The sequence below is a fragment of the Lycium ferocissimum genome, chromosome 7 (genome assembly GCF_029784015.1).
Source record: "Lycium ferocissimum isolate CSIRO_LF1 chromosome 7, AGI_CSIRO_Lferr_CH_V1, whole genome shotgun sequence".
Lineage (NCBI taxonomy): Eukaryota > Viridiplantae > Streptophyta > Magnoliopsida > Solanales > Solanaceae > Lycium > Lycium ferocissimum.
In genome coordinates, this window is record NC_081348.1 from 43238151 (window position 1) to 43303243 (window position 65093).

General features: G+C 36.1%; 5 protein-coding genes and 1 pseudogene across 6 annotated transcripts in view; 4 read left to right on the top strand and 2 right to left on the bottom strand.

Annotated features, from left to right (window-relative positions):
- LOC132065232 (alpha-1,3-mannosyl-glycoprotein 2-beta-N-acetylglucosaminyltransferase) overlaps positions 1–6979 on the bottom strand; it is an 8906-nt gene extending 1927 nt beyond the window's left edge. Inside the window, exons 1-17 of one of the 2 annotated variants that reach the window (XM_059458518.1) lie at positions 6839–6979; positions 5521–5571; positions 5082–5169; positions 4761–4823; positions 4467–4501; positions 4286–4362; positions 4149–4194; positions 3993–4055; positions 3061–3127; positions 2892–2960; positions 2750–2819; positions 2269–2330; positions 1797–1887; positions 1617–1710; positions 1214–1276; positions 1065–1103; positions 778–948 (exon numbers count right to left, since the gene is read on the bottom strand). In XM_059458518.1, coding sequence (XP_059314501.1) covers positions 778–948; positions 1065–1103; positions 1214–1276; positions 1617–1710; positions 1797–1887; positions 2269–2330; positions 2750–2819; positions 2892–2960; positions 3061–3127; positions 3993–4055; positions 4149–4194; positions 4286–4362; positions 4467–4501; positions 4761–4823; positions 5082–5169; positions 5521–5571; positions 6839–6901 — 1212 coding nt within the window. In that variant the 5' untranslated portion in view covers positions 6902–6979. Of the gene's footprint in view, positions 1–777; positions 949–1064; positions 1104–1213; positions 1277–1616; positions 1711–1796; positions 1888–2268; positions 2331–2749; positions 2820–2891; positions 2961–3060; positions 3128–3992; positions 4056–4148; positions 4195–4285; positions 4363–4466; positions 4502–4760; positions 4824–5064; positions 5170–5520; positions 5572–6838 lie in introns of those variants that run through there. The other variant, XM_059458519.1, reaches the window with a different exon arrangement.
- A 12202-nt stretch (positions 6980–19181) lies between these two features.
- Positions 19182–23604, top strand: LOC132065233 (glutamate receptor 3.2-like). The gene is made up of 6 exons (XM_059458520.1): positions 19182–20298; positions 20376–21718; positions 21798–22075; positions 22298–22329; positions 22428–22822; positions 22965–23604. Exons 1-6 carry the CDS (start codon positions 20049–20051, stop codon positions 23373–23375), a joined length of 2709 nt encoding a protein of 902 aa, XP_059314503.1. The 5' UTR covers positions 19182–20048; the 3' UTR covers positions 23376–23604.
- Positions 23605–27104: 3500 nt separating this feature from the next.
- On the top strand, positions 27105–28678 carry LOC132065235 (homoserine kinase-like; annotated as a pseudogene).
- Positions 28679–29462: 784 nt separating this feature from the next.
- Positions 29463–36501, bottom strand: LOC132065234 (monosaccharide-sensing protein 2-like). The gene is made up of 6 exons (XM_059458521.1): positions 36344–36501; positions 36105–36209; positions 35265–35831; positions 31888–32816; positions 30924–31108; positions 29463–30076 (listed from the first exon to the last, which is right to left on the bottom strand). The coding sequence occupies exons 2-6, from the start codon at positions 36181–36183 to the stop codon at positions 29638–29640; spliced, it is 2199 nt and encodes a 732-aa protein (XP_059314504.1). The 5' UTR covers positions 36184–36209; positions 36344–36501; the 3' UTR covers positions 29463–29637.
- Positions 36502–43575: 7074 nt separating this feature from the next.
- Positions 43576–48314, top strand: LOC132065238 (mitochondrial phosphate carrier protein 1, mitochondrial). Its single transcript, XM_059458523.1, has 6 exons — positions 43576–43753; positions 46012–46361; positions 46447–46490; positions 47045–47259; positions 47347–47471; positions 47991–48314. Exons 1-6 carry the CDS (start codon positions 43610–43612, stop codon positions 48046–48048), a joined length of 936 nt encoding a protein of 311 aa, XP_059314506.1. The 5' UTR covers positions 43576–43609; the 3' UTR covers positions 48049–48314.
- Positions 48315–49574: 1260 nt separating this feature from the next.
- LOC132065237 (calcium-dependent protein kinase 5) lies at positions 49575–57892 on the top strand. The gene is made up of 8 exons (XM_059458522.1): positions 49575–50458; positions 50775–50918; positions 51023–51175; positions 51661–51776; positions 51941–52108; positions 52181–52405; positions 53017–53165; positions 57479–57892. Exons 1-7 carry the CDS (start codon positions 49765–49767, stop codon positions 53137–53139), a joined length of 1623 nt encoding a protein of 540 aa, XP_059314505.1. The 5' UTR covers positions 49575–49764; the 3' UTR covers positions 53140–53165; positions 57479–57892.
- The last annotated feature ends 7201 nt before the right edge of the window (positions 57893–65093 follow it).

Genomic DNA, 65093 nt, shown 5'->3' on the forward strand with positions numbered 1-65093 from the left:
ATGAGCATCCTTTTCCCGGAGTAGGACTCACCATGAGCAACAAATGGGCGTTAAAAGAATTTATCTTTAAAAGTTGAAAACATAACATTAAATATAATCGAACTTTTATTTACCAAAAAATAACTTAGTTTGCAGTTCAATTAAGACTTGAGTAATCAATTGATCGAGTAACCAAATTCACAAATAAAAGGCTATAAATTAGTCTAATTTTTTAATAAATTGCCACCTATTTAAGTTTTGCCAATTCTATACATGTAGGTATATTATTACAGAACAAATACATACTATTAAAATATAATTTCAATATCAAATATATCAAAAATATAAATTATAATAAATATATAAGGCCAGAACAGCCAGCGTACAGGCCATTAATACTGTCCAAATCTTGCACATATTGGCAAGCTCATTTTTTGTTCCAGCCCAAACTCAGAAAGTTGACTGGTCCCCAAGCCCATATATAGGCACAAGTGAAATGGAAGGCGGCAAACATGTATTTCAAATCTCACCTCCCTTTACACCTCAATCCTTATAAGGGGATGAATTGTGGAATTGGGTTCTGTAAATGACAAGTGCTAAAAGGATAAAATCAGGCATGAATTTTGAACTCCTCAACAGTCTGTTTCAGAGTTATGTAGAATAGATGCCTAACATGCAATGCACAGCCATACCCAACATATATAATGACTGCATCTAAAGAACCCACCAAATGAATATGATCAAATCTCAGGTCATAAGCAATTCTATATGAAATAGAAGGCCTCACATACACATTACCTTCCATTCTTCAAAAATGCCGAACTTTCGTGCGATATCTTCAAAGTCTAGTTGGTCTCTGTACTGAATACGCACATCACCATCTATGTTAAACGCTTTTAAAACAGCATCAGCTCCATGGATGGGCTTAGCCTTTCTAACCAAGTCACCAAAGTGCTTCACGTAGTTGTCCTGAGAACACGAAACCACAAGAGGATTTAAATCACGAATTTCTCAATCAACTGTCTAATAATGTGACAGCTTTCCTAAATTCTTTAATTTTCAGTACATAATCCTCAAATCATTACCTCCAAAAGGTAACTAAGGTCCATCGACTTCCAATCAACCTTCCAACAAAATTCCAAGGTGGAACACATGTCATACAAATGGAAAGAATGAGTAGACAAGGAAAAAGGGATGATGGAAATAAAATAACACAAGGAAGTTAGTAACATGCCTGTACATCATTTAGCTTAATTGGCTCAAGATACTGCTTGAAAAACTGCCCCAAACTAGAACCCTGTAAATAACAAAAGATTGTTGACAAGGTTTAAGGAGAAGTTTCTGTAAGGTTGGTAAATATTGGGAATATTCATCTTATTCACCAAGATGGTCGAACAACAACAACTACGCCTCAGTCCCAAATAAGTTGGGGTTGGCTATATGATCCCCATTTCTTTATTTAGATCGTGGAAATTGATAAAACAGCTCTAGAAGGGATGAGCAGCAATGAGAAACATTTTTCTCTTGATAAGTATCTCATTAAGAAAATATCACACCATTGTAGATAAAATTCTAGCTCAACTTAGTTTAATGAGCCAAAGTGCAAATGATTTCAAGGAGGATTTGTATACACATACATGCTCACCAAAATTATACGTTCTGCAAACTTCCGGGCGAATAAATTGTCGACCTCTGTGATTTTCTTTGAGCCTTAGCCAGTCATCCCAGTAAGTAAAAGTAAGGTCAAAGAAAATCTTTGAAGGTTCCCAAGGCAATTAATTTATACAAGAAATAAACACATCAGTTGGAAAGGATATGCCTTTGGCCACTTTGGAGATAGTTCGGCCCAAGTTGATTTTGAAAGCATCCACCCAAGACCAGGGAAAAAATCTGAGCGGTAAAGAGCATCTGCAGTGTAATCAATATAAAGCGTTTCAGTGGGATTAGATAAGCGATGCTCTGTTCACTTTGCTAAAAAACACCTAAATAACACCAATATATTCCACAACATCGAGCAGAAAACAATGATATTAATCTCCATGGGTGAAACACTTTTTCTCAGCTCAACAATGACATCAATGTGTAAAACCATTTAGTTATTTATTTTATTTTTTCTTTGGCAGTTCAAAATATTTAATTGAAGCCCGCAATCCTAGAAAGAACTATAGGAGTCCAGAAAAGAGAAACGTGGATTTCTCTTATGACAATCTTAGACATATTAATTTGTGTTTGTACTTTGTACCAAAAGAACAGGTCAGTTATGAATGCTAGACCAAAGATATAACTTACAAGGATCTTGGACGAACTGCCTTTGTCCATTGTCATTCCAGGAAGAAATAGCCATGATCGACCTGGGATGTTCACCACAAGGATGTAAGAAATGTTACACTTGGGACATTCAGAACAGGCATTTTTCACCAATCATCCCCATGTTTTAGGCCGAGACCCATTTTAGTTGGTTCACTTAGCATATTTGGCAACCAGCTTATGCAAGGAGCAGTTTTTAGTCCTTTTGCTAAGAATGTTATATAATCAAAATGGAAGTTTATTCCCCTCGCTACCATCAGATTTTCTCCTACCACCAGCCTGGTAGAGCAGGAGATCTTGAATGCATTCTGAATCTGATACAATTGTGTTGGTTCTTTAAAGAAAAATCCAAAAGGTTGAATGGGGAGTTGGATAACAAGAGGGAAAAAAACAGATTTTCCTGAGACTAACAATCCTTTGAAAGTAAAGCATGCAAATCTGGATCCTTTGAGAATGCCCTTACTTGTCTCTGTCAAGAAGAGTAGCTCCAGCCTCAAAGTAGTCAAAAAAATCAGCAGCAATTTCCATATCATCTGCACAGATATCGTGAGAAGAAAAAAGTACAGAGAATATGCAACATAGTGATTAAGATAGATCAGCAGTACCTTCTAGTATGATAACACGGCTAAAATTATGCTTGTGAAACAGCTGATCCAGTGCCCACTTATAATGACCTAAGGAAAGAGTGGTCCAATGGCTAAGGCAAGACTAACACTTGTTGAAATAAAAATGAGCAAAGAAAAAAAATGAAGAAAAAGATAAAATCATCCTTACGTGCAATTTTGTAGTATGCAATCAGCTCCCCTGGTCTTTCAGTATGCACAGGTTCAAAATCTAAGTGCTGTCGATAAAGAAATTAAAAAGTCCATTCTTAACAACAGTCAAGAAAAAAGTGCCAAGAAGAGTTTGATTTTGATACCAAGCTAAAAGCAATGGTTCTACACTACAGTTAATGTGAGGCCAGAACTGTTATTCGCTAGTCAGCAAAAGATACAAGATACAGACTAAAATAACTGCAGCCACCTAAAACTAAACGATTAAAAAATAGAAGCTAGATTCATCTCATATGCGACACAAACCTTTTACCAGAACAAATTTAGCAACTGATAGGTTATAAAACTATGAACCTTGTAGTATAGAAGATGAATGTACATATAAAACAGAAGTATGGCTACTCATACGAAGAGAGAGAGAGGAAGAAATCACACATAGAGCGAGAAAGAGCAAGAGAAAGGGAAAAGTTGCAGCTTAAAAGCATAATTTTTTTTTTTTTTTTTTTTGAGAAGGTAACAGTAGCTTAAAAGCATAAATAAAAGAACACATGCCTCTTCCACTTGGATTGTCTTATAGTGAAAGAGGACAAATTGTGTCACATAATGAATAGATGAAATATAAAAAGAGTTGAACTGGTAAGGAAAACATTTGCATGTCAAATATAGATTATGCATGTTTTCCCTTTCTATTTTTTAGCAGATAAAAACTACTTATGGGCAATTTTTCTACTAACGTGTTTCACAGTTACACAATCTTGTTATTGGAATGACGATGATCGATTGTTGCAAGTAAAAACAAGCCTGGAAACAATGAGTTCACATTCTTTAGTCTATACTTGTCCTCCAAGTAAGGACCTGCCTGATTTAAATTTCACAGAGAGAGATACCCCAAATGAATCCGTTTTCCCTTTCTCAAGGAGTAGGGAAGAGTACCTGCATATATGTCAGCTGATCATAGCTCAAAGCAAGCTTTCTAACATCAGGATTTGATCCATCCTGCCAAAGGGAGGTAGAACGGAAAGTAGGTTCAACAAGAGAAAAAAGACAAGCATACGATAGAAGGCTATGAGAGGGAAAATAAATGGGTACCTGGGATATGAAAAGAGGATATTTTGACGCAACAGATGTTTGGTATCTGATGACAACAAAGGAAGTACCGGGCTTATCAGCTGAGGCATCTACTATTTAATAAGAAGCAGATAAAATTGTTTTGATACAAAGCATACTTTAAGATGGATTTAATAGTCCTCTCCAGGTAGTCAGCACGGTTGCAAGCCATAACAACTACAGCAGCCACTGGCATCTAGTAAATATAGTAATTAGGTGATGAACAAACATTTGACAGAATTAAGGTCAACAGATGTTGGTAGCGAAAGTATGATTGAAGATATGAGGATGTATGTAAACCTGTACATTTCCAATCAACTTTTTTATTCCTTTACCTGTAACAAATAATTAACAAACATCAAATATATAAATAAGCACAAATACTTGTAGGCATGAGTATAACTAGTATTAGAGCCCATAACATTAATAACTCAATGATGTGAACTGACACATTGACGCTAACAGATTTTTATTTATCATGTACAATGGAATGATACTATCATGTTTACAGGAATATATTTCATATTACTGCGACTAAAAGCAGTGGCTTTTGGACGAAAAGTTGAAAGAAGAAAGAGGAATTTATGAACTTACTTTCAAGATCCTGAACAAGAGCCCTTAATTGTCGGCACTCCTGGTCCTGACGCTTCATTTGTTCTGAAAATGTAGCAAGATGAAGATAAGGAAAGTACAACTACCCGTTCAGCAAATTTTTTAAAAGAAACCACACCATTTTTTTTCACTGCACTCAATTAAGATAGGACGAAAACCTACATAAAAATTTCAAGATAGACGATTTCCAGTAGCTCCATTTGTAGAATGGAGGATTAGAATGGAGGAAATAAAGCCATTTCTCATATAGTTGGAAAGAGGACAACAAAGAAAGAAAAGACTACACCGGAGAACACAGTGCACCTTCAAGAGCCACAACTCTTCCTTGCTGCTGGCTAATCTGGTCAATAAGCAACCTAGTCTGACTTGTACAATGATTTTCTGCTTCAATCTGTATCATTCATATGATTTGTACACATTATGAGCAATTAAAAGTTCTTTTATTCTTTCTTTAGCATACATCATTGACACAGGGTGCAGTTGTGTGACACAGGGTGCAGTTGTGTGCTGCCAAGAAAATGCAAAAGAAGATTAAGCAATCTCCTGTTGAGAAGAAAAGAAAAGATTTTCTGAATGACATTGTTGAAAGATACCTTCAACTGGAGCATATGAGCTTTTTAGAAACATTATGTTCAGAATACGTGACGTGAATATAAATACTTAAACAGTAGGGCACAGGAAATATGTCTATGGTATTTAGATTCCATGTAGGGAGGATGACTAGATGAGTCCAGATACTCACTGCAGCAGCAAGGCGTTCTGCATATTCTGACTGTGTCACAAAAAGCCGCATCTGAGCAATGTAGCAAACACAACCGTTTAGAACATACCTACTTCACCATTAAGCAAACACTAATCCAGAACGAAAAAAGAGAGTGAAGTTAAATTCGTCTCATAACACCTATGTCAACAGAACCAAGTAACCTCAGATGCCAAAGTAAAGATGAAACAAGCTAATAGTGCAAAGAAAGGATTCCTTTGGGTGGTGGACAAGTTGTGGCTTTCCCTAAGCAGTATAAACTTTTCTATTTATAAATGCGGTATCTATGCTAACTTGTGTGCACCTCGACCAATCCACCGGGTACTTACTACCTCCTACCAGCACAGATATCGAATAAATCCGTCCACCAAGCTAAGCCAGATGAGAGGAGAGGAACTTCTACTTTTGCCTCTATAGGGATTCCAACCTTGGTTCCCAGGGTTGCTACCGCAATTTTTCAATTGTTAGGCCAGCCCCTTGTGGCTAAAATTCGTATGTTAACATTTGCTTTTGCTGAAAACATCAGAAAGAGATAAGAGATATACTAAAACTAAACCAACACAGTATGGTAACGTAAATAATTTGCATAAGTTGGCACAGTATCATCAGAATCTATTGCAAATTTGCAATAGCAGAAGGAAATTTTCAATCCCATCGCCTAGCTACAAGCTATAAGAATTTGCAATTGCATAGCGTCCAAAGATGTTTGGGACATGTGAATCTCAATGCTTTCCTAATTGCTCACCCTATGTTTGCCAAGGGGAATTGCGACCCAAAATCCTAAAAGAGAGACCAGTGGCCTAGCTAAGTTTGTTGAAGGGGGTTCATTGAATCTCTTTCGTGGAAATGGTACACTGTACAAATAGGGTAAACGCAGTTTTTCTCTACATATAAATTGCTGCATCCCCTTGATAGTTAAGCTATTCACTGATTGTGCAAGTTTGCATTTTTTCAAAACCCCTCATTAGAATTCCTGACTGCTCCCCAAATGGATAGTGAGGATCCATATAGTCAACCCCAACGAGCTCAGGAGACGTAATAGTTGTTGATGATGATGAGATTGTTTTATAGATTAATAACAAACTTGTTTTTCTAAATTCTACTTGAACTCAAAATTAGTCCCCCTAATTTCTTACTGACAATATTTTTGGGGCAAATTGTGTTTATATGAAAGAATGCAGAATTAAAGAAAAAACTAAGGGAGCAGAAAGAATTAGCGCACCTATGTTAATTTGTAGTTGACCAAAAAAGAAGAAATATGAGAGAAATAATTAAATGATATGAGAAAGATAGGGATAACCTGTATGTATATGAAGGCGAGAGCAGCGAGGATGAGCAAGTAGCGTAACTTGTTCCCTCTCATCTCTTCTTCTTGACTCTTGCTCCTTTTCCGATCCTAGATCTCTTCCAATTACTGCATCACAATTTTTACCCTCTAATTACTAAACTCAAATCGTCCCAAAATTTTACGGCTGTTACACTGAGTAGTTGTCCGGTACCGTTTGATTTTAGATTTCATTTAGCCGTTATAAATAAAAGTATGCAAATAAATTATTTTTTTATTTGTTGCATATAAATGAAAATAATACACTTCTTAATGTTAAAATTCCAATTGAGTTTCATATCTCATTAATTAAAAACTGAAAAGACTAATAAATTTATAACTAGTTCTACCATATTGATAAGAATTAAAATCTAAGAAATATGTGTATTTAAAATTAATTGAGAATTTAAATATTTCAAATTTGACATAAGAATTCAACAATTGTAGATAGGTTGTTTCGTAAATTCAAGTCTTTTATTGATGATATGATGCTCGAATTGATGAAGAATTTTGTCCAAAGTCTCAACAAAAGGGAATTCAATAGCTTTCCTTAAGGTTTTGTCTAAAAGCTTAATAATTGGCTCTTATATCTAACCCTTGGTAACAGTTGCTTTTTATTTTTATACATAATATATTTCTTACAAAATATTATTATACAATATTTAAGTATAGCTGTTTTACAGAGCTAATTTTACAAAGAGTGTACTACTACTGTAATGATGCTATAGCGAAGTAAAATATAACATGAAAAATTAGTTCCAGAGAAAATCGGGTTATTATAGTGAAATTGTTATAGATATTATCATATCTTGTGGATGTCTATTTTTAGGAGAAATATTAGGGCTAATAACTTTGGGACCAAGTCAATAGTCTCCTATAAATAGAGATGTTCCCTTCATTGTATTTCATCCCTCAAAAGAAATAAGAACTCTTTTCTCTCTTTCTCTACAAATATTCTTGCTTTAGTTTATTGTTTTATAACACGTTATCAACACGAGACTCTACCGTCTCAATAAATTTTCGAAGGCTAAGATATGGATAATTTTCAAAGTAAGTTTGGATTAAAATCCAATTATGAAGACATTTGTTTGATTGATTTTGCTAATACACACACGATATTCAAAGACAAGAAATATTTTTCTCATTTACTTATGGGTAAGGCAAACGTTAATACCATTTCTGGTAGTACCAATTTGATTGAAGGCTTCGAAAGAGCCACCATAATTTTGCCTAAGGGAACAAAACTCATTATAAGCGATGTCATATTCTCTCCTAAGTCCGGAAGGAACTATTAAGTTTTAAAGATATCAAAATCAAAAATGGATACCATATTAAAACAATGGATGAGATGAATCTTAAATACATTGGTATCATCAAGGATGCCTCTGGCCAAAAAGTTGTTATAGAAAAGTTTCTTGTTTTGTCTTCTGGCTTATATTAGACAAAAATTGGTGTAATTGAGGCACATTCTGTCGTAAACCAGAAGTTTACTGAAGCTAATATGTTTGTACTTTGGCATGATCGACTGGACATCCTGGATCTATAATGATGAGACGAATTATAGAAAATTCAAATGGGCATTCATTAAAGAACCTGAAGATTCTTTTAAATAATGAATTTTCTTGTCCTTCTTGTTATTAAGGCAAGTTAATTATTAGGCCATCACCTACAAAGGTTGGGTTTGAATTCTCTGAATTTTTGGAACGTATACATGGGGATATTTGTAGACCTATTCACCCACCTAGTGGATCATTTAGATATTTTATGGTCCTAATATATGCTTCTTCTAGATGGTCTCATGTGTGCCTAGTGTCATCTCGCAACTTGGCGTTTGCGAAATTATTGACACAAATAATTCGATTACGGGCACAATTTTCTGATAATCCAATAAAGCCTATTCGTTTTAATAATCTTTGCAGAGTTTTCATCCCGAGCATTTAATGATTATTGTTTATCAATTGGGATAAGAGTTGAACATCCTGAAGCTCATGTTCACACTCAAAATGGCCTTGCAAAGTCAATAATTAAACATCTGCAGTTAATTGCAAGACTATTACTTATGAAAATGAGGTTGCCCACGTCTGTTTAGCGTCACGCTATTTTGCATGCAGCAACACTAGTTCGTCTCATACCGACAAATTATCATAAGTTTTCTCCGTTGCAATTGGTTTTGGGTCAAGAACCTAATATATCCCATCTAAGAATTTTTGAATGTGCCGTAAATGTGTCTGTAGCACCACCACATCGCACCAAGATGGGTCCCCCATTAGGAATATATGTTGGGTTTGAATTAGGGGTGGGCATAAACACCGAAAATTGAAAAACCGGACCGAACCGAATTAATTCGATTTTTCGGTTTCGGTTTTTCGGTTTTTCGGTTCGGTTTTCGATTTTTTTTAATAACAATTTCGGTGTTCGGTTCCGGTTCTTCGATTTTTCGGTTAAACCGAAGTTTTTTTTTTTTTTTTTTTTTTTTTTTTGAAGATTTACTACATGAATACAATTTTTTTTGGGGAAAAAAACATAAGTAGACAATAATATTATAATATTTACATACTCTTAGTAAATCAAATTGCTATATATAAGGAAACCCTTCAGACGTGAATAACTCCAATACCTATTTGTTGTTCATAGTATAACTGCTTTTATACAATTTCATACTTCCTCCTTATTACGCAAGATTTTTTTCCCGTTTTTTTCTTACCTTTTCTACTTCCTCCTTATTCTCAACTTCTTTCATTGTTCCATAAAAAATAAAATCTCAGTTTTCATTTAACACTACAGGATATTGAATACAAGTATATTAATAATTTGAGTGTTGATTTTTATTATATATAGTATAATAAAAATGTTATACATAGAATAATATTCATATAATTTATTTCACCTATTATAATAAATTAGATATAACTCACATAATTTGATTATACACTATATAAAATTTTATATACCTCGTATGATTTTATTAGATGTTGCATAATACATTATATTTTGTATATAGAAGATATTATCTTGTATGTGTGGATGATCACTATGGTTGGATTCTAAAGTCATCAAACCTTCAAACATTTAGTCTAACGTAAACCTCCGTAACTCGAAGCAATCAAGAAGGAAAAATGAAAATAAATGGAGAGATGTGTAATTGCTAAAAAAATCGAATTAAAAAATCGAAACCGAACTTCAAAAAACCGAACCGAACCGAACTAATTCGGTGCGGTGTTCGGTGTCCACTTTCAAAAAATCGAAACCGAAAAACCGAACCGAACTTTGAAAAAATCGAACCGAAAAACCGAACGCCCACCCCTAGTTTGAATCGCCCTCCATTATCCGCTACCTTGAACCATTAACTGGAGAGTTTTTCACTGCTCGATTTGCAGATTGTCGATTTGATGAGACAATTTTCCCAAAATTAGGGGGAGAGAATAATGAAATAAAAAGGGAAATTTTGTGGAGTAATCCATCATTGTCTCATCTTGATCCACATGCTTCTGTTTATGAGCAAGAGGTCCAATAGATTATTCACTTGCAGAAAATAACAAATCAAATGCCAGACGCATTTACAGATTTGAAAAGAATTACCAAATCACATATTCCTGCAGAGACTGTCCCAATTCAGATTGATGTCCCTATAGGACCATCTACTAGTATCATAGCAAATGAGTCCAAAGCAAGCCTGAAGCGTGGTAGACCATTGAGTTCTAAGGATCGAAATCCTAGAAAAAGAAAAATAAATGGTCAAGATGACACTACGAAAGAACCTCATAAAGAAATTCAAGATTTGAACAATATTGATATTCTTGAAGAAATCAATGAGCCTGAGACTCAAGAAAATGAGGAAATATCAATTAATCCAATTGATGTTGGGACTAATTTGAATCGATTGGAAATAAATGTGGATTATGTCTTTGCTTATAATGTTGCAACAAGAATTATGCAAGATAGTGAGGATCTTGAACCCCGATCTGTTAAAGAATGTCGAGAAAGATGTGATTGGCCAAAGTGGCAAGAGGCGATTCAATCAGAGTTAAACTTGCTTACCAAACGAGAAGTTTTTGGACCTATAGTTCAAACACCCAAGGGTATTAAACCTGTTGGTTATAAATGGGTTTTTGTGCGAAAAAGAAATGCGAAAAATGAGATACAAAGATATAAGGCACGCCTTATTGCACAAGGATTTTCACAAAGGCCTTGTGTCGATTATGAAGAAACGTACTCACCTGTTATGGATGCAATAACGTTACGTTATCTCATTAGTTTCACTGTCCATGAACTTCGAGATGCATTTAACGGATATGGTTACAGCCTATCTTTATGGATCACTTGAAAATGAAATATACATGAAAATTCCTGAAGGATTTAAGATGCCTGAAGCATGTAGTTCAAAGTCTCGGGAAATGTATTCAATCAGATTGCAAAGATCATTATATGGTCTGAAGCAATCCGGGCGCATGTGGTATAACCGTCTTAGTGAGTATTTGTTGAAGGAAGGCTCTACAAATGATGCCATTTACCTATGTGTTTTTATAAAGAAAACAATATCGGAGTTTGTTGTACTTGCTGTATATGTTGACGACATAAACCTTATTGGAACTCCTGCAGAGCTCAAAAAGGCAATTGATTATTTAAAGAAGGAATTTGAGATGAAAGATCTTGGAAAGACAAAATTATGCCTTGGTTTGCAAATTGAACATTTGACAAATAGTATCTTTGTCCATCAATCTGCCTATACAGAGAAAGTGTTGAAATGGTTTTATATGGATGAAGCACATCCATTAAGTACTCCGATGGTTGTTCGGTCACTTGATGTGAATAAAGATCCATTCCGACCTTAAGAAAAGAATGAGAAAATTCTTGGTCCTAAAGTACCATATCTTAGTGCAATTGGTGTGCTAATGTATCTTGCCAATAAACAAGGCCTAACATAGAATTTTCAATTAATGTGTTAGCAAGATATAGTTGTGCTCCTACAAGGAGACACTGGAACGGAATTAAACACATATTGAGGTATCTAAAAGAGACTATCGATTTGGGCTTATTTTGTTCTAACAATTGCAGTCCCGATCTGGTTGGTTATGCCTATGCAGGGTATTTATCTGACCCACGCAAAGCTAGATCTCAAACAGGCTATGTGTTTATATGTGGAGGTGCTGTCATATCTTGGCGATCTACAAAACAGTCTATTGTAGCTACCTCATTAAATCATGCAGAAATAATAGCAATTCATGAAGCAAGCCGAGAAGTTGTGTGGCTAAGGTCAATGATACATCTCATTCGAGGAAAGTGCGATTTGAAATGTGAAAAAATACCCACAATCTTATATAAAGATAATGCAACATGCATTGCTCAATTGAAGGGAGGATTCATAAAAGGAGATACGACAAAGCACATTTCACCAAAGTTGTTCTTCACACACGAGCTCCAAAAGAATGGTGATATCAACGTGTAACAGATTCGTTCGTGTGATAATATGGCTGATTTATTCACTAAGTCTCTACCAACTGTAACTTTCGAGAAGATGGTGCACAAGATTGGAATGCGAAGACTCAAGCACTTGGACTGAAGTTCTTATCAGGGGGTGTTAATACATGTTGTACTCTTTTTTCCATATGAGGTTTTGTCCCACTGGGTTTTTCTTGTAAGGCTTTTAATGAGGCAACCAAAATATGTATTATTAGAAATGTGTACTCTTTTTCCTCCACTAGAATTCTCCCCCGGGTTTTTTCTAGTAAGGTTTTAATGAGGTATATTATCTATAAAAATAGACATCCAAGGGGGAGTGTTATAGATATTATCATATCTTGTGGATGTATATCTTTAGGAGAAATATTAGGGCTAATAACTTTGGGACCAAGTCAATATTTTCCTATTTAGAGATGTTCTCTTCGTTGTATTTCATCCCTTAAAAGAAATAAGAACTCTCTTATCTCTTTCCCTACAAATATGCTTGCTTTAGTTTATTGTTTTATAACAGAAATGCTGTTATAACGAATGACAATTATAGAAAGGTTTGACTGTATTACATAAATAAATCTTCCTTTTGCTCAGACCAACGTTTATGTCTGTAGTCCTAAAATATGTACTCAATCTTCATCAAATTTCAATCTTTTATTTACTTTCTTTTAGTATAGTTATAAGGAAAATCTCGTTGTTATACCCCATTTTAACCGGGTCAAAACGGAGTACAACATATTGGTGATTCCTAATTATTTAACTTAAGGAGTCGCCACCTAATTATTTTTAATGGTGAATTAGGACACCTAATTATTAACTAAATATTGCTAAGCTAAACTCCATTTTTTAAGGTCTTACAAACCTAATGAATTCTAGGTAAGGGTCCTAATTATCCTAAAGGGAAGGGGTTAAGCATCCTTTAAGATCCGTCAAACACGGTTACCGACCAAACTTAGGTTAATTTAAAAGGGTTAAGGATAAGTGAAAAAAGTTTAAAGTCCTCGTTTTAGGAGGAAACTGACTAAGAGCTTGTTTGGATGGGCTTATGCCTATAAGCTGTTTGCAGCTTATAAGCTAAAAAAAATAAGTTGGGGTAGTCTAACTTATTTTTTTTGGCTTATAAGCTGTTTTCAACATGAATTGCTTTAGATAATTTAAGTCAAATGGGCTAATTATTTTTTTGAGCTTATTTTAAGCACAAAATGACTTTAAACTAGTACCAAACACTCAAAAAAGCTGAAAACGGTGCTTATAAAGCAACTTATAAGCCAATCCAAACGGGCTCTAAGTTAACTTAGAGAAAAGCATTTATGTCAACTTATTTGAGAAGATCATCTTTCGAAAGCTATTTCTTCATTTGAAAACGATGTTGTCGAAAACTTTTTATCTTTGTTGAAAATACTAATTTTGTTGTGAATGTGATTTGAAAAATTGAGATGACTCTACTTATATTCAAAGAAGGATTAAATTCATCATAAAATGAAGGCTACTTCGTATAATAGATTTATTTGGTGAAAAATATTTAAGCAAACTCCAACACCTGAAATAACATTATTAACCAAAGTAAAACCATGAATGAAACTTGGTTTTTTTTAAAATTAGACTTCATTCTAAAAAAGGCTACATGAAGTAAAATCAGCAAAGGTTCTCTCTTTTTTTTTTTTTTTTTTTTTTTTCTCGACTCAAAGTTGGTAAAAATAATTATCCCTTTTCCAAAAATTTAAGAATTAGTTTCCAAGTCTTGAAATAACAAAGGAAATTCATGCACTGTAAAGCTATTTATATGACTATTTCGACACTGTTGATCTGCGAAAAAACTCATTAATGGTTATTCTTAAGGCTAAGGTACTATCCAAAACTAATTAAGAGCTAATTAAAACACTTATTTTCAAGGCCTTCTAGTTAGAACTTGATTAACAGAATGGGCTACTGTTTGATCCTAAATAATGAACTGAGTACGGTAAAATCTTAAAACAAATAAGGTAAACAACAATTAAGTGACCATGAAAATAAGTAAAGCGGATCGCCTCATCCGGTGGCCAAAATGGAGAGTCTTTTATCCCCTTTCACTGTTTATACAGCATAGGAGAAAATATGCAGGGAAGAGAGTTGTAAGCGGAAATGTGCGGCGGACTCCATGGATGCCGAGTCTCTTATTGAAACTCAAAGTATTCCACCCGTGTACATGCAACGAAGAATTAACAGAAACTTGGAATTAGAAAGGGTGTTATTCAAAAGAAATACATAAACTCGGATGAGAATCACGTAATTAAATATTCAAAGAAAAACATTTAGCTGAGTTAAAGCATAGTCATATTTCTTTTGAATAATAATAAATCTACACTTCAACTCAAGTTCAGTTTTGAACATACGGACATAAAGGACAAGTTCAGACCTTGTCGACATACCATGGACAATAAGATTGCAAACCAGATATAAAAAGTAATTTGAATAAGTTGTTTAGAGGATTTGAGGCTTGTCTGCCTAGCCAGAAATTACTTAAGGCTATTTCTATGCTAAATTATGTGAAACCAGCTGAAAACAAATATCCTGTCCAAGTTTTTTAAATAGTAGTTCAAATCCTTTCTATGTGGGAAAAACTTCATTTAACCAATTTGAACCTATTTCTATCACATTATTGGAGCCTAAATCTCATACAAATCGTCAAGGGATGAAAGTACTTCAAAATTGAGTAAAGCGGGGATTGAATATGCCCTAAGCATGCTGAAGATAACAGTAAACAAGTAGAAACACATGGACTCTCAGAACACTGTCATGTTTAAATATTTAAAGGACAAACAGATTTCTTTTGATCCAAAATCCTATATGCCTATCTAATCCTCAATTTGACCTTCAACTAGAACCATATTGCACTGTCAATACATAATAAAGACCACTAGAAACCAATATGGATACCACCACATCCAGGATAAAACAGGACAAGGCACTGATATGAAACATGGACATGTATTTTTATAGTTAAGAGGTCAACAGGTTTGAAGACTGACCTATAACCATTTTTTTTAACACAAGGGACTGATCCCAACTAGCATTACTAACATTAAAGGAGAAATGACACCATACCTCACATGTTCATAGATGCACACACTAACACATACTAGTTTTAAGTAAGCAACCAACATAATATTCATACTAATAACTTTCTGGGCTCTAAACAAATAGTAGTAGTTTATAGGATGGTTATTTATCTTAACACATTTATATTTAGACTATCATTCATGCTCAAAATAGACAGGAATCTGACCTATCATGCTTATAAATCAAACAATATCATATAACTAAGTGAGACAGGCCTCTGTTATAAGCATACTAATGGATTAAAGCCAAAACATTATTAACATAGTCATCCAAACATGAGCATACAGATACTGCTAGAACTAACACTAATCTACACTAAGATATGAATATATGAATACTATTGACTGAAACTAAACTAAAACATGGATGTATAAATACTATAGACTATTAAACTGCAATTAACTAAACACAAACATACACAAATGCTAACAAGCTACCAACTAAAATTAGATTGACTAAAACAACAAAGCATACACGAACAAACTAAACTGACTGAAACAACAAAGAAAGATTCATCAACACATAAATGATATGAGATTCCTTTCAGATAGCTTAATGTAATTACAAAGAGATAAAATACCAACGAATAAATTCAGAAGCAGACCATGAGCATGACGAATACATTTTTTCACGAACAGTATGCTTGTTCTAGTTGTGCAGCGGCAGAATACTAGTTCATATTCTAATATGAACAGCAGCTAAATCACATTCATAAGGGCACTTTTGATTGAAAGGAAAGAAAGAAATTTTTCATGCTTTTATATAATAGTGAAACAGAGATCTTAAGTCATATTTTTAAGTAAAACACTGAATATACTAACTAAGCATCAACCATCATCAAGAGACGAATTCAACTTCCTATTGTACAACGTCGGCCATAACTTCTTATTTTACGACATCGAGCAAACAAATCCTAACACAGCCCCAACTTGAAACTAAAACACTTTAAACATACAAACAAAGAATCCAAATACGCATCGAACTAAAAAAAGAGTGGAAAGAAGAGATTGCACTGACCTTTCTCGTGTGCAGTGAACCGAGCCGGTGTCAAAAATCTACTCGAATCCCGATTTAGAAATGATACAAACGGAATGGAGAAAATATTGACTAGTTGTTGTGAAGGGGATATGCGGCTAAGGAACTTTAGAGCTAAAAGGTCGGCTGATAAAAATCTACAGAGGTATATATGGGACGACTCTCTCCAAAACCAACCCCTTCCCCAATGAACTCCAAGACGCTAATATATATAGGACGAAAATTAGGGTTTCGGATTTCAAACCTTTGGCTCCAAAACGAAAATCAAAAGGCTGTTTGAAATCAAATCCCAGCTCTGAAAAGTCAATTTTTCTCAGAGATTTTGGCCCTTTGTGTTGACTAGAATCGTTGAAGATAGGAGAGAAGGAAACGTTTCAGTCCTTGAGATGGGGGGATACGAAAAAGGTACAAAGTTGCCTAAAATAGTGGGACAAATCTACTGAGGATCGATGAAGAGGAAGGGTTTTTTCATGGAAGTGGAAATGGGAAGAAGACGACAATGGCATGGCTGCGTAGGAAAAATGAAAATAAAGGAAAAATGTAAAAAAATAAAGAGAAAAATTTTAAAAAAAAATTGGCCGATTGTGGGTGTAGCTAATTGGGCTCGGCATAAAGTTTGCGGTGTAAAAAATGTGGCTGCATATATATGTATTTTTATTCATGGAAAAGTAATCACAAAATACAAATTCGCGCGCTAAAATATTACCGAATAAAAATGTATTTATTAGAGATGCCTTTAGAAGAATTGCAGCAGATGAAATCACATGGACGTTAAATAAAATTACATGATATCGTAATAGTTGTGACATATTTACGATAACATTTATAAAGTTTGAAAGTAAGTAAATGCTATTGTCTAATTGTATAAAATGGAATAAAATGCAAAGTTTAAATTTTATATGCCCCCTCGGCGGACTTTTAGTTATGTTTAACTAAAAGCGTTTTACATAAGCATACACTCCCTAATCTGGTAAAAAAATGTTAAAAGTGACTATCGCAATTATAATATTAGTGCAAAATTTCAAAAAAATGTAAAAAATGTGGTGATTCTTTTTAAAAAATAATGCGGAAAAAATGTATTTATTAGTACTAATAATAATAATAATAATAATAATAATAGTAAATGCTAGTCTAATTGTATTAAGTTTTACGGCATTAAAAAAATTATAATAATTATAATATTAAGTTTTCGAAAAAATAATAATAATAATAATAATAATAATAATAATAATAATAATAATAATAATAATAATAATAATAATAATAATAATAATAATAATAATAATGATAATATTAATAATAATAACAATAATAAAAATAATAATAATAACGATAATAGTGGAAAACGACCATATTAATAGAAAGCAAATAATTGTGGTAAAGTATACATAACTATTCGTAAATAAATATTTTGGAAAAAGGGCGGGACAAAATCGGGTGTCAACACTCGTTGTGCAGCAGTCTACATCATTATTTGACTTGTAAATTCTTGATTACAAGAAATTGCTTTAATTATTTATTTATATTTAAAAAGAAATAAAATTAAAGCAAGAAGAGGAAATTATAGAATTTTCTAAATATCAAACAAGTACAACTAAAGAAAGTATAATTGTTATTCTCATCTCATTCTTTTTTCCCTTTAAATCTTTTCACTCACACGTAATGTTAAAAGTACTTTTTAAAAAAAATGTTAAAAGTAACTTTATCAACAATGATGCCCTAGGATGGGGTAAATATGATCAATATTTACTAAGCAATTCAAACATTTTGATCACTAAAATGGGATAAGTATAATAAAAAACTTATTTTTTACATCAGATCATTGATGATACGACCATGTGTCTTCTTCACGTTATTTTGTTACCTATTGTGATTAATTGATGTGCGTTTTTACCTTATTTATTACTTAACTATGATAGAATAAAGTATATTAATTTTGTATAAACATCGAGTGTGATTAAGTTTTTATTGTGTAGTTATCAATTTCGTATGTGCGCTATCATTGTCTATAATTGTATATTGGTTTTCTTTAACTTTACTTTGTAGATAAGTTAATATGATCATTATATTAAAGAGAAGGTAATAAAGCAAGAAGTAGATCTCATCATACAATAGGACTAAAGTAGAGGCATCACTAGTCCACATTAAGCGAAGATTACAACACCCAGAGAATACTTTTGCCAATAGCTGTAACCAGATGCATGATACTTTTATGAACACTCAAATTGGCATCCAAAATTTGGACAAATATCTTATATTACTATATTAGCACCACTTTTACAAATGAAACAAGTAGTTATTGAACAATGGAAGTCTCTTAGATGCCTTGGCAGTAGAATAAGAATGGACCTCCGGTCCCCTCTCCTCTCGCTTGTGCTGCTTTGACAATTAGGGCCGACTTTATGGTCAGATTTTATCTGTTTATTCCATGTGTGTGTGTAACTTTCAGAAGAAAAGGAAAAGAATATAAGCCCACCCTGATTTCAACCAATCTAATTTTAAAGGAAGCACGGTATCAAGGAAAGGCAACTATCCATACAACAAAGCTCCAAAGAGAAATGCTGCACCAAGATATGCGCAGCAACATCAAATTTAGACTTCCGAATTTCGAATCCAGGCCCTGTGGCGGTAGTATTAATAATAACAATTATATCCTACTCTAGCAAATCTAGCATTCTTGTTGCCTTCCACGGAAGTGGTGAGGAATCATAGCTATGTCATTAATCTGGTTTATGCTTTTTGCCGAATACGCACCACAGCACAAGCGGTCCCCGACAGACATCTTCCCTTCACCTTATAGTTTTATGTTTTATGAGGGGAAAGTGGAGTGGTTGTCCAACCGAGCAAATAGCATATTTATATTAATGAGTAATCCTAGAATGACAAGCTAGCTATTAGTCCTATCCTTAAGTTACTTTATACTCAAGTATTCTCATTCTCCTCACATCATAATCCCAAATACTATCATACTGGCCCACCGTCCATCCACCCATCCTTTTGGTTTATTTTTCTTTTTTAATCCCTAATTAAGGATAATGCATCTGCAGTAGGTATGTTCTACTACTACTTTTTTATTAATCCGGGTAGTTGGCCATTTTGGTGTGCTCCACAATTTCCCATTACCAGTTTCTTTGGCTTTTCTTTTACTTGAGGGAACTGTCTATACCTCGTGATATCCTCCTTGAGAAAAAAGATTAAACTTCGCTTTCTCTGGCTACCACCCTATACTTTACTAAGACCACATGATCTAGTATCACTACTTCCTCTTCTCCTCCTCCTCTTTTCCAAAAGGATATTTCTTGTCCTGTATGTTTCCTCTCTGGGAGTTTGTAAACTTTAAAACGTGCTACAAGATTCAAATTGTCTCTGCAGCTGTCTCCTTTTGTTTTTCTATCATGACGAATTAGCTTTCAAGAGCTCAGACTTGAAAAATTCTTCCTGTCCATCCCTTTAGACTGCTTCTGCTTCTGCTCCGTCGCTACCTTATTATATCTCTCTCATTGTTTATTTGCATCTGGTTTTGTTGGTAATCTACTTCTACAGTTACCAAGGGGTTGATATCCTCCTACGATTTTGCTGGTTTGGAACTGGAGGCGTCATCATGAATTTAAACTGGTTCGTGCTTCTATTCATCTGCTTTATTGGACAATCTTCAGGACAGCAGAGACAAACTGATGAGGTGAACATTGGAGCCATCTTTTCGTTTGGTACCACCAATGGCAAAGTTGCCAGAATTGCCATGGAAGCTGCTGTTCAAGACGTCAATTCTGATCCTTCTCTTCTCGGCGGAAGAAAACTTGCTCTCACCCTGCATGATTCAAACTTCAGCGGATTCCTAGGAATCATTGGAGGTATATATATTTACTCTTTATCTTTTCACAGATGCAATTCTTCTTTATGATCTCTCACTCTTCTTATCTCTGCCCAGCATTACAATTCATGGAGACCGATACCGTAGCTGTAATTGGCCCTCAAAGTTCTGTAATGGCCCATGTACTCTCTCACCTTGTGAACGAACTCCATGTGCCCCTCCTATCTTTCACAGCATTGGACCCAACACTCTCACCTCTTCAGTACCCTTATTTCATTCAGACGGCTCCCAATGATCTTCTTCTAATGACTGCCATAGCCGATATGATTAGTTATTTCCAATACAGAGAGGTTGTTGCTATTTTCTCGGATGATGATCAAGGTCGAAATAGTATTACCGCTCTAGGTGATAGACTCGATGCTAGGCGCTGTAAGATATCTTACAAGGCAATACTTCCGCCTGAACCTATGTCTACTCGTGACCTGATCATGGCCGAGTTGGCTAAGGTCAAATCAATGGAATCTCGAGTTATTGTTCTACATACATTATCCATAACAGGTCTCAAGGTCTTTGAGATTGCCCAGGAGCTTGGCATGATGACTAGTGGGTATGTTTGGATAGCTACTTCATGGCTTTCCAGTACTCTCGATTCAACTTCAGTTCCGCCAAAGGTGGCTAGCTCTGTACAAGGTGTTCTCACCCTTCGCTCCCATACGCCAGATTCCCCAAAGAAGAGGGCTTTTCAATCAAGGTGGAACAAGTTGAGTAATGGCTCCATCGCTTTGAATGTTTATGGTCTGTACGCCTATGATACTGTTTGGATGATTGCCTATGCAGTCAAAGAGTTTTTCGATCATGGAGGCAAGATCACCTACTCAAATGATTCCAATTTGAATAGTTTTTCTGGAGAGGCAATGAATCTTGCTGCTCTTAGCATATTCGATGGTGGAGAGCAACTGCTTAGTAACATATTAAAGACTAATATGAGTGGGGTAAGTGGTCCAATTGCATTTAACCCAGATAGATCCATGCTCCGTCCCTCATTTGATATTCTCAATGTAGTTGGCAAAGGATTGCTAAGGCAAATAGGATACTGGTGTAACTACTCTGGGCTATCTGTTGTGCCTCCAGAGTCTCTTTATGCCAAACCAGCTAACAGGTCAAGTTCAACTCAACGGTTGCATCAGGTTATATGGCCAGGGAAAACTACAAAAAGACCGCGTGGATGGGTATTTCCAGACAATGGGGGGTCATTAACGATTGGAGTCCCGAGGAGAGTTGGCTACAAAGCATTTGTTTCGGAAGAGGAAGGTACTGGAGTAGTCCGTGGATACTGCATAGATGTCTTCCTTGCAGCCTTGAAGTGTCTTTCATATCCTGTGCCTCATAAATTCATCTTGTTCGGTGATGGACACAAAAACCCAAGCTACACTCAGTTAGTAAACATGATCACAGCAGATGTGGGTGTCAATGTCATTGCAAGTATATTCATGCTACTTTAACAGTCAGTGTAACATTGTTTTTCTTATTCCGTAATAGGTATTTGATGCTGCAGTGGGTGACATTACAATTGTAACAAACCGCACGAAGGTTTTGGATTTTACTCAACCATACATAGAATCAGGGTTAGTGGTGGTGGTACCTGTGAAGAAGATGAGATCGATTGCTTGGGCTTTCCTGCGGCCATTTACTCCCCTGACGTGGGGAGTCATAGCCGCTTTTTGCCTTGTTGTGGGAACCGTAGTGTGGATACTAGAGCACAAATTTAATGATGAATTTCGTGGCCCACCCAGGAAACAGGTGGTCACAATTTTATGGTGAGTCAATTGGATGCCTTCCGGTTAGCCTTCCAAGTACTTAGTGGGAAGTTAATGCAACAATCTAAGTAGTAGGATCCTACAAAGCTGCGCAAGAAGCTATATATAGAAAGCAGTTTTTGAATTGATTTCTTGCATTTCCTTCAGGTTCGAACCTCATAATTTGCATCTTGCTCTTTAGGATTTGAACTCATCTTCTTGTATGCTATATTTCGCTTGCAGGTTTAGCTTCTCAACGATTTTTGGAGCCCCAAGTAAGTATCTAGTTTCTCCTTTTCCAAAAGTCAAGATCATAATTGTATTTACGCAGTGTTAACTTTGGCATAATCGGTCAGTTGTAAAAACCTTTCAGGAGAAGACACAGTGAGCACATTGGGTCGAATTGTACTGCTTATATGGTTATTCGTAATGTTGATAGTTACATCGAGCTATACCGCAAGCTTGACATCGTTTCTAACAGTTCAACAGCTCTCCTCATCTATCCAAGGAATTGAATCATTGGTAACAAGCAATGACGCAATCGGGTACCAGGTAGGCTCTTTTGCTGAGAACTACTTGTTTGAAGAAGTCAACATTGCAAAGTCTAGGCTTGTTCCTCTTGGATCACCAGAAGAATATGCTGATGCCCTTGAACAAGGAAGAGTTGCTGCTGTGGTCGATGAACGTCCATATGTGGATGAGTTTTTAGCAACTTACTGCGGGTTCCAAAAAGTTGGCCCAGAGTTTACCAGAAGTGGGTGGGGATTTGTAAGTATTTCCTTACTCATATATTTTACTAACACGTATAGCTAGGTAATAAATGGACATGAGTTGCAAAATGAGTGAAATGACTTATCTAAAAAGTTAGTCATGTAACATAAGCTGATAGCTTGATCCAATTAAATTATAGGCATTTCCGAGAGATTCCCCCTTAGCAGTTGACATGTCAACGGCAATCTTGCAATTATCTGAGAATGGAGAGCTAGAGAAGATTCGCGAGAAGTGGTTAAACAGAAAAGTTTGTGGGGGGCAGAGCTCTGCGGTAGACTCAGAGCAGCTTCAGTTGAAGAGCTTTTGGGGTTTATTCCTCATTTGTGGAGTTACTTGCTGTTTCGCTCTGCTTGTATATTTCTGCGTCATGTTGTGCCAGTTCAAACGACATTTTCCTGAATTAACGCGGCGTTGTACTTCTACTGGAACTAGAATATCACATTCTGTCCGGCTTAAGAAATTCATATCTTTTGTGGATGAGAAGGCAGAGATATCTGCAAATAGGTTGAAAAGAAAGCGGATGGAAATAGAAAACCCTTCCATTAGCTAATGCCAATCGAAGCTTGAAATGATGATCATTTTCCAAAAGAGAGACTCGGAACCGTTTTCATTTCCATTCTTGTACATTCAGTTTTTTTATCACGTAACAACAGTGTAGAGAGCATCTAGTGTTCAAGAATTAAGCATTAACTTATAGTAGTGTAATACAATACGATGTTAAAGTGCTATTGATGTACATCTCCACAAGAATAAGGAATGAGATGTTGTGTTTTGGGCTATTGATGTACAACTCCAGAAGAATATGGATGAATTTGTTGAATGATGTTTGCTGAAGAGACAGAGATAGAGAATGTAATATCGTGTATGGGCCAAATTGTCACACCCATGGGGTTGCCAAAAGGCTAATTACTGAATCAAGCTGCTTCATCATGTTAGTTGAACACATTTTGGTTTTCCTTAAGAGTTTTGTTCCTTTTGATGACACTTCTTTTATCCAAATGGTACCTTATCCTCTCAATCTGACACTTAACAACGAATGTTATCCAAAATGTATTTTTGGGTCACCATTTGATTTCCAACGTAAGGAAACTGGCGGAAGAAGTTATATTTAACAGAGGAAAATTTATGGGCCACTTACTGGCAGCTTTAGCAAGCGCAGAATCCATACCCTTCAGAGTTAGGAGACGAACACCACGACATTGGAATTCTTCACCCCTCTCTCTCATACACACACATGACAACAACCCTAATCAGCATTCCAGCTCTAGGTACCTTGAGTTGTTGCACAAATTTAAGGAGATGGTTAAAAATCATCTTGTTGAAAATGCTTGTTATTTACAAATAATTGGTTTGAGCAAAGATAATCCTAACAAATCGGGAGCACAGTAGTTAAACCTATATATATATATATATATATATATATATATATATATATATATATGCCCCTCGAACTATGGGATTTGGTACAATAATGCACTCCATTTACCTTTGCGCTCTAAAATGTCCCTGCCGTCAACCTATTGGGACTAAATTGCCCTTATTTTTAACGGCAAGGGTATTTTTGGCCCAATTAATGGACGGAGGACATTTTTGTATCAAATCCCATAGTTTAGGGGCATTTTAGGCCCTTTTCCAAAAAAATAATTAAATTTTATTTATTTATTACGTGGCACATTTTAATTTGAGAGTTTGAAAATTAATTATATCCCAACACAAAATTCGGATCCACCTAACCCACCCCGACTTAAAATGGTGACTGTAGTAACATCCTTCCCCGACGATGAGCCACCATTAATCTCCACTGTCCTTTCCTCTATTGAAACAGCTCAAAAACCTCCATTAAAACCACCACCGTAACAGCGCTCATCCAAATGGCCCATCGAACCACCATTAAATAGCCAATATTCTTGATAGTGTTACGGTGGTGGTTTTAATTATCCGTAATTTCACTTGAAACCAGTAACTACATAAGGGAAATTAATGGGAATGTTCATGTGGCAAAATTGATTACCCTTAATTTCACTTGAAACCCAGTTATTATATAAGGGAAATTAATGGGAATGTTCATGTGGCAGAAATGATTATCCACAAATATTCATTTTAAAAAATATTACACTTCATAACTGCATGAGATAACCATCCATGCATGTAAATTACTAATTCGTTTTTTTAACAAATTAGATTATTTGTCTACATAGAACCACCAGCCAAGAATATTGTCTAGTTAATGGTGGCTCGATGGGCCGTTTGGATGAGCGGTGTTACGGTGGTGATTTTAATGGAGGTTTTGGGCTGTTTCAATAGAGGAAAGGACGGTGGAGATTAACGGTGGCTCACCGGCGGGGACGGATCTTTGTTACAATCACCATTTTAAATCAGGGCGGATTAGGTGGATCTGAATTTTGTGTTGGATATAATTAGTTTAAGTTAATTTTAAAACTGACTAATTAAAACGTGTCACGTAATAAATAAAAAATTTAATTATTTTTTTGGAAAAGGACCTAAAATGCCCTTGAACTATGGGATTTAGTACAATATTGCCCTCCGTCCATCTATTGGGCCAAAAATGCCCCTGCCGTTAAAAATAAGAATTTAGGCCCAATAGGTTGACGACAGGGGCATTTTAGAGGAGAAAACTACGTATATATACATATTAAGGAGAAATAATTACGAAACGTGAACATAGCTTTTCTTATTTACAAAACATAAAGAATAATTACAAAACTTGACAGTGTATGAATACTGTATGAAGTCAAGTATATTAAGTCCAAAAAAATTTATTTTTTCTCTGCAAAGTGTATGATTAGTGTATGAATACAGTACGTATATTCATACAACTTTCATACGCGATTCACACATATTTTTCATGCTCACCGGAAAATAGTCAGATCTGGTCTTGTTTGTCTATTCCGGCGTTTCGCCATTGAAGCAACGCCGTTAATAGCACCATGCCGCCACCCCCGCTATCCTCTTCCCTCCGCCACCAGATCTTCGGTGTTTCGCTGTTGAAGCAACGCCGCTAACAGCGCCACGCCGAAGTGTATGAATACAGTACGTATATTCATACAACTTTTGATACTCGATTCACACATATTTTTCATGCTCACCGGAAAATATTTAGATCCGACCGTGATAGAGCATCGTACACTCGCATAAATCGAAAAACATAAATTAATTCAGAATAGAAATTTTGAAGAAGAAAAGAGAAAATGAATTACCTCAGGGCACCCCTTGAATGGCTAGAGAGAGAGAGTGAAGTCCAAATATGTGTGCTGATAATAATAATGGGACTAGCAAATTTAAGAGTGAACTCGTAGATCTGGAGGATTTGGCCACCAGATCTGGCCGTTTGGGTGTTGGAATGGTTTTTTTTTTTGTAGAATGTGTATTTGTATAGGTTTTGTAATGTTATGTTTTGTAAATAGAAAACCATCGTTACGTTTCATAAATATTTCTCCTTAATATGTATATATACATAGTTTACCCATTTTAGAGTGCAAAAATAAATGACATTTTTATACCAAATCCCATAGTTCGAGAATATTTTAGGCCCTTTTCCGTATATATAAAGAGAGAGAAAAGATTAAAGGTATAAGAAAGAAGTAAATAAAGTAGAACGCAAGTAGCTCCTAAATGTGCTACCTTATCTTGGGGTTAAATAAATAGATCAAAAAGAGACATAAACTATCCCATCTGTTAAATAGGAAAGAGTTACTCCCCCATTTCAATTTAAATGTCTTTTTTTTTTTTTTTTAGTCTGTTCCCAAAAGAGTGTCTCTTGTCTCTCTATATTTTGTAAGTTTTTTAATTCCAGCATACTACATGGTAAGTTTAAGACCACAAGATTCAAATAACTTTTTGCTACTTTACACATCTTTAATTTAAGATCACGAGATTTAAAACTCTCTCTTTATTTCTTTAAACTTTGTATCAAGTCAAACTAAGACACTTAAAATGGGACGGGGAGTTTTTACTAAGTGTTTATAGTAGTTGTGAAAGAAAAGAAACTTAGAGCCCGTTTGGATTGGCTTATAAGTTTTTAAAAAAATTTACAAGATGTTTTCAGCCAACTTTTTTGTTTAGTTAGTAGAACAAAAGTCATTTTATGCTTAAAATAAGCTCAAAAAAATAATTGGGTCCGTTTAACTTAACTTATCTAAAGCAGTTTATAAGCTAAAAAAAATAAGTTAGACTATCCAACTTATTTTTTTGACCTATAAATTATTTTCAGCTTATAAGCTATTTTTTTTTAACCCACCCAAACAGGCTCTTAGAGTTGGTGAGTCTATTTTGCAGGCGCTGGCTCTGAGTCTAAACCAGTAGGCAGTAACCACCGTTGTTGTTGTTGCAATGGCCATATTATGTCAGCCTCCACTCAATCTGAAGGTCTTCGCCTCCTCCTCACCCAATCCCTATCAGAATCCCTCATTCAGATTAAATGCGTCGGCTGAGTCCCGCACTCATGAGCCTCCAGCGGTTTTCACCTGTGTCAAGTCATTCGCTCCGGCCACCATCGCCAATCTGGGCCCGGGTTTCGACTTCCTTGGCTGCGCTGTTGACGGCATCGGCGACTTCCTTACTCTCCGTCTCGACCCCAACGTTCACCCTGGCGAGCTTTCTATTTCCGACATCTCCGCCGCCGGAAAGAAGCTCAGCAAAAACCCTCTCTGGAATTGCGCTGGCATTGCCGCCATCTCCGTCATGAAGATGCTCAACATTCAGTCTGTCGGTCTCTCTCTTTCCCTTCACAAGGGGTTGCCCTTGGGCAGTGGCCTCGGCTCCAGTGCCGCTAGTGCGGCTGCTGCTGCTGTTGCTGTCAATGAGCTTTTTGGCGGCCCACTGAACTCGTGCTTGCTGGGTTGGAATCGGAATCGAAGGTCTCCGGTTACCACGCGGACAATGTGGCACCTGCTATTATGGGGGGTTTCGTATTGGTCCGGAGCTACGATCCTCTTGAGTTAATTCACCTGAAATTCCCTCACGAAAAAGACCTCTTCTTCGTGCTGGTGAGTCCGGAATTCGAGGCCCCAACAAAGAAAATGAGGGCGGCATTGCCGCAAGAGATAAGCATGTCCCATCACATTTGGAACTGTAGTCAGGCAGGGGCGTTGGTGGCGTCTGTGCTGCAGGGAGACGTGTCTGGTTTTGGGAAGGCAATGTCCTCCGATAAAATAGTGGAGCCAAGGAGAGCACCACTGATTCCAGGAATGGAGGGAGTGAAGAAGGCGGCAATGGAAGCAGGGGCTTTTGGCTGCACCATAAGCGGAGCTGGGCCCACGGCAGTAGCCGTTACTGACAATGAGGAGACTGGGAGGGAGATTGGGCAAAGAATGGTGGGGGCTTTTCTGAAACAAGGCAAGCTCAAGTCCATGGCGATGGTGAAGAAACTCGACCGGGTTGGTGCCAGGCTTGTCAGTAGCCATCCCAGATGATTTTTGCTGCTTTTTCCAATCCATTAGCTTCACCTTTTCATAGGGATTGCGATTGTCAGAGACTGATCAAATTTTGTCCATTTGGGCGGGCTAGCTGCTTGAACTGCCAAGTAATGGGATAGCTTCAATTTTTGCCTCATCCTGCTAGTCTTTTGGCAAATTGGCATCCAATCATGACAATTCCGTGGTTATTAGCAGGTAAAAGGGGCATTTCGTGATACCTCTAAGTGTTGCGTGTGCTTCGGTTGGGTTGTCATGTAAGAAGAGCGAATGGTATCAACTCCTCTAGAAGTAGAATTTGCATTATCTTACATTTATACTTGACGTTCATTTTGCTTTTCGTATCCCTGCGAGTCTTCCCAGTCTTAACATCCGCCGAGTTTGAATCCTTGACATTTTATTGTAGTTTCATTTGCCTCAACTCTCATTTTGCTGTATAGCGCTCTATGTTTTCAACGTTTTCTAGCCCACATCTGATCTGTCTATGAGATACAATGCACTAGATCTACAACTCAAACCTTCTAGAGGTTGGCTTCTAACCGACCCTGTTTACTTACTTCATGTTCTCAATTGATGCATGCACTTGGTGCTGATGTTAAGGGAGCTATTTTACCTTTTTCTGGTTCTTTCCTCAACATAGTCAGTGAAAGAGGAGAAAGTAGGCGTTTGGACATGAATTGGTTGATATTTTTTATAAAAAAAATTAAGTTAAGTTGGAAACAAGCATTTAAAGTTGAACTTGTGTTTGAACATGAAAACAAAGGTGAAATTTTGTTAGTGAAGCTTGAAAAACTCAAGATCTTGTTTTACAAGTTACAAATTCCATATTTCAAGTTTGAAGTTGAAATAATGAGTCAATCGGATAACCAACATTTATTTGAAATAATGAGTCAATCTGATAACAAACACTTATTTGAAATAATCTTCAATTGAGACCATTCAACTCTCTAAAGCAAAACTAGATACATCGAAGGGACAGTTCTGCTATGGACAAAGCCAGCGCCTTAACTGATCGTATAACAGAATGATTAAAGGACCTTTGAGATTCAGGAGCTCTTTAAGCTTTTTATTTAATCACCACAAGTTATACTTAAAACAGATCAAAGCTAACACCCTTTCCGGCAATTCAGCAGAGCTTTTCACAAGTATGAATACTAATCAACTGAGCAAAACTCGAACCAAACATGGACAACTGGAGATAGAAATGTGGAAACTGCAATTATAATTGACAGGATATGGGTCTTAAAACTCATCCAAAAATCTTGTACTGGTCTACACAACTCATAAAACTGAATAGCAAAAACCACTCTATCCGACAAGGAAACCATAAAACAAAGCAAATTCAAGGCACTAGGCAAGGCAAGATGTCAAACAATCACATTAGTTAGCAGCAGCAGCCTGCTTTGCACCAAGAGCAAAGAACTCCGAAATCACCTCAAGAGGCATCCCCTTGGTTTCAGGCACTTTCAAGAAAACAAATATCCATGATATAACACAAAAGATGGCAAATATCCCAAATACACCGGCAAGGCCAATAGAAGACAGCATCACGGGTAGGGTGTAGGTAACAATAATATCCCCGATCCAGAATACTAGGGCACAGATGGCAATGCATGTACCTCGGACCCGAGTTGGAAATATCTCTGAACAGAGTATGTTGGGAATGGGCCCGATCCCCATAACAAATGCGCAGAAGTACAGAACAACACAAACTGTTGATATAGCAGCCTTTGCAACAGTCCCCATAGTCACTAAGTTTCCAATGACTAAAGCAACAAGGGCAATTATTAAGATTGGAATTGTGCCTAGCAGCAGACTCCTGCAATACAACAATGCACAGAAAGGCAGGGATAGTAATCAGATTTGAAGGACCGGAACGTAAGGACAACAGGACATCCATTCACTCTTTATTCAGCCTTGAACACAAAGTAACCATCCAATGCTAAAATCTACTATATATACGAGGAGAGAAAGGAAGCTAAGGTCTATTTTGTGAGAAGCATTGTGGAGGAGAAGTTGATACATTTACCAAAGCAGATGTACAAACAAAGATGGATGAGAGGCCTCGTCTTAAAATGAGTGGGAACGCTTCCCAGAGGCAATAAAACTTCCTTGAACTCTAGATCAACAGTAAATTAGAAGCAGGTCAGCATGCAAAAATGAAAGGATTTGAATACTTTCTCCCTTTAGAGGAAAACAATTTAGTGCATGGGAAGGTTTCTTTTTCCTTGTATGACCAGACCCTGGTTTGAATGGGAAGCCTCCCACTACATCTTGCTACCATTATACTTTTCAGTGCTAACAATGGCAAAGGGCACCTCAATCTTCCATCTGCCGGAGCATAGAATTTTTGCAACATCTCCATCACTCCATCTCAATCTAGCGAACAGTCTACTGCAATGGAGATACATTGCATCCAAATTCCAGACATGTCTATTAAAGGAGGGGCTTAGACCTTTAAAGAGAGAAGGGGGTAAAGAGAAACACCACACTATTGGAGATGAGAAATCAAACCAAAATACTTTGCAAGCCATTCGGACAAGGCACGAAAGAGTTCAGAGGAGGAGGAGGAGAAGTGAGTGAATTGAGAGGTTAGTTTGAGCAGCATTGTATGAAAAACATCATATTCACGTTTGTTCAACAGTAGTTACTCAAAAGGAAGTTACCTCCTGCCAGAGATATCCATAAGCCTCATGGCAACAGCTATTGCAGGGAGCATTAAGAAATATGTGATTGCAATCATCAGCAGAGATGCAGAAGCAGAACTGATGCCAATGTTTGACAACAGAACTCCTACACCTGCTTGCTCAAGTATTTGCGGAGCGTAGTACGTAACTCCATTTCCTGAGAACTGCATAAACAACAGGTCCACGTAAGAATGTTACAAAGGAAAGCAGACTGTTATGATACAGCATCTATCACCATATGTGTCCTATTAACCAAGCTGACACTGGCATTCTTGTGCAAGGATGCCGAATCAAGAAGTGAAATAGAAAAATCCCGAAGATATCAGAGGTAGGGATATCTTAATCACTGCTATTATATTTTGTTCATGCCACCTAACAAAAACTGACACATTGAAAGTCACTTAGCATCGACTGAATTCTCACCAATATCCATCTATGTGAATGCTCAACATACATCACCCTATTAGTTATCAAGTTGTTTTATTGTTTTGTTGGTTCACATGATCTATTACATGCTCAAGATATATAGTGGCCGATCACAACATATCCATGTCATCCCTTGATTAAGGTACAATTCAAGACGAACAGTCTAACCTCTTATGATTCTGCGGAGAAATTTCCCCAAAACTTAACCTATCAACACAAATTTTGGTCGAAGGTGGGAATACAGGTCCAAACAACAATGTCGGGAAAGAATTTATGTACTACACTTCTTGAAGAAATGAATATGCTTCCAATTGACTCTTAGCTGCATAAAATCTCCAGAATCACAGTTGAGACCGAAACTGCGCCAAATGGACACTCAAAAGCTTCTAATATATAGCAAGAACGTTACTGATTTCAAGAAGGAACATACCCAACCTGCTAAAGAGCAAGGCTGCTCACGGAAATGCAAGGAAGAAAGACATCAGTTACACTATATTCTAGTAATATCAGCAATTACCTGCTGAAGTAATTGCATCCCCGCGCCAACAATCAATGCATGCTTGACTCCTGGTTCAAACAAATCGCTCCAACTGGGCCCTTTACTAGATGCTTTGGATGGATGAATCATAGCTGGTCCAACAGGATGTTGATCCATCAGATCTTTTGAATATAAAGCAGGCTGACTCACCAAAGCAGCAGCGCGGACAAATTCACCACCACCTGGCATATCACCCCCAGTAAGAGAAACTAAAGATTCCCTTCGAATTCCCTGAGTTCCACCCTCATGCAAATAGATTCTTTTAAAACCTCCCTCCTTTCCATCATCACCTTCTCTCTCTGTCCATTTCCATGCAAGCTGCCATCCACCACCAATGCCAGCACTGCTAACTGGCTCACCATCATTACCCTGCATTATGCTAAAAATACTTCCATGGGATGGAGGCGGAACCATGTCCTTTTCCAAGCTTGTTGTCTGACGTGATATAAGTGGGCTCTGCAAATTGTCATCAGATTCTTCAGCTGCAGCCTCAGATGCATAATCATCACCCTCAATGGCAAGGTTTTCTTCATCCCACTCTTCATTTTTTGTTTGATTTCCAGCAACACTAAACATGCTGCCCAGATGTGGAAAGAGCATGCTTCCCTTACTTCCTGCATCCGGAAGCTTCTCATAAACACTGCCAAACAGAGCGACAACAGGGTCCATGAGGGGCACATTATGTGCAAATGTGCTTCCTTGCCGAGATGCAATACCAAGTACACTTTGCCCAGTGACAGGCCGAGCAACCAAAGAGCGTCCCTGTTCAGGCCCATATAACCTAATTTGATCTTTTTGAGCACTTGGTTCCTGGTCTTCCACAAATTCATTTGCTGGACCAATAATGTACTCCTCCACAGATGTTTCACCACCAACTCCAAGTCCCTCAACTAGCAAAGCCATTTCCCCTTCAAATAGAAGTTGCATCAATATTAATACCTGGCAGATAGTAACTTTGCCATTTTCTTAGGAAACCGATGATCACTGATAAACTAAAGGAACTGACCAGCACTAAAGTCAAATGCACAAACATGAAAAGTTTATAGATACTTCCAGAGCAGAAGGCAAGATGTCATATGCATTTTACCTTGAAAATTCCATGACTTTTTCCACCTCTACAGAACCAAGCCAGTACAATCACCAAATTTTACTGTTCCGACTATATGCCGAAGTAAATACTGAACTAAATGACGTAGTATAGTCCACGTACTTGGCCCATGTAAAAGACAACTGGGCCTGCTAAAGACATAACTAAGTAAATAAAAGTATATCTTATCTAGCAACTTAAGCTTTTAGATGAGGTCAACAATTATTACTATTAATAAAATCAATTTAGGAAGTAAGGAAAGACCTTGACAACATCTTTGTCAGAGAAAATAAGAACTCCCCAATTTTGTGTGGCTTATCAATCTATACACTGTATAATGTATCAAAATTCAACATAATCAACAGAGCATCTTGCTCTTCCATAAGTCTAAAATTCTGCATCATTTAATTTGCCAGGAAAGAACTATTCAAGAAATAGGAGAACATTCAAGGAGCATACTGATAAAAAGATGCAATATCTCATAATTCTCTCGTGCCAACTTATGTAGCACTTCAACTGGGATTCAAAAACCTGTTTACTACATTAATACTAAAATAAAATATCAAATTAGTAGTTGCAAAGCTTTGAGTCTGCATTGACTAATTAAATGAATTTAAATTATTGAAACTTAGGAAAGTTGTATACATAATATTACTAGTTGAATGTTGTCAAACAATTTTGAATGTCTCAAAATTGAAGGAATGTCATATAAATTGGGACATCGGGAGGATGACATGTGGAGAAGAACCCAGGCGTCATAGAATTGGATAGACTCTAAAATTTTATCTTTTATTAGTTTATTAGTTAGCTAGCATCCAGAATCATAGTTAATCTACCTCACCAAATAAAGATAGACTATAGAATAAGCAAACACCAAAAAACACAAAAAAAAGGAAAGAAATACTTGTGCTGGTTGGGACTTTAGATTAGAAATTAAATTTGTCAGGTTATTTGTTGTAACTCTTTCTCAAGATCTGATGATCGAGAAAAGTTCTAAAGTTGGAGACTGATAAATCAGTTAAGTCCTTTTATGAGAAGCTTCTGGTTAGGGCAGAGGTTAGTTTTCCACATAACTCGATTCCTAAGGTGCCGAGGAATGTGTGCTTCTTTGCGTGGTTAGCTACTAGAGGGGTGATTTTGACGGCGGAGAATCTTAGGAAATGAAAGGTTGTCAACATGAGTTGGTGTTTCCTTTGTAAGGAGGCCGGTGAGGACATGGATCATATTCTGCTACATTGCAAATCAGCCAAGAGGTTGTGGGAGGATATCTATAGATGGTCTGGCGTTTCTTGGATAATGCCAAGATCCGTGAAGGAGTTGATGTTCAGTTGGAAGAGCAGGGCTAGGAGAAGAAGGCACAAGGCTTGGAATGTTACTCCTATTTCTTTAATGTGAGTCAATTGGAAAGAGAGAAGTAGGAGAGCTTTTGAAGGGGGTGGAGATAAGCTTTGATCATCTGAGGAGTAGTCTCTGATCCCTTATTTTCTTTTGGTGCACCCATGTAGTTCTTGTTTGTATGGAGGATTGGGTGTCTTTTGGAGAGAACCATATTTTGTAGGTTTCTCCTCTTTTGGTATACCTCTTGTATATGGCCAAGTTGGCCTTGTTATTATTAATGAAAACTTTTAGTTGATCAGGAAAAAAAAAAAAAAAAGATAAATCATCCACTTCTCAAATGACTTAACTACTGAGTTTTATTATAGAGCTATTTTAAAAACCCGGAGGAAGAAGAAGCAAAGTAATATTATGAAATTTATAGCAATTACAAAACAATCACGTCATTATATTCAATGACTAAGAATATTTTTTTTCAAAAGTATATATGCAATTACTAAGATCACCTTCTATTATTTATGTGTCCTTAGTTCGAAATTTCCTTTACAAACTAGCCATCCTATAATACCAAGAAAATTTTGTTATTCAGAAACATCCATAGTTTTTATTTTCATTCATAGCAGTGTTGTTTACCTGATATATCCAATACCTGAATTCACTTTCTATGCATTTTTGTATATAATTAACTAGCAGTATTACTAAATCTTCAATTGCTAAGTCTTACAAGGGGGGAAAAAAAAAACTAATCAATTTAGTGAACCTGTCCAGATGCAAACTACTTGGGGGATAAATTGACTATAGAAAATACGCCAATTTGCTTATGAAAAGCCATCTAAATGCTAGGTCAGCCATCTAAAAGCATTTGTTCTAGGTTGCAATATCTTTTGCAAATTTTATGATTAAAAAAAATCAAATACAGATTCCATGAGCTCACCGGATACATCTTCCTGCCCGCGGAGCCTCTGCAAAACCTGCTTTGCATCTAGCATTCTCCCTTTACTCACAAGCCATCTGGGAGACTCCGGCAAGTAAAATATTGTCAATAAAAAATACAGAATGGAAGGGATGGAAAGTACACCAAGCATCAGTCTCCAAGGAGGAGAACTCATCAACGAGATGCCAAAAACCATGCAATATGAAAAGAACATGCCGAGACAGCCAGTGAACTGAGGTAGAGTGTTCAATAAACCCCTTATCTCTGGTGGTGCTGTTTCAGATATATAAATAGGGACAAGAGTAACTGCCAAACCAACTCCAAACCCATCCAAAAGTCTTGCCAAAAGTAGAATGTAGATATTTGGAGACCAAAGCATCACAAGGCCACTAACAAAAAAAAGAACCGAAGAAGTTATGAGCAAGGGACGACGACCAAGCCAGTCAGCTAGTGCACCAGAGCAAGTTGTAATCAAGACAGCACCAATAAGTGACATGGCAACAATAAGTCCTTCCATAGTAGGTTGTGTTTCCAAAATAAATTCCTTTTTAATGTAGAGAATGGACCCTGTATTTTGAAACAAAAACGAGTAGAGAATCATAACCAGTTGAAAGATATCATCAAGACTTTTAAGTAACATCTAAGGACGGCAAGAACGGAACGGATAACCTTGTTAGAAATCCGAAAAAATTATGAGAGTGACGAGTGCACGAGATACCAGATTACATACAAAGGCAATAAGATTTTGAAGAGGAAAGATGGAGTAACATCACGAGTACCAAGTCTAAAGTGGAAAACCAAATCAGTATTGAAGAGATAGGGCATATGTGAAAAGATTACCAGCTATAGTGGCATTGTCCCATCCTTGCAAGAAGCTGCCAATTGCAGCAGCAACTGCTACAAGCACAGCTCCACTCATTTCCTTTAAACGAAACTGACGATAAGATTTCGCCAACTTTGTCAGTGATTCAGCGCAGATGTAAACTCGTATATGTAGAATGAAACACAAACATCGATCGGAAACTGAATTCGCATAGATAGACCAAGTAGACGAAGGATTTAAAAAAGATGAAGCCGTTTACCTTAAAAAGTCGTCTCGAGCGAGAAGGAAGGGGGGGTTTTCAAGAAAGGCGAATCAGTATGAATTTGATGAGAGAGAGAACATGCAGGAAGCGCGATCGTCGGCTGTCTATCTGCACCTGAATTTCAGAAAACGACACGAAACAGCTGAGGGGTTTTGGAAATTAGGAAAGTAAAGCAAAGTACAAAAGAATTATACTTTATTATTGGGAGCCCTTGGTAGGGTGACACCTGCCACCAAGTAAGCATCTTTCGTTGCGCCCCTCGATTCGCATTCACACACTATTATACCACTTACTAACGTTTTCCGGCTCTGCTAACAGTAGAATGAATTGTACACTTATATATATATGATGAAAAGGGAAAATCAAAGGAGTAGGTTTTGCGATAATACTAGTAGTGAAAAAGACGCATAGGCTTAAAGGAGGATTGACGTCCGCTCTGCATCTAATTCGTGCATCTGTCTTAAATTAAGGTGAATCTCCAGCTTGTTCTCCATTATCATATCATACGGTAGGAAAAAACAAAAACATAAAAGAAAAAGCAGTTTAACCCTCTGTTTGGATGAGGGTGGCCGAGTCAATAGTATTTTTCCTTGGTCTTTCGGGGAAGAATAAGAGCCTGTTTGGATGGGCTTAAAAAAAGGAGCTGATAATCTGTTTTCAGCTTATAAGCTGTTTTAGATAAGTTAAGCCAAACAAATTCAATTTATTTTTTAGATTTATTTTAAGCATAAATATATAACCCCTAAAATGACGATCCAAACGTTTAGGTATACTTGATGTAATGAGCCGACGTTATTGTACGTAAAAATATATATTAAGTTTTATATAAAATATTGATATTTCGGGGTTTTGAAACATAACTAATCTTTGCCCAAAGTATGAAAAAAAACGTGATTTTCGATAGCTTAAAAAAAGAAAAAAAAAATACCCCTTTCATGCACAGAATCTGTGCGTGAAAGGACCAAACTTAAAAAGTTACAGTTTGGTCCTTTCACGCACAGATTCTGTGCGTGAAGCCTAGTTTGGTTCTTTTTTTTTTTAATGGGTTAGTTTGGTTCCAAAGTTTTTTTTTTTTGGGTTAGAAAAGTGCGGGGCTCTCTACATATATGAGTGATTTTGAAATAACACATAAATGATCTGTATTGTAGAGGGTCATTTAATCAATTCACCACCCCCAACACGCCACAAAATCCCATGTAAAAACGTCCAACATATTTTTCTTCTGTTCAACTGCAATATGCAATAAATATCAATTTTTTCTCTTTAATTTGTCCAATTTGAGAATTAAAAATGTTGAACACTAATTATTACTAGTACTAATACTACATCGAGGAATAGTAAGTTTATTAGTACTATGACTTCTTTTCTCTTAACATAATTATATTTTCTAACAGAAACATCACAAAACTTTTACCCTACTAACACAAATTTTTTTAATGCAGGAAAATCCAATTTCCAGTGAATAAATTCTTAAATTTTATTTTAAATTTAAGAAATACAAACTCAATTAAAAGAGAATTGATCCGACCCAACCCAAAATTTATATGCAAAAATTAAAATACTATTCATATCATTTGGAGTTTTACCTTTGACACACCCCTTAAAAAATTACTTATTCCTAAAACTTTAAATGAATTTTAAGGGCCTGTTTGGAAAGTCACCCAGGTAATTGGAATTGTGTGTAATTATACAGTTTGACCTATTTATTTGACCAAGTAATTACACAGTTAAATGAGAATTGGCGTAATTGACAAGGTGTAATTACACTCTTCAATTGTCAAGGGGGAGTTGAGAATTGGGTGTAATTACACCCGGTATTTACAGGGTTACTTTTTAGTTTGTTTCTTTTTTATTTATTTTAATTTCTTTTTATTTTTAATTTAGTTTTTATTTCTTGTATTTTAATTTCTTTTTACTTTTTAATTATTTTTATTTAAATGTATTTTTCTTTTTATATTATTTATTTTTCATTTCCTTTCTTCCCATTCTCAACCTTTACTTCTTGTGGTTCCATGTAATTGCTCGTATTTTTTTATTTTTTATTTTTTATTTGATTCATTTAGCATAATCGTGTTATTATTCTAATTTTTAAAACTACACCTCTTAATATTGCAAAGAATGAGTCATTAACAAACTCGGCATATAACGAGTGACGTTATTAAAGTAGAACTTACTTAAGTTAAGTTACGTTGAACTTACTTATGTAATGTTGGAATTTGACATAAGAGTATTATGTTAAACTTTTTCTTTTGGATTTTGAATTTAGGTTATATTTTCAATTTTAAGTTATTTGCTTTCACATTGGATGTTGTTTATTTCTCACTTACATTTGATGGATTTTTTGTATCAAACATTTGAATAATGTTATTGTTATGGCATTATGTTTATAAATATATTTTTTTTGTCAAATATCCAATCCATAACGTTCTCACAAAAAAAAGTCTTCTTTTGAGATATAATTAATAAAAATTAAACATTATTAATTTGAAAAATATCTATCAATTATTTTTTATAATATTAGTTACAAATATAAGAGTAACTAACTTAATAATCATTTATAAAGGCAAATATTTTTTAAATATTAATTTTAAATATTTTATAATTAAATTTTATTTTTAAATTAAACTAAATGTGTAATTACACTTGTGCAACCAAACAACACGCTTGTAATTAAACTGTAATTACGTTATGACAAACAAACAAGTCGTTATAATTACACTACTTTGTAATTACTAGACTGTGTAATTACCACCCTAGTAATTACACCAATTCTAATTACCAGGTGGCTTTCCAGATAGGCCCTTACATTTGTATAAATATATAAAGCATAGAGATTCAAGTTAATACACTTATTCTATCGAAATATTCACACGTTGAATCTTAATTAACCATTGAAGCAAAAAGTCTTAATTATTTCTTGAAGCTCTCACATAAATTGTTCCTCAACATGTCATGTGTGGTGTGACATTTAAATAATGCAATAGTCCAAGTATTGAATGGTATTTAAGAGTGTAAGCATAAGTGTAATTATCATTTAAGAGTGTAAGCGTAAGAGTAATTATCATGTAACTCGAATTCACTCTTTATATTTATCAACTTACAAAATATAAATTTAAAAGGGTAATTTAGTTCAAATCTTTCTTTAACTTTTAGGAGTAAATAATTTCTTTAAGGATGTGACAAAGACAAAACAAAAAATAATATGGACTGAAGGGATAGTATTCGAATTCCTGCATATGGGTTTTGGATGGGGTGCGGATTGTTCTCTTATATAAAAATAAAAAAGGTCAAATTCATCGATAGCCCCTTGTGGTCGTCAAGATTTTTCACTTAGACATCTCAACTAAACCACGTTTCATTTAGACACTTTTTACTGACTTGGCAAATTGCATGATTTTCACACAAAACAAGCTAGTGGAAAGACTATAAAAATAGATTTTTTTTTAAAAAAAATCTTTTTATTTCCTCTCATTTTTCATCTTTATTTTTTTTCTCTTTCTTCTCCACTTAATATTCTACCACTAAAAAACCTTCCACCATTACTACCCTGCTCCACCGGAAAAAATGAAGACGACCATCATTCTTAGAGAACATTGTATAAAATCAAAATCAAAAATGAATTTTAGGTTTTGAAAAAAAAAAAAATCACCCACCCCCTGTTCGTCTTCTTCTCCGGCGAAACCCCCCCCCCCCCCCGCCCAAAATCATCTTCTTCTCACCGACCCCTTTTTTTTTTTTTTTTTGAAAATTTCAGCCTAAAAAAAGAAAAACAAATCTAAATAGATCTAAAAAAAAAATTACCGGAAATTTTTCCAGCAAAAGCTATTCATTTTCCGGCGAAAAGTATGTGGAGTTTGTTTAGATTTTTGATTTTTTTTTCCTTTTTCTCATAATTCATTTTTAACTATTAGTTCGGACCTAAATGCCACATGTAATCAGTTAATTGGCTACTTTATCACGTCATCGGCGAGTGTGTGTCGCACACTCTTTACATATTTGACTGAGTTAGCGAAAAGTGTCTAACTGGCACGGTCGGGCCCTACCTCAACTGTCTAAATAAAATAAGATTTAGTTGAAGTGTTCAAGTAAAAATCTTGACGACCACGAGGGGTTGTCGATGGGTTTGGCCAGTAAAAAAAATTGTAAAAAAGATTTTTACCCATCAGAAGTTGAATTTTCTGGCAATAGTGATTTTTTGTTAGTACACTGAAATTTTGTAATTTTTCTGTTCAAAAACATAATTATGTAATTTTAGTAAATAAAGGTCATAGTTATGTCACCACATGTGAAATTTACCCCTACTATTTATGTTAAGATTCAATAGCTCAATGTTAATGATATGTATTTTCTACGACTCGTAGAATTTGAAATTAACAAGAGTTAGATGAGTTTTTACTTGGATTTTGTCTTACCTAAATAAACTTACATATGTCTATTCGATAATGGAGTACATTTGACCGATGCTATAACATGTTAATTCAAAAGATATATTTTGAACCCACAAAAAAAATTAATAAATAAATAAATAAATCAAAAGCTATAGGAACACCTATTCTCTTAAAAAAAAAAAAATCACAAATCTATATTTTGATAGTAAATGTGAAATTTAGCCCTTATGCCATCAACTTTATTCTTTGGGAGTAATATATGACTTTAATGGATAGTCATTTATTCTTGTTTTACAATACTGCAACTCAAATGTTTCCAAATAAATGGTAGTATTAAAGATACAAAATATGCAATGAAAAGAAAAGCTTGAAATAGAGTATAAATAACAATAAGTTGTCTTTTATCGTTTGTTTTGTAGCGACGACTTCTCTTTTCTTTTATTTTATTTTTCATTTTTTATATCTATATGCTACAGTGATATTAGAGTTAGCTGAGCAACATGACAAGATGAAAAGAATAATGAGTACTCAAGAATAATTGCACTGTAATTATTTAGACTAACTCAAGTATTGAATTAATTATAACTAATACACTGCCACTATTATGGTGTGTGAGTTTTTAGCTTAAAAAAAATAAACTTTGAGAATCACAAAACAGGACATTCATTAGTGGACAAAACACACTCTAATACGCGGTTAAGACCTACTTTATGTCATCAATCCAAGGTTGATTTGTACATAAGGGATACTTTGCCAGTATTTAAATTTGCCAGGCTTTTGATATTTGTACGAAATTGACCACCTTAAGTTAAATTATAAGAAATTTAGGTTAAATTACCCTTAAGTTTATTGGTGGTAAAGAGCCGTCCGCAAACGCAATCAAATTCGATAAACTGTTGCATGCAAATCATAATAGTCGGTATGACTTCATGTTATCTTCAACCTAGTTTTTTTGTTGGATTACTCGCAAATCATGTCAGATCATCATTATTTCAAAGTTACAAACAAAGAAGAATAAATGCAATTCAATCAAAAACTATAGCATGGAAATCATAACAGACCAATAGTATGACTTCATGATATACTCAAGGGAAAAAGTTCAAATATGTCATTGAACTTTTCGAAATGGCTCATTCATGCCACTCGTCAGTAATTGGGCTCATTTATGCCATCGTTATCACTGAAATGGCTCATCCATGCTACTTACCGTTAACAGCTCAAATGATTGATTTTAAAATACCAATTTTACACGTGACCTCTAATTAGAAATTCACATCGCCAAATTAAACCAACCCAAATTAAATGAAAACCCGACCCAGGCCCAACCGACCCCAAAAACACGACAACAGAAACAAAGAAACGTTAAACACAAAAAATGCTACATGTTCAAGATAGACACTACTACTGACTTGTTAAACAAAGATTGTGGACAAATGTAGAATAATAATATTGGAACACCAAAATAAAAGCAACAAGTCAATCACGTAACCCCACAAATCTTCAAAACCTCAACTCAAAACAAGAAGTTATGAACATCAGCCAACAAACTTTTTGAAAAATTCATTTGGGTTAAAAGGGTTCTGGGTGGATCGAGTTATATTTTAATTTGGGCTAGTTTAATTTGGCAATGTGGACCTTTAATTGGAGGCCACGTGTAAAATCTGGTATTTTAAAAAACCATTTGAGCAAGCAAAAGTGGCATGGATGGCCCATTTTCAAGAAGGCAATAATAAACATAAATGAGCGCAATTATTAATGAGTGACATCAATGAACTATTTCAAAAAGTTTGATAGTATATTTGAGAGTTTTCCAAAATCTAGTTATCATGTTGGATTACGAAAAAATGATATCAGATTGTCATCATTTCAATATACAAACAAATAAGAAAAAAAAAACATTTCGGAATTGCGAGACTTCATATTATATTTAACCTAGTTGTCATTATTGGACCACTCGCAAATTATGCCGAAACGTCATGATTTCAGAGCTAGAAACAAAATAGAGAAAAAAATGTAATTCCTAATAATTTGTAATATCAGGGTAAAATAATTTAATTTAAACTTCTCTTATTATTTTTAATAAGAAACTAAAATTGTATCATAAATCATAATTAAAATTGTATCATAAATCATATTTTAAGGACTAAAAATTAACGTGGCAGAGTAAATTGTTCGACCGAATAAAAGAGCATTTAAAGGTGAATTGACCTTGGATTCGATGGCCATATTCCCACGCGCCCATGTACTGTAGAGAGCATGCTTTATAAAAGGGAAAAGGGTCAAAAATACCCCTCTACTTTGTAAAAAGAGCTAAAAATATCCTCCGAACTTATTTTGGGTCAAAAATACTCCTCCCATCCTTAAAGTTTTCAAATATACCCCTGTCTTGATGAAAATTATCCACCAAAATAACCCGAAATTATTTTTTTAAACCCGACTCAACTAAATAATAACCCATAAGATTCCCTTATTCCCCTAATACGTAGGTATGAAGTTTGAGGGAATAAGGGGATCTTATGGTTATTATTTAGTTGGATCGGGTTTAAATGATGGAGCGGGTCTAAAAAATGATTTCGAGTTAATTTGATGGATAATTTCCGTTAAGGTAGGGGTATATTTGAAAACTTTAAGGACAAGAGAGGTATTTTTGATCCAAAATAAATTCGGAGGATATTTTTAGCTCTTTTTTCAAAGTAGAGGGATATTTTTGACCCTTTTCCCTTTATAAAATTAGTTGAACTCGGAAAACGTGGACATGTTTGGAGCGAGAGAAACATCAAATATTTCTTGGCCTCCAAAGTTCCAAGTTTTCGTTCTTCCGCTTAAGAGGTAATCGACTAGGTCAGAGTAAAGTGAACACAACAAATCACAAATGAAAAGAGCAGAAGGAGAAAGGGTGCTGTTGGAGGAGTTCTCAGCTGGGTATTACGGTCTCTGTACCGCTGGAGGAATGCTCAGCGCTGGCATTACTCATCTCGCCATTACTCCTCTCGATGTCTTGAAGGTTAACATGCAGGTTACACCGTCTCTCATCTTTATTTTATACGTACTACTCTGTAAGTAAACAGGTTTAGCTCCCTCATTTACCCATTTCATCTATCTCCCCTAACCTTGACGTAGTTACAATTCCTGCCCTCCAGTAGAAACATCACCATGCTGCTATGAAGGTGGGCTATGCTCTTTTCCTCTCTCCTTTTGCCTTTATACAACTACTTATCCCTTAAGCCTTAAATAGACTCACATCTGTTTTCACTCTCCTTGTCTTTAAATACTCCTAACATCACCACAAAAAAATGGATGTATGCGGCTTCCTCGCTTGATTGAAATCACCAAAGTGCTATGACAGTATGCACCTGCGATGCGTAAAAATACAATGTGTAGATACATAATTTGAGTGTGATCAGAGTGGTCTGTGATTGAGTGATAGATTGATCAATGACGGAACGAAGACGGAAACTTTACCACAACTTTTTCGTAAATGTTCACTTGTTATTAAACTGTATTGCAAAAACGTTGAAACAGTAAAAAATAATTTATATAAACAGAAAACAGAAACTAGACAGATTCTGGAAAAACCAGTAGAAAACGGAAAAACAGAAACTGGAAAAGTAAAAACAGTCTCTGAAAAAATATTTAAGAATGAAAATTGAGCCCACGGAATGCACAGTGTGTCCTTAAGGAAATTATTCCCCTCAAGTACCCGAGTTTAATGGAATATATCCTCCTAGGATAGAACGATCTTACTCACCAGTGTATCGGTACCTAAAACAACGGTGTCAGCGAACCACTCAACGGCATAAAGAAACTACACTGGAATTTATTTGTGCAGAAGAAGAAGAAGTTTTGAAGTTCAGAAAATTTGTAAGGAAAATTCTGAAGGTTTGCAACCCTTCAGAACAGTCACTTTAAAAATGGTGGGAAATTTAAATAAAATCTGGGAAAGAACCTTTTAGCATAGCGGGCCCCCAGTGGGAGGTTCGCACGACGGGCTAAAAACATATCTATCTGTGGCACCGCATACTAAGTACGCTATGGTTCGGGTCGCGGGTCAGACACGCGGATCCGGGTCACTAACGGGTAGGATTGGATAAGTTAATTAATTAAAATTAAAGAAAATTTGATCTAAAAAGATTATCAATCAATCAGATCGTTTGACCAAATCCAAATCCAAATCCAAATCCGAAGCCGAGCCGAGCGACGACGACGGTGCGAGGAGAGACCCTCTTCTTAACCCTTTAGCAACAAGAAGGAGTACTTCTACTTTTAAGTAGGATAACTTTTCTTTCCACTACCAATGAGTGACAAATGCTCATTTCATAAAGCAAGAGGAACAATTCATTTTCCCTCCACTTCTTTTCCCTCCATTTCCCATTCAATCTATCAATTAAACCCAACAATCCCCCACATGAATGGGGAATGACTATAAGATAAAGGAATGCACGGACAAGTGTGTAATTTACAAGCAAGGATTAATTGTATCTGGATAAGTAGGTTTCCCTTTGAACTTTCCGTAGTGAACATATGTCGGATATACTTGGTCAATCGGTAGATTTGATATCTTTGAACCGTCGAGCTTTGGTGTATACCTAGACAACCACATGTCACATAATCAATCCTTTACCGTCTATGGTTCTTACGGTTGTGTTCGTTTCAGCCATGAACACCTCCTGGTTTCATGAGTGTATAGAGAATGGGCTTTTTACAATCATCCTCTTTGAAGCGGCTTACACTTGACCACTTAGAAACCATTAAAAAACTTAACTCATTAAAAAGCCTTAACGTTTTATCCTTGTTCCTGAACATTGTCTTCATCACGAGAATGGATTGAGTTATTTGACAATGCCGAACCGTCAGTCACAACTTTGTTTGATCTCCTTGAACCTAGCTCTTGGGATCTCCAGTCTGCTAGGTAGATACACTATTTGGTCAAACCTGCCAAACTTAGAAACCATTAAAAAACTTAAGCTTTATTAACTCATTAAAAAGCCTTAACGTTTTATCCTTGTTCCTGAACATTGTCTTCATCACGAGAATGGATTGAGTTATTTGACAATGCCTGTACTTTTTCTGTTCAAATGATCCTTGTCTTTATTTCAAGCCATAGAGCCTCGTGATTTCTTTACTATATCTTTGCACTAGAACACACCTTTCTTTCTTTTAACAAATCTGTATACTCCGTGGTCACTCCTCATGACAAACAAACTAAAATTAAAGGGTGGAAAGAAAGAAACTTGCCTAATCTGATATTTTTGGTAATACCTTTATTTGCTTTAGGTGAACCCTCTCAAATACCATGGCATTTCATCGGGGCTTATAACTATATGGAGAGAGGAAGGTCATTCTGCTCTTTGGAGAGGCTGGTCAGGGAAACTATTCGGATATGGAGTTCAAGGAGGATTTAAGTTTGGTCTTTATGAATACTTTAAAAGATTCTATACTGAATTGTTGGTTGATCAACAAAGGAGTGTTATATTCTTCCTCAGCAGTGCATCAGCTCAAATATTTGCTGATGTGGCGCTCTGTCCCTTTGAAGCTGTCAAAGTTCAGGTCCAGACTCAGCCTCATTTTGCCAGGGGATTAACTGATGGATTTCGCAAGATGTACATGAATGAAGGCCTTTCAGGGTAAATTCCGAGAAGTATGCATTGTTTATTCTATTGCTGTCCACCTTGCACATTGATGCTGAAGTTTGTTTTTGCTTCACTGTAGCTTTTACAAGGGACTCTTTCCACTTTGGGGGCGTAATCTTCCATGTAAAATCTTTACTTAATTTAGCTTTTTTCTGTTAGCCCACCCCATCTCCCCTTATTTTCTTTCATGTTATCATTCGGAAGTGTTATGCAACTTTCATGGTAAAGTTTACTCATATCAGTGTCCCTGGGTGGGACGGAGTGGAGTTATCAGTGTATACGTTGTGTATCCTGTAGATATGTCTTGCCCTTCAATTCATCTGTTCTTTACCATTGAAATGTGGCATTGTGCATCTTTTGGCTGCTGCATAGGATCTTCTTGTTGCTTCAGTTCATTTACTGTCTGGCTTTCTTTATCGTCGTCTACTTTACAAGTATGCACTGGGTGCTAAATTTAGTGCCTACTTTACAAGTATGCACTGGGTTCTAAATTTAGTGCCTACTTTACAATTTCTAGAAAGTGCTTATTAATCAAATTTGTCTTTGAAATCTCGCTGCAATATAGATGCCCTTTAAAATACGATATCACATTACCGACTGTGGTTATTAATGTGTGGCTTTCTGCTTTTGGAGTTTATAATGACGACTTCCCTTTGTGCTTCGTCTTCTATTGACAGTTTCTATGATCATGTTTTCGACATTTGAGCACTCGGTAGATCTGATGTATCGGAAGGTCATACAGAAACGGAAGGAAGATTGCTCAAGAGCCCAGCAACTTGGTGTGACATGCTTATCAGGCTATGCTGCTGGATCTGTTGGTACTGTAATATCTAATCCCGCAGACAATATTGTATCATCTCTTTACAACAAAAAGGCTGAGACAATAAGACAGGTAAAACTTCTGTCAACACGCTCATGATATTTAAGTGTATTTGAAAAAATCTAATTAGTTGGAAAAAAATTGATATGATGCTTTCAGGCTATAAAGGAGATTGGATTTTTTAATTTGTTTACCAGAAGTCTTCCTGTTCGACTCACACTTGTGGGGCCTGTTGTGACTCTGCAATGGTTTCTCTATGATACAATTAAAGTGTTAACTGGACTGTAAGTGTATTATGCTCTTTTTATGTACTGTTCTCGTATAGTTTTCTTACCAAATGCTCGATCATTTCTGTGCCTTCACTTGTGAACTTATTTGTCCATTTGTCAAGTAAGGGTGATGAGAAGTTAGCTATTCGAATACTGTCGCCAGAATTTGGGAAGGATGCCTTTCCTTCATTATTGTCGTTATTGGTATTACAACAGGCTTTGTGCTTTTGGACTTCAAAGAGTCATAAATAAATTATGATATGAAGCTGAACATGTTCGTCAAGAATCAGAGATACTTGCAATGTTTAAAACGTGAAATCAACTGCATAAAGTTAGGTATAAGAGTTTCTTGATGTGAGAATTGATAGCCCTGGCAAAGAAATTTCATGAATAATAAAGGAAAGTAGGCGATCTAGCATAAGAATGTTGAGGTTCTGTGTGGAATCGAAGTACTGGATGCTTGCTGCCTGTAAAAACATGTTTGATTCTTTGATTCTCTGTTCTGCTAAAAATTGTATTGTGTCTAACCTGTAGGCCGACAAGTGGGGGGCTTGCTCGACATCAGAAGGATCTGAACTTACTCCGACAATAAACAACAGCTCCCTTAAGTCTTGTTTTGAAGAAACATCAATTTCAGTCATTGTGAACTGTGGCCTCAATCACCTTCCTCGGCGTGATCAGTAGTCTCAGTTAGGTCTCCTTGTTTTATGATCTACTTATCTGCAGTTCATCTCCATGGAACTTATTTCCATTTGTGAGGCAATCTGATCCCGTCTGGTGTGACTTGTGAATGAAGCAATATTACTTACAAGAGAAAATAGAAGAGGATGACTTTGCAACTCCCACATCATCTTGTACACGCTACATGCGTCAGATTTCATTTCACCCCTTGTCAAGGGGAACTAAAAAAGTACTTTGGAGCTGTCTTATGAAATACTTAGTGGTAGTATGAAAATGATGCTATTTGTTTGTTCTAAAGATAATATTTGTACAGACTGTGATCTTGGAGTATTTATTTGGATTCAGAAAAACCTACCCTTTCCCACCCCCCAAAACAAAAGAAGAAAAGAGAATTGCTTTGAAAGAATTTTAACTACTTGGACATGTCCCTAAGGAGCCCGCCTGCCATGCTGAGTCTTTTAACTACTAGCTGCTGTCAAACAAATGGGAAAAGTGGACACGGATTGTCCTCGGTGAGTGCATGTTAATTTTTTGACTTGTGGTAATCTATTTGGTTGTCGAGAAGCGGCAGCGGAGGGTTGTAATGGATCTAAAAGTAAGGCCATATTTGGAGGAAAAAAAGAGAGGAAAGAAATTTGTAAATGAGTACAGTGGGTACTAATACTAGTAATGTATTTATGCGCGTAATAGAGGGTGGCCTACTGGACTGGAGCCAATTGCCAAAACCAGTGGACCAATAATTTTGGTTGAAATGTTTGGATGTTAAAGACAGAGTGGCTTTAAATGTCAGTAATGTGATGCGTTGAATAGCCAGGTTTGAGCACCCAATTGCCATAACGCGCCTCTCCAGCCCCCTACCCCCGCCCCCCACCACAAAGTTTACATACAATATCCATAAAATAACAACACAACAAAGAAATTCCACAACTGGTGGTCTGGAGAGGGTAACCTTACTCCTATCATGAGGTGTAGAGAGGCTCTCAAATAGATCCTCGGTTCAAAAATATTCATAAAATAAAAAATTAAATACAGTATACTTAATTATTTTTTTTTATAAAAAATTTAGTCGTGCTCGATATTTATGCCAATTCAACAAATATAATATGGTTAGTTAATATATATTATTTTTATCTTAATTATATTTTAGTATGATAAAGTAGTACAATGATTTGATTAAAATAGTATAAAAACAGTTAATTTTGGGAGCTTAAAAGAAAGGACAAATACTGAGGTGGGGGATGTCTGCAATAAAATGACAAAATCAACAAGTGAGGGACAGTGAAAAGTTGCCATTTCACAAAGTCATTCTTCCTGTGCATTGTTGTTTTCCACTATTTATGGGTGACCGACCTTGTTTTAATTAAAAAGAAAAATCTGGTGTAGGTAAACTTTTTTGGCAAGCAGTGCCTAGTGGGAAGTAGAAGTGGAGTAATAAAAAAATTATGTATATTATTATTATATTGATAAAAAAGGTTGCAAGTAGGAGAGTGGATGGGTAGCATGTTAGAGTTGACCTCCGGTTATTGTGTTCATCAGTTCCGGCCATCTTGTTCCTTTTGTTAGATCTATCATTATTTTGGATGCTACAAGGTGAATTGGATGAGGCTGAGCTGATTGTAATTGTTTGATGGGCAACGCATGCCGTGGATCTTTCGGAGGCAAAACTTTTCAGGGCTCTGAGCCCCAACAAGACCACTCCAATTCCAATTCCAAGCGCAATACCGCTACAACCCACGATTCCCAACAGCCTAATCTACCCCTTGTGAGCCCCAGAAAAGAGAGCAGCATGAATCGCACGAGCGCTAACCAGGCGTATTACGTGCTGGGTCATAAGACCCCTAACATTCGCGATCTCTACACCCTCGGCCGTAAACTAGGACAAGGCCAGTTTGGCACCACTTTTTTATGCACCGAATTGTCTTCAGGTACCGAGTACGCCTGTAAATCCATTGCCAAGAGGAAACTCATCTCCAAGGAGGATGTAGAAGATGTCAGGAGGGAAATTCAGATAATGCACCATTTGGCTGGTCACAAGAACATCGTTTCCATCAAGGGTGCTTATGAGGATCCTTTGTATGTTCATATTGTCATGGAGGTCTGTAGTGGCGGTGAATTGTTTGACCGCATCATTCAAAGAGGACACTACACCGAGAGAAAGGCTGCTGAATTGACTAAGATTATTGTTGGTGTCGTTGAGGCATGCCATTCACTTGGAGTTATGCATAGAGATCTCAAACCTGAGAATTTCTTGTTGGTTAACAAGGATGATGATTTCTCTCTCAAGGCCATTGACTTTGGACTCTCTGTCTTCTTTAAGCCAGGTCAATCTCCATCCATTTTTTAACTCACTTTCTGATAGGCAGGTAATTATTCTAGTCTAGAGTACAACTATTCTTTCAATTGTGCATGCCCTTCGGTGGAGATATTAAGGCTGTGTTTTCCACGGACACAGTCCTTGATGTGGATGCTGGCACTACTAATAAAGTATGATCTTGGAGACGCTTTTACGCACAACCTCTCATTTCTGGAAATTCTAGATGAATAATTGGCTGGTTTTAACATTGATTTGGTGGCACATTTTTGTATTTCCTTATATAGTAATGTTGGTTTGATGAATTTTGTTGCTTCCTTCTCCAGGCCAAATTTTCACAGATGTTGTTGGGAGTCCATATTACGTTGCTCCTGAGGTGCTTTTGAAGCATTATGGTCCAGAAGCAGATGTTTGGACGGCGGGCGTCATACTCTACATCCTGCTAAGTGGTGTTCCACCATTCTGGGCTGGTATATTTATAGTCCTAGACAAAAAAAAATGTTTACAATTTTAGACAGTACAGCTGTAATTTTCTGATTTTTGTCTTTTTTTAACTACCATCTAAATTCTTCAGAAACACAGCAGGGGATATTTGATGCAGTTCTGAAAGGGCACATTGATTTTGACTCAGACCCTTGGCCCGTAATATCTGAGAGTGCAAAAGATCTCATCCGGAAGATGTTGTGCATGCGACCTTCAGAGCGGTTAACCGCTCATGAAGTATTATGTATGTTTATTTACCTTATAAGTGATAGTAACCTTACATTTTGACTTAAATCAAGAGATAGCGCGTTGTAACAATGTTATTATTCTGTCAGAGTTATAGGAACCCCGTAAGCTGTCTTCTGGACTGTGCTTTTGGTAGCGGACCATGGGAATCCTTTTTGACTACTAATTTGTCCAATTTATGTAAAGAGAAGTGTTAGTTTGAGTCATTTGACAGTAGAGAAGAGTTTCTCATACCTAAACTATAACTTGTTAGGTTATCTAGAGCCCTTTGGAAATAGCAGGTTTGTTTTCTGTATTTCTGATTCAAAAAATAAATTTGTCCTGACTACAAGCTGCAAAGATCAATTTGCACTGCATAAAGTGGATCAAGTCATTGTATTTCTCAAATTTTCAATTGTATTTTATATCTGTGCCTGCATCTTCGGCATCTTTCATGTAACCAACTGCTGATCTGGTGATATGGTTTTCTCTAAAACTCTGCAGGTCATCCTTGGATTTGTGAAAATGGCGTTGCTCCTGATAGAGCACTTGATCCTGCAGTACTTTCTCGCCTCAAACACTTTTCTGCAATGAACAAGTTAAAAAAGATGGCTCTGCGGGTATGTACACAGATCTTGTCACAGATTTTTTGCACCAAGTCTGTTAATTATGGTTCTTCAGCGTCCATAAACTTCATTGTTGAAGTTACGCAAGAAACTGTCGATTCTGGCCGCTGGAAGGCCTGTAACTGAATAGTTCAATGCATTGCTTATTATGCTTTCAGGTGATTGCTGAAAGCTTGTCGGAGGAGGAGATTGCCGGTCTTAAGGAGATGTTTAAGGCCATGGATACTGATAACAGTGGTGCTATTACATTTGATGAACTAAAAGCTGGTTTGAGAAAATACGGCTCTACTCTAAAGGATATAGAGATACGGGAACTTATGGATGCTGTAAGAAAACCTTTTGCAAACTAATTGTATTTGCTTTGTGCATCTTTATCTAATTATTATTCCTGCTTTCAGGCTGATGTGGACAATAGTGGAACTATTGACTATGGAGAATTCATAGCAGCAACTATTCACCTTAACAAATTGGACCGTGAGGAACATCTCATGGCAGCATTTCAGTATTTTGACAAGGATGGAAGTGGTTATATTACAGTTGATGAGCTCCAGCAAGCGTGTGCAGATCATAATATTACAGATGTACTCATGGAGGATATCATCAGCGAAGTTGATCAGGATAACGTAAGTCATTAAATTGAAGATAAAGTTGGAGTATTTTAGGAACTTGTCAATAAAAAAGTGGACACATATTAGGAGGTTATGGTTATGTTTCAGGGATAATACAATTTGACTTAATTTCTTCATAGCTTGCAGCTTTACTGATTTGTTTATAGTTGCTCAGATGCACTGAGATGCTTTGAAAGTTGTTTTTTGAAGAACTTTCCGTCGTTCTGTTTGATCTGTGACTACATTCGTGCCAGCTACTCACTTTTTGGTGTCACTCATAGTCCAAGGAGGTTTGTGTATTTAAAGGCATGATGAGAAAACAAAGCTGAGATATTTGTCCAAAAGAGAAGGAAAAAAAAAGGAGAAAGACTAAGCAATCGTAGCATAATAAAATGAAAAACTGTCACTAGAGACATTTCTGACTTTCTTCAAATCGAACAAATCTTCGTTGTATTTTGATCAGTCTTCTGGAACCTTTGTATAAGGCCTCAACTGTGGCCTTGATGCAGGCAAACTATGTTTTAGGAAATCTGTGTTTTAAATGCATGGAATGATCTTTTGGCATCCCATCTCTTTCTTCATTTAACCAACTATTTAGTTGGTCTCCTGATGGACTTTCTTTTCAGGATGGGCGCATTGACTACGGAGAATTTGTTGCCATGATGCAAAAAGGAAATCCATGTATAGGAAGACGAACGATGCGAAATAGTCTGAATTTCAGCATGAGAGATGCACCGGGAGCTCATTAGCTTTTTGAATGGACAAATCATTTAGGTATTTTCCTTTTTATTTCTGAAGTAACCATTTCTTTGGCACTGAATTTAAAGAAAATCTTCCTCCTTTTATCCTTCCTAAGAAATTGAATTGGCAAGGAATACATTCAGCAAAAAATTACATTCAGCAAAAGTATAACCATCTAATCCTGTACGGACTCTTAACATGTCACAAATAGATTCAGCTACCTCTACATGCTTCATTTTACACCATAAACAAAATAAATTTCAGTTCAGAATCTTTTGCATTCTTATCTTTTTTTGGACTACCGGCTTCTTTCCTTTTGGCAAAAGTTTTACATACCACATTGATGGTTGTCCTACATGGCTATGTGAGAAATGTGCCTAAGTGAGCACATACGCCCACCGAATTCAATTTTTAGAAGTTTCATAATATTATCACTATTTTAGCTAGCCGTCAATCAATCTAACCTTCTTCCTTTATCCAGATGTGGCGACAAACAATTTAGGTAAATGGAGAAAATATTACTCCCTCTCACCTAATTTATGTGTCATACTTTCCGTTTTAGTTTGCCCTAGAAAGAATTTCGTACTTCCTTATTTAGAAACAATTTAACTTTAAGTATTCTAGTTTACCCATAATGAGATGATTTATAGCCCCGCAAATTTCTATGACTTGTTTTAGGCCACAAGTTTCAAAAGTCTTCCTTTTTCTTAAACTTCGTGCCCAATCAAGCACTGCCACATAAATTAGGATGAAGGGAGTAGTAAAGTATACTTCTATTTTTTATTGAACTTAAACTTGTGTAAGTTAATTAATAATCTGAAAGATATTATTAGCTGTACAAGTGTGAAAAACACTTCAGCGTGTTCCAAGTGACACATAACAAAAGTGGGCTCCAAAGGGGAAAGATATTATCAGTTGTACAATTGTCAAAGACACTTCAGAGTGTCATTTCAGAATATGCACCTTAGGGTATGAATGAAGGACTGAAAATCATGACAGAGTTCAAACCCGAGTACAGACAAAAAGAAATTAGGTGATTTCTTCCCCTCTGTCTAAGTTTCAATGGACAAGATTACGACCTGCCTTTGTGGGGAGGATATAGACTAGGGGTGGGCATAAATACCGAAAACCGAAAAACCGGACCGAACCGAATTAATTCGGTTTTTCGGTGTTCGGGTTTTCGGGTTTTCGGTTCGGGTTCGGTTTCAATTTTCAGAAATTTCGGGATTCGGTTCGGGGTTTGGGGTTCGGTTTTTCGGGTTTTCGGTTTAAACCGAAATTTCATGTACAGCCCAAAAATATTAAATAGTCTCCAGCCCATGCCCATTAAATAAATTCGGCCCAGAACAAATAAGACCCATTAACCCAAGGCCCAAGCCCCTTGGGTTAACACTTAGTGTTACAACTTATGTTTTGTATTTGGAGCTAAAATTTAGGACATTTATGTTGTTTGGCCGTTTGGCTGTTTGGCCACTGCTCATTTTATCGTTATGTTGTTTGTGTTGCTTGTTTTTGTCTTGTACGTTGTTTGTTGCTGGTTACTGGTTTTGAGCATTCAGATAGCTGTTGTTGGACAGGAAGCAATTTAATTTCATGGAGTTTTTCTTTGAATGAATGACATGGACCTCATTTTGGATCTCGCTCAGTAGATTTTATGTGTATCTGTGACTTTTCTGTCGCTGCTGGCTTGTGTAGTAGAAGTGCAAAAAACAAAGCTCAAATTGTGAGAGAAGTGGAGGAAGTATAGGGGGAGTGCAAAAAACAAAGCTCAAATTGTGACCTCATGGTTTGTCTCCTTCATATGTTCTCTGAAAGCACGTTTCATTGTAGCTTCCATTAAAGTATGTGAGTGAGTAGATTCATTTCTCCTCCACCAATGAGCTAATCTAATAAATAATTAACTTTCGGATAAGGAGCCCAAACAATAAGCATTCAAGGATATACGGCTCAAGCACTCTCGCATTTTCATATTTTCTTTTGTTATTTCTTGTGATGCTTTCCTTTCCAAAATTGAAAATCACCACACGGATCAATGTATTAAGTTTTCCTAATACTAATAACCAGACAATATAAAACAATGAAACGATATGAGAACGAACATAACTAAACATAACTAAAAGTTCGGGGGGCGGACTTTTTAGTTAAACACAACTAAAATGCCGACCGGCATAACTAAACATAACTAAAAGTACGCCTCCGGACTTTTAGTTAAACACAACTAAAAAATGCATAACTAAACATAACTAAAAATGCGCCCGGCGGACTTTTAGTTAAACACAACTAAAAGACGGGATGCATAACTAAATATAACTAAAAGTACGCCCTCCAAAGATATTCGGCTTGCATTTCTAAGAAAGTATGCCTCGGATCGAGCTTGCATTTTAATCTTCTTATGCGGATATAAGTATGAATTCACTTGAGACAAGCAACCCAAGCGATATGTCCAACTTAACGGAATATAGAGTACTAGATTTTTTCGAATCGAGCTATTAAATTTAAAGTAACCATAAAACTTTGCATCCATGTGAGTTTTGTGGTAATTAAGTTATATCCCAAAGATTCGTGTGGATCCTCGTATATATACTTCAAAACCTAACAATAAATTGTTCGAATTAAGCGAATAGTAGTTAGTATCTCACGTTAATGACAATGGGTTCGTGCCTACGTGGTGTTTAACAATTAACATACCGCTATACAATGCAACCCATAATTAGTCTAGTATTATAAATCATTGGTTCAAAGATTAATGGAAAGGAAGAAAATTGATGGCAAAGAGAAGAAATTTAATGGAGGAATTCTTGAAATTTCTAATATATGGTGGAGGAGAGCCTAAATATTGCAACTCCTAGTCATTTTTTTGGTGTCTTGCTCTCAACATTTTGCAACTTGAGTGCAATACCAATTCCTCGATGCTTCTCTACATTCAGTTTCTAGGAGCTATGCTATCAGAAATTTGGTGCATATCCAGCCATGAGATCTTTGTGAATTCATAAATCTAGAAATGTGTCCTATTTGAAAACACCGAATTGAAAAAACCGAAACCGAACCGAACCAAACTTCAAAAAACCGAAAGAACCGAACCGAATTAGTTTGGTTCGGTGTTTGGTGTCTACCTTCAAAAAACCGAACCCGAAATAGCCGAACCGAAGTATGAGAAAACCGAACCGAAGAACCGAACGCCCACCCCTAATATAGACCCCTGATGGAATAGTCTACGAAAAGGTCTGATCGATGAAATTTCCATTTATCCGTGATCTAGGCAATCCATTCTAGAATACGTGCAAATTGGGTTGAAGACAGCCTTTGTCCTCAAAGAAGAGTCATTTTAGAATATTTAGTATGATGTGTCATCCGAGAACTTCCCGCAGTGTTTTAAACACTTAATTCTATTTTCTAACCATTAGTTAACTTCTATAAAAAGAATATCAAAGTTGAAGCTAGTTGAAATGTAGGTAGAATATTTATAGACCAGCTATAGGTATATTTATTAACCAACTGCATCTTAGTCCCAACTGGTTGAGGTTGGCTTTTAGAATAAACATCTATATCCATGTAGCTCTATTCAGTTCCATTTCATTCCAATATTTGAATCGTTTACCTTACACTAAAGGTCCTCTGTGTTTCACACTTAGTCCTACAGGAACGTAAAAGTCTAGCACTCAACCTAATATCAGCTTAACAAGTAACAACAACAACTAACTCTTGCCAACTAGTTGGTACTGCCTACATGGATAATCTGCTTACATTAGGCTCTGTTCGCCTATCTGAAATGATGCTACGTTGTAGAACTGTTTACTTAGAAGAGATCTTCGTCATCATACGCCCTCCACCAAAAGAAAAATATGAAAAGAGAGAGAGAGAGGGGGAGAAACGCAACTGCTCAAAGTCCTGACATAATTTTATCGAGAAGAAAAAGAACATCCTGAGAGGCCCAGGTGAAATTCATTAACTCCCCATTCTTCTCTTCTTTAGATGAACCTGATAGGAAAGCTGATTCTTCTGTCACCAACGATGTGTTAGGCATCAAAGGTTGTACTTTGTTCTCGTGTAAACTGCAGTTTTTGCCAAATTATCATAGTTAAGTTACTTGATTCATAGTACAAGTTTTTATATTGAGACGTCCTTTAGTTTCACAGGTGCTTGTTTACTTGTTGGTGTTCTATACTTTGTATTTTGTTATTTTCACCGATTCTGCGAAAATGCTGTTATGGCATTCTAGGCTTGGTCAAATATTACAGAACATGGTGCATCTTTTGTTTGGAGCGTGAAATTTAGTTTCACTCTTGGTCATGTTAATATGTTACTTGTAATAGGTATTTTGAAATTGATAGTGGCTAGTCTGCAGGTTTTTACAGAAAGTAGAGCAAAGGCAATGGAACTGCCAAGATAACGTGTCTGCTATGCAGTTCTGACAGTAGCATGCCCTGCTCTCAAGTTTGAGTAGAAGAGGATGACTGAAAGAGCTTGTAGACTGCTATCAACTTGCTGTGTGCCTCAACAAAATGTTGAAATCTTTGTGGTCCTTACTGTGTGAAATCCTTTCAACTACTTGATGTGTTCAAATTTAATTAGTGTTCTTTAGTCGAGGCTTCATGCTTGCTTCAATTAGAAGGTGGTTTACCTTCCGGTGTATCCTTCTCAAATCATTCACATTTCTTATTTACATAATTATGTATTTTATCCATGAGTTTTTCTCTTTTCGGAGATTGTCTTCGTTGTCTTTAAGGAAAAGCACGCCATTTGGTGTAACAATTTACATAAGCTATATTTGCAGAACATGGTTGGTCAATTACGGTTGCTAGCTTAATTAATCACCACATATACTGATTTTGTCCTTATTCAGTTTTAATAAATTGCAGTTGACGAAGCCGCATAGCGTCTGTATGTCTGCTCCTCAATACACTTTCATGAGTGACAAAATGCAATGCCGCTTAAAGTTGAATCTTCAAAGAACCTTTCCTCCTTATCTTGAGAGCTCGAAATTTAGAGATTAGGAAACAGTAATATTCTACTTAAGTCTGTAAAACTGCTGGACATGGGGTAATTCACATAATTAGCCTTTGAATTTAGTATTGATTTAGGTTTTGGAGATTTAATAATAATAATTTTGAAGAGAAGTTGCATTTTCCAATTAATTTTTGAGAAAATAATGTTTGATTGTGTTGCTACTAGTTTTTGAAAACTCACTTCGCTTGAATTTAGTTTTTAAAAAGAAAAAATTGGTTTGATATTTGAAAACAAAAAATCGTTTTGAGAGAACATAATAATTGAAATAAATTTATGTTCTAATCAGAAAGAACTTGTTTGCTAGCGTGATAGTAATAAGACAACTAGAGAGATATTAGTAACTGTAGAAAGTAAGAATTTCACAATGCTTGTTGATCATTTAGGCCTCATTATATTCAAGGGAATTGCAATACATATGATGTTTGAGATTGAACCCTGGTCTTGCCTAAGAAAGAAAAGCAGAAGGAAATGCAAAGGGAAGCAGAGACAAGTACATAGTGAAAGAAAGACGCTAATAAGACCAAAACGTATATTCGGCCACCGACTGCCAAAGAGGAGACTCCGCAAAATAGCTGTCGGTGATCGAATTCCAGTTGGGTACCCCATGTGCACTCATTGTCCTGCCAAGTGCCAACTACTTATTCAATTGCCCCCCTGGTCCCACCATCACAGCCGACATCTTTCACCCCCTTTCTATGGTGAAACAACGTTTAGACACAAAAACTGTGGTCCGGAGCCAAAGCGCTTCTTTACGCCCATTACACCAAAATGGTATCTTTTTTTTTTTAAACCAAAATGGGATTTTCGTGCAATGTTGCACGAAATGCAACAAATTTGTTTTTTTTTTTAATTTTGTTGCATTTATATTAAATGCAACAAAATTTCTTTTTTTTTTTTTAATTTCGTTTTTTATAATAAAAACGAAAAATTCTTTTTTTTTTATTTCGTTTACACAAAAACGAAATAGGAAAATATAATAATATTTGTTTTTTTTTTTTGTTTTTGTATTTCGTGATACTACTAACGAAATAGCATTAAATTTTTTTTTTTTATTTGGTTCATACAAAAAACGAAATTAAAAAAAAAAATTTGTCCTATTTTTGGTAGTCCAACGAAATAGGACAAATTTTTTAATTTTTTTTTATTTTAAACGAAATAAAAAAAATTATTTCGTTTACACAAAAACGAAATAGGAAAATATAATAATATTTGTTTTTTTTTTTTTTGTATTTCGTGATACTACTAACGAAATAGCATTAAATTTTTTTTTTTTATTTGGTTCATACAAAAAAAAATGAAAAAAAAAAAAAAAATTTGTCCTATTTCGTTGGTAGTCCAACGAAATAGGACAAATTTTTTTTTTTTTATTTTAAACGAAATAAAAAAAAATTATTTCGTTTACACAAAAACGAAATAGGAAAATATAATAATATTTGTTTTTTTTTTTATGTATTTCGTGATACTACTAACGAAATAGCATTAAATTTTTTTTTCGGCGGATGATTTAAAAAAAAACATAAAGCAGAGGGGAGTTGGACTACGACACTGTGAACTGTGAGGCTTGAACTACGACGCTCTCGGATGGGAGGGGGGAAATCGCTCACTCGATAATGAAGATGGACGAGATGGAGAGGAAGATGAAGATGAAGATGAAGACGATAGCATTAGCGTCATTCCTGAGACTGACGAATATTAGAATATTTACATTAATAAGATATCGTTTCTATTTTTAATGAAGTCGGATTTATTTAGTTGAAATTCAAATTGAAATAACATTGAAAAATGAAAAAGGTACAAATACAACACTTAACTAGCCGACATAACAACAAAAATGCTTATGGAAAATCATCTTCATAGGACATTTCGCAGTACCGAGTTCCAATCGGGTAACATATAACCCCAATCGTGTCCTCTAAACGCAACCATCGCAAACGCATCCTATTATTTTCTTCGCGAATGCGGTTCAAAGCAAGATTCAATTCTTGGGGTGATGTGAGTAGCATGCCTATTGCACGGCGTTTTGGACGATGTAGGCCACGACTTCTTAAATCGATCTCAATATTATGAGCTTCATCCAGGCGGTAGTTCCATTCTCTCCTCATCTTGCTAATGTATTGTCTATTGTAGCGCTCGCTCGGATTAAGCGAGTATTCAAATTCACGTTCCAAAACCCATTTCCTACCCATCGACTCAAAAATGTCACACGGGTGATACGTCATCGGGCCGCGTTGCCGAAGAATGGATTCCACGATGACATTTTGAAAGAGTTTGTTTTAGCGTGGTGAGATGAACGAGGTATTATGGAAGACTATTTATAGAAAAATACATGGTGCAGAAAGGTCTAAACCCCACATGCAATTTTCGTATTTATTAAATATTTTTGTTCATTTCTATTGGTTCAATCAGTTTCAGATAGTTGTCAAAATAATATCTTTTACATTTCGTGACTTAATTTGCGAAATTTTTTTACTTTTCTCCGCTTATAAATATTGTCCTATCTTTACCTATGGTATATCCTTCGTCTTTCAATTTTATTTTATCCATCTCATATCTTTCATCTATTGTTTTTCTCTTATCTCGTTTCATATCCTTCAACTTTTATTTTTTCTCTCATATATTTCATAAAAGATGACTAAACTCATGTTAAAGTGTATTTATTTTGGGGTGGTGAAGTTGTGTATGAAGCAGTTCGGTTAGATACAACCGTGGTCCCGAAATAGGGCAAAGGTTTCCAATTTCCCTAAAATATGATCGTCCGCAACGCGTCTTAAGGAGTAAAATGTTCGTAAATGATCCCCGAATTGTCGGTGGTTATAACCGGACGATGTCCAAGTTCATTTACAGCCGATGGTTCACCAATTTATGGTGAGATGCCCATTACGGACGATGAATCTTTATCGTCATTTCTTCGTTGTCCTGAGATTTTTAAAAATCACATATGCATAGCGGCGCTTGACATGTATGCTACAGTTCAACGCTCTACCCAAGTCGAAGTACCGACCGACAATGAGTTCGATTTGGAGGTACTACCTATCTCCCAAGTTTGAATATTGGTTTTTCAAGCGGGTGTAGTTCAACAACAAACAATTGTAGGATTTGGTAGTCGTCAAATGATACAACTAATTATGGTAGACAAGATGATGGTATGGCTTCAACGCACGATCATAACTTTGATTGGAGTGGACAATTGTGAGACGGGTGGACCAAATAATACTACTACGCGTTGCATAATTTGAATTGTAATGTACGACACCCTTCACATCCTCGGCCCAAGCGAATTGGACAGTGATAGGTAAATATAATCATATTTTATTCACTTTATTCATGGATTGTATAATTGTATTTGACTTGTAAATTCTATGAATTTTTCTTATTTATAGGCATAACAATTTTGAAGATAACCCCACATTGACTCACTCACACAAATTGTGAGCAATAACGATTTAGCTAATGATATAATAAATGAGTCGGATAGTGATAGTCCATTAGATCATGAAGGGACGGACGATGATCAATCGTCCGTCGACGGTGACGATTCGATGAAGATGTTGCGCCCCCGCAATGTTAGTGTAAATTATCATTCAAATGTGATCCCATATTTGGATAATACGGAAGAAGTAGAACCGGAAGATTTTGCATACATGAGAGATAACGGGTTCCGTTCGAGCCGCACTTTGGAATTCCAGTAATCTAAAGTTATCAAATCAAAGTTAGTTTGGTGCGACTAATTTTTTTAATAATATATTATTTTTGAATTTTGTGATTTTAATTGGTGTAATTAAGAATTGATATTTTTTCTTGTACATGCAAATAGGTATGTTATTTCACAACAAGAAGCAAATGAAAGGTGCGGTGAGACTCTATAATATAGCCCACAAAAAAGAATATAAACAGATCAAGCCAAAGGTACATTTTGGAAGGTTATTTGCAAGCGGCATGAGGAAGGTTGTAGTTGGATGATCCGTTTTTCGTTGATCGGAAGTGGTATGTGGAAAGCAAGAAAAATGATTGAGCCACATAATTGTGATACAGATGATTATACGAGGATCATTTCAATTTGAATAGCAACATCATTGCTACTTCGTTGATACCATATGTTATGATCAATGCACAAATCGGTATTAAGTTTGTTCAAAGAAACTATAAAAGGCATTCATCACTATACTCCTAGTTATAGAAAAGCGCAAAAGGGCGTAAGAAAGCTTTTGAGATGGTGTATGGTGATTTCGAAGGTTCTTTTAGGGCATTGCCTCGATACATGGCCGCCCTAGAACATTTCAATCCGGCACTATTGTTGAGTGGACACACGAGTCAACTACAACGCAAGGTGAACACATCTTCAAGTATCTTTTTCGGGCCTTTAAACCAAGTATCGATGGATTCAAAAGTTGCAAGCCGGCCATCTCAATAGATGGCACCCATGTCTATGGTAAGTATGAGATGAAATTGTTGATTGCGTTGGCATTGATGCAAACGGAAATATTTTTCCACTTGCATATGCTATAGTTGCACGTGAGAGCTATGAGTCATGGACTTGGTTTCTCGCCTTATTATGGAGACATGTTGTTTGTGATAGAAAAGGCATTGGACTAATTTCGACCGTCACCAAGGGATCTTGCAATGTGTAATGACACATGAATGGTTACAGCCACCCACCACACATCATAGATTTTGTGTTCGACATTTAAAAAGCAACTTTAACAAAAAGTTTCTTAACTCTGATCTTGAGAAGCTAATGTGGTTGGCTGCTACAGAGCACCAAAAGAAGAAATACCAAATGAGGATGCAACAAATCAAAACCTTGTCACTGTGCCGCATACGTGGTTAAGCGAGCTTCCGAAGGAAAAATGGACATTGTATAAGGACGGTGGTTATAGGTGGGGGGCTATGACGACAAATGTCTCTCGAGTCTTATAATGGTTTATTGAAGAAAGCCCGTGGATTGCCCGTTTCTGACCATGGTTCGCTTGACCTTTAAAAATCTTGTTGATCATTTTGTTAAAAGCAGCCCTGCCGCTCGCTAATGGTAAATAAGAAGACCTGGCCGCCCGGTGTTGATAAGAAGTTCCATGAATATTGGGATAGGGCCGCCATGCACACTGATATGATGAACTACAACATTGTGACTGGGGTCTTCGAGATTCTGACATTTGCACACGAAGGTAAGGGTGGAAATGTCCATAAAGTCTCTGAGAATGGAAAAAAATGTTCGTGTGGGAAATGGAAAAACTACCACATGCCATGTTCCCATGCAATTAAATTCTGTCGGATCCGTAAAATTCAGCCTAAGGACTATGTTAGCAAGTACTACAGTTGTAGGTATTACAAGCAAACATACAATGGAAAGTTTTCTCCCTTGGGTGATGAGGCATATTGGCCTGCAAGTCCCTTCTGTTTAATTGCAAACACTGCATACGAGCGAACTTCTGGAGCCCATAGAACAACTAGAAGGAGGAATGAAATGGATATTGCTCCTGCTCGCATGGCGAGGAGGTGTGGAACTTGCAGGCAAACCGGTCATAACAAAAATCGTTGCCCCAATCGTACTCAGTAGTTGTTGTTGCTTGTTTACTGTTAAGTTTTTTCATGAGTTCTATGTTATTGTTATTTTATGTAATCTTTGTTATCTTATGTAATCTTCAATAATATGTTGTCGTCCTTCAATAATATGTTGTCGTCCTTACTTTAAAATATAAACGGTTCGTATTGTATAGTTTAATTTTGTCTTTAATTTAACAAGCTTATTGTTGGATAGAACTTACACAACACTTTATTGAATGAACATAAAATTACATTATAATTGAAAATTAAAAAACATAACACAAAGTTGGTCTAAGGAGTTCGTTAGGGCATGTCATCATCCGATTTGTAAAGTTCGTGTGCTAAAACACTTGCTCTTTCATGTTCGTTAGCGTGCGATTTGTTGTCGTTGTTCTTCACCGAGCTTAAGGATATAGTACCTACAACGTCTCACCAACATCCTATTATTCTCCTTTCGAATTTGTTTCACGTGCCTATCTCATATTCTAACATATCCCCGCGTTCCATCCACACAGAGAATCGACGTGGCTTATTGCTCAAGCTCATTCACGAGCATATTTGACTCATGGTACCTATGCTCCCACCGTAACGTAGTACTCACATGGATCCGATTTTTTCAAGATCCGAAAATCATCCTCTCGTTCGTCAAGCATGTGCGGGTTGTACATGTCCATCTCAAAATCATATGGATCCCATGTTCCCGCCGTTGGGTGACTCGAACTTGAGCTATCATTTCGTTTTCCGAGAATGCCCAAGCAAAAGAGGAAGAGTTTCTGCGAGTGTTCTCTTTTTGTTCGACATTTTTGATAGTAAATAGATTTTTTAAGTCTCAGTCGAAGATTTTGGATAATTTGCGAAATGCAAAATAAAAAATTGGAGTACTCCAAGTTTATAAATAACTTTTCGTCATGTTGTTATATATCTTGTCCAAGCATTATTGCATACGTTAAAAAGAAGCTAAAAAGGAAGCTAGTTAGTAGGTTTCAATTCATTTTAAGAATCTTGGCAGAAGCATTGTACACTTATTTAATTTTCTCCAAGCATTATTGCATACGTTAAGAAGAAGCTAAAAAGGAAGCTAATTAGTAGGTTTCAATTCATTTAAGAATCTTGGCGTAATTGTACACTTATCTTTTCCAAGCATTGTTGCATACTTTAAGAATCATTGTTGTTATATATCTTTTATATTTCGTTGCATACTTTGCGAAATGCAGACAATTTTTTTAGCATGGACAAGTCAAATCCCAATTTTTTTTTTCCACGACATGAAAGAGCTAACATTTTCTTACAATTGCATTCAATAGCTTGTACAAGTCAAAAGCTAAAAAAAAAGCTAGTTAGTAGGTTTCAATTCATTTTAAGATTCTTGCAGAAGCATTGTACACTTATTTAATCTTCTTCAAGCATTATTGCA

What these genes read in the sequence shown, in the direction of transcription:
- LOC132065233 (XM_059458520.1), top strand. Translation starts at nt 20,049, where the DNA reads ATGAATTTAAACTGGTTCGTGCTTCTATTCATCTGCTTTATTGGACAA. An exon ending in ATTCCTAGGAATCATTGGAG is followed by an intron (nt 20,299 to 20,375) that starts GTATATATATTT and finishes ATCTCTGCCCAG; the next exon opens with CATTACAATTCATGGAGACC. An exon ending in AACGATTTTTGGAGCCCCAA is followed by an intron (nt 22,330 to 22,427) that starts GTAAGTATCTAG and finishes AAAACCTTTCAG; the next exon opens with GAGAAGACACAGTGAGCACA.
- LOC132065238 (XM_059458523.1), top strand. Translation starts at nt 43,610, where the DNA reads ATGAAAAGAGCAGAAGGAGAAAGGGTGCTGTTGGAGGAGTTCTCAGCT. An exon ending in TTGGGGGCGTAATCTTCCAT is followed by an intron (nt 46,491 to 47,044) that starts GTAAAATCTTTA and finishes TTCTATTGACAG; the next exon opens with TTTCTATGATCATGTTTTCG. An exon ending in AGGCTGAGACAATAAGACAG is followed by an intron (nt 47,260 to 47,346) that starts GTAAAACTTCTG and finishes TGATGCTTTCAG; the next exon opens with GCTATAAAGGAGATTGGATT.
- LOC132065234 (XM_059458521.1), bottom strand. Translation starts at nt 36,183, where the DNA reads ATGAGTGGAGCTGTGCTTGTAGCAGTTGCTGCTGCAATTGGCAGCTTC. An exon ending in GGACAATGCCACTATAGCTG is followed by an intron (nt 35,832 to 36,104) that starts GTAATCTTTTCA and finishes TTCAAAATACAG; the next exon opens with GGTCCATTCTCTACATTAAA. An exon ending in ATGGATATCTCTGGCAGGAG is followed by an intron (nt 30,077 to 30,923) that starts GTAACTTCCTTT and finishes GTTGTATTGCAG; the next exon opens with GAGTCTGCTGCTAGGCACAA.
- LOC132065237 (XM_059458522.1), top strand. Translation starts at nt 49,765, where the DNA reads ATGGGCAACGCATGCCGTGGATCTTTCGGAGGCAAAACTTTTCAGGGC. An exon ending in CTCTGTCTTCTTTAAGCCAG is followed by an intron (nt 50,459 to 50,774) that starts GTCAATCTCCAT and finishes TTCCTTCTCCAG; the next exon opens with GCCAAATTTTCACAGATGTT. An exon ending in TGTTCCACCATTCTGGGCTG is followed by an intron (nt 50,919 to 51,022) that starts GTATATTTATAG and finishes TAAATTCTTCAG; the next exon opens with AAACACAGCAGGGGATATTT.